Genomic DNA, 72,089 nt, shown 5'->3' with positions numbered 1-72,089 from the left:
GAGGAGGAGGAGGAGGAGGAGGAGGAGGAGGAGGATGGGTTGCAAGGTTGGAGGAGAGGGGAGGAGGAGTTGCAAGGTTAGGACATGCTTTTGGATGTGGAGTGCAAGGAAGCATGGAAACTTGGAGACAATTGCTTGGAATACCAAAGTAGAACTCAACACAATGCCCCAAAGAGAGTGGGGTTCATTCCATTATGGGGTATTTATACAAGTTGGAGAGCTTCTCTCTCTGCATGTAGGAATGATAAGACATTCTCTCTCTACATGTAGAACTTGCATATAGAAGTTGTATGTAGGAGTTGCATGTAGAACTCGCATGTAGGAATCGCATGTAGGAGCTACAAGTAGAACTTGCATGTAGGATTCCTAAGAGTGATTATTCCTAGCCTTATGCAAGTACAAGCAGAGCTTTGTCGCTACTCTACACACATTTTGTGCTACCTAAGTCCATGTTGGCATAGAGACAACATACTCCCGGATCCGTTTTATTACCTGTCCTCGAGTTATGGCTTATTGCGATCATAGAGTTGGGATGCCATGTGTGTAATCCAATGGCTGTGAAACTTGTGTCATGCCAGCAGTTGATCCTGTTGTAAAGCCTTAGCACCATACAATTTTTTATGTGTTTCTAGGTAGCCTGTATCCACAATTTGTTTGAACAGAGATATGTGGCGTGCTTCTAAGAAAATGACTCTTTGATAGAGTCGGCTTGTAATCTGAGCATCGTTCCATTCATTGGGATTGAAACTGAGTGGAGGCAAATGGCGATTGATGTGGATGGGGACCTCCAGAATGTATTCCAATCTTTTGCAGAAGATAGCACTTTGGCGAAGGATGTGGTCAATGTTGCCGCGCATTATGTGCTCAGCTGTTGAGGTGCTCAGATCAATGCACCTTGGATATTCCATTCTACACCAGAGTATGGCCAATTAATGGTGCGATTTTCACCCAAAGTGTGTATGTTGGCTTCCCATCTGTGACGTCGTGGAACCACATAGAATTGGGATGGGTGCTGAGACATGGAGGTGCATAGAGGTACTCTTTCAAGAAGATTATATCAAAGAGCTTGGGGCAGCACCAATCAGATTGGGGATCCAACTTGGTTACCCAATCTTCACTAACTTAACGCTGACGAAGGTTGGTAGGGAAGTTTTCCAGGGTCCATCCACGTTGAGTTTTCATATCAGGATATTTGGTCCAAAAATCCTTGATGGGGTTACTGGGAAGTGGTATCACATCAAAATCATACCCATCCATTAGGGAAAAAGGGAACTCATTTTGGGGCCCTGTAAGAAATTCACTATTTTTTTATTTATTTCTCTCCTAAAAGACCTCAAAAATAGTAAAATACGGAAACGTGGCTCAGAACTGTCATTAAGGACTACAGAACTGTCAATTCAAAAAGGAATAAGATAATCTTTTGTCTGACTAACACGATTTTGCATTAAATATCTCCTTAGATTTTTTTTTGTTTACCAAAGATTCTGCATCTCTTTGGCCGACGTGTGCAGGCCTTTCATAAAGAGTCCATCACTGAACTTGGTGATTGCAAGTTTTCAAAATATTCACATGGATACTGCCACACTTCCACGATTCATGTTACAAAACGACTATGAGATTGAAAAACAAACTTCGTAACCTGAGAAGCACAAAAAATGGCCGATACTAGTGAGTCACTATCTTAGAAGAAGCGATTACACCATCTTCACATCGACTTAGAAGAACAATATGCTCCAGCACAAAAAAGACGAAAGGATACGGTGCTGAATGCTCAACAGCGGGAAAATATGAGAAGAGAAGGGCTTCAACATATTGACTTATGGTGCAATGGAAGCATATATCCAAAATGTTAAGTAAAAAACTCTACACCTCCATTTGTCAATCCCACCACATTACTGAGATTTGCCGGCGATGGACAAAATGGACTTCTTGGTTATATTTCAGCGCAGTCTGCATTTGCAGAAACGTATAAAATGATGTACCTACAAGAAAAGGGGGCCAACATGCAGGAGATAGCCATTCGTGCAAAATTGGAGCAGCAGTTGCAGAATGAAATTGAGGAGCATTCAAAGAGCAAAAAAGAGTTGACAAGAGCAAGAAAGAAGAGAACCGTGCTTGGAGACAGACTACATAGCAGGAAGATTAAAAACATTGCAAATTTGAAGGCTGGGACTGGTGGATGCAAGCGACAAATTCAGGAAGTAAGGTTAGATTGAAATTTATCATTTTGTATACTCAAAAAGGCTCTCTTCCAGACTATATCTATTTCGTCGATTGTCGCAAAATAAGAATGGAGGTGCTGAATGATATAGTCGTATTGTGTTGTTACTACAGGAAATTATTGGAGCCTGCAAAAGAAAATATGGACCTGAACCTTCTTCCTGTTAAACAAATGAAAGGATTGCTTTCTTGCGGTGTAGCAAAAGGTTTGATTGAGGAAAAACAATACAAAACAGTCAAACGCAATGTTGTAGAGGACTTTGTATCTAATAATCAAGTTGATGGCACTATAATCCAAGAGGCTCTTGATGTTAGTGGAGTTAGCAGGAAGGGATATAGTTCGATTTTCCATGCGATATCCTCAACTTTGAAAGATCAAAGGATTAAACGAGTTTTACTGCCAAATCCAGCAACCGTGTGGAGGATAAGAGGTCATTTGAATGAAAGTATAGATGAATTTATTGGGCAATATATCCATATTGAAGAAATATTTCATGGTGTTAAAGGAACCACTGTGTATGATCCTTGAAACAATATATTTTTAGATCTGCAACAAGTTCAAAAAAGAATGGTCGAGTTTTATGGAATAACATTTGAGGAGTGCAAAGGCATTTGAAATTTGTTATCAAACTGGATGAGTGTGAGGTTGTAAAGGAAAAGAAAATGGAAAGAGTTACTATTACATTGATGAATGGAGCAATTGATACATTATTGACTGAAGCGAGTTCGAAGTATTTTAGTGTGCAGTCAGAGAAACACATATGGTGGTTAGGCTTCGTTCCAGGTATGATCATTTTTTGTTTTATACTTGATTTTGGTCATTGTTTTCAAATCTGTTATAGTAATACTTTTGTTTTCTATAATCTGGTAGGTGAAGACCGAAGACCATGAAACACTAGATTGGGTGTTTCACCACACGGAAATACCAAGAATAATCAAAAGACAAGTGCAAGGCGAGAATCTCCATGTTGCAGGAAAAGGTGATTTTCAAGTAGAGTGGCACATGGCCGGGGATCTTAAAACACTTAAGTGCATGTATAACATTAGTAAAGGAGGCAACTCAAAGTCTCCTTGTCTTTATTGCAAAGAATCAGCTCAAGTAATGGATTCAAAATGGTGGAAGAGAGCACCTAATAGAGATAAAGTTGACCCTGACTTCAAGGCCATTCTGGACATTCCACTATGTAATGTTCACATCTGCACATTGCATGGTCTATGTCAAATTATTGAGAAATAGGTATTTTTATATATTGGATTTGCTTGGAAACTCCGTCCCCAAAAAAATAGAAAGGATGCTCTTCAAGCATTGGAAAAAGTGTTATCCGATATAGGTCTGCATGGAGGAGATGTTCAAATCACAAAGGATTTTAAAAAGTCTACCAATGGCAAGGAGGTACCAATCAAGCCCTCTATTGGTGGTGTTAAGGCAAGAAGATTCTTGTCTCGACCTAAACACAGTAAGCAAGTAAGGCAAGGTAGAACAGTTTTAAAGATTAATTTTGGATTGTGGAAGCAAGTCCATAATGCTGTGAAAGATCATGAGGCAGATGGGGAAGCACGAAATAGGAAGGCAGAGGTGTAGAGGTCTCTTGATCAACTCTTCATGTTCTGTGACAAAGTAACATGGACAAAGAGTGATTACAAGAACTTTGAGGAGGCAATTAAACATTTTGGGAAGTCAATGAAAGACGCGTGGACAGCCTGCAATATAACTCACTACATGGTAAGGTTATGTCTTTTTCTTTTACTTAAGTGTGATCCTCTTTTTTTTATTACTTACTATGCATTCTTATGTCTTACAGCATATCATATACAACCACCTTCCCTATTTTGTCAAAAAGTATGGATGCCCAGCTATTTGGTCTACCCAAGGCATGGAGAAGTCTCACTACATGGCACATAATGCATTTTTTAGACACACACAACACTATGGAGGGAGTCAGAAGGCAAATAGTCTGAAGGAAGTCTTCAAATGGTTTTACCGAGGCATACTATAGAGGCTGCATGCTAAAAGAAAAGTTGCTAGCTCCAAAATCAAGCTTGCTTTTCTTCTAGCCCAAAAGCAAAGACGAAGACATTCAATTACAGCAGAGAGACATAGACAATGGAGGGAATCGAAGATATTTAGAAACCATAAATGGACAAGTAAACATGAATAGGACTCATTTGTAACTTATTAGTGTTATGTCCACATGTTTTCAAACTCATTCAATAGAAATTTTTTTAGTGGAACAAGTGACTCTTGGTGTTATGCATGAAAAGTATTTCTTTTGTGAAACATATGATCTAAACTTAATACAATTTGTTCACAATTTCAATATATTGTTCGTTTAATATTTAACGACACCACTCTATGTAAATGTACAAATCATTTCATCATCAACTTATTAATCATTTATACAAGATCATACCAGATATCAAAGACTTTGTACAAATCAGTTCAAATTTAATATAATGTTGGTGCTATATTTGATGACTAAATCCTATTTCTCCCAGGGCCTGCCGATCGGAACTCTCTTTTTGATCTTGATTGGAGTCTTTTTCTTCTTTATTGGCTTGATGTCGACTGTCTGTTTATCCTTTTCTTCAGGTCTCTCCACCTGTTCCTCTTCTTGGACTGTGTGGCCTGATGCAATCATGGGTGGCTCTCGAAACCTTACGAGCTGGTGTTTTCCATAGCCCTCTAGATATTTGGGCTCCTTAACACCACATGCTAATGCATAAAAAGTGTAAGACAAAAAGTAAGCGGCCCTAGAGGCCTGCTTATTCACATAATCTCCAAATATATCTATGGCAGACAACCTCTCTATCAAAATGATCTTTTCCTTTTGCCATGAAAGAACATGTCCACCTAAAGCCCTGGACAAACATTTTAAGAAGTAAACAATGGCTTCTCCATTGTTGCTCAACTGCCTATGGTAAATCAAGATCTTGGCACTGCCTAGATCATGAATATAATGAGCTAGGCCTGACATTTTGCGAAACCCAACCTGCCTGCTTCCACTTGATCTCTGGAGGAATGTGTCATCCTCAATTTGTAGCTGCCACATATCAAAGGATTGGAGTGAGACAATACACAACCTACAAAAACAAAGTTAAGCAGAAGTCAAAGTATTTGATTTGAAGTACCTTCTCATTTTCATCAGCAACAAGCAGTTCATCTTTCCAAAGATTTATCCCTCTCCCCTCTTGTCCAGCCTCTTCTTTAGGCTTTTCTGTGTATGGTGCTGAGAGATTCATAGCTTCCTGTGTGAGCTGGAAGGCAGCTTCATCTGGCTCTTGGAACTTTTCAGCCTCTTTGAAACAAAATGAAAGGGCCTCTACAGGATCAAACATTGTTTCCAAAGCCAGTAGTGAATGGTCATCCTCTATGCCAACCTCCTTGTCAAGCCTTGAAGCCTGGGCAATAAGGGAAATGGCATAGTCCTCCCTCAAATTGAACATAAACTCTATATCATGGAGGAAAACATAATCCTTTCCACCAATCAACACACCTGGAAGCATAGGCACTGCATAGTTGCTGCTCTGAACATCAAAATCTTCAACTGGCTCTGCTCCCCTCAGAGTTTTTGTCCTCAGTTGAACAAGATCAAGAGCAGCCACTTGTAGCCCCTCATCCTGAAGGTTGATATCTTCTTCTTGCTCTGCCATTTCTGTGACCAAAGAAACATCCTCCTTTTCCTCTGCTTCAGATGTGTCTTCTTCTTCTATTTCCTGCCCTTGTTCATCCAAAGACTCTTGACTGAAGACAATGTACATAAGAAATGCCATGCTCTCCTCCAGCACTCTGCACTTTCTAGTGTGCAAAGTACAGTTGAATTTATATTGATCAGGCAGGCTGTCAAATCTTCTGTTCACATGGTACCTCAGCCTGTCATTGGAGACAATATGATTTATATGCACAAAAACCTTTTCTCCTTCCATAATTCTTCCTGCCTCTGTCAGTTCTTTGAAGGTATCCCAATAGTCTGAAAGAAAATCTTTGTGCTGCTCCTGTACAGAGCTCATTGTGAACTCCATGTTGAAAATACTGTGGTATATATGGAAGTTACTCTGAGCCTTGCATTTGTGAAGAAACTCAAATAGGAGCAAATCTGGAGAATTGTCCTCTTCTGGTTCCATTTGTTTTTTGATGGAAGAATCAGCACTCTGCTCCAGTCTCTTCTTTTTGCCTGTTCAAAAACTTATATACTATGAATTCTATATGCTGACATATGCAATCAGTGAATGCATTGTATATCACCAGATAATTCCTTCATGACATCTCATGACTCACCTGGTGATTGCTGTGGTCTAATAATAGCAGCAGAAAAGTCCAGCTTCCTCTTGAAAGGTGGGGCCTGGGAGCCAGCTGTTCCAAAGCAAAAACATTTCTCCTCATCAAGGAAGATTTCCACAGGGCTAAAGATAGCAAATTAATGAGGTAGAAGTGAGAACCAAATCAGACACAGGAATTTGCAGCAAAATGCGATATGGGCTATTTAGAGATATATAAACCACTCTCCTCGCATTTTGTTGCAAATTCTCAAGTTCTGTTCATGTGCATGTCAAATCAAGCACTTGGTTCATCTCAGTGATTCCTTGACACTATGATCTCATATGTAAGAGAAATAATGGAGCTGAGTGAAACTTTTCATGCGAAATCTGTCAACAACAGGAATTTGCAGCAAAATGCGATATGGGCTATTCAGAGAATTATAAACCACTCTCCTCGCATTTTGTTGCAAATTTCTAGTTTCTATTCATATCCAACTCCAATCTAATTCCTGGGTGGTTTACCACATTCTTGGACAGTATAAATTGAAAATGTAACAAGAAGGATGGAGCTGAGTGAAGACATTTGGACATCAAAAATCCAATGGATGGAAGAAATATATGTTAAAGAACATTGAAACCAATCTAGAATTTTGACCTTTTTTTTCCTTTTCCATGCTGATGGAGTTGCACTAGTAAATCTGCTGCTCTTTCTCTAGCTTGAACTTTGCACTCTAGGTAACCTGGAGATCTGGCAGTAGTAGTAGTCTTCAGGCAGGTTGCAGTAGTTTGGATGGAGTGTGCTGGGTAGGAAAGGATCAGAGAGAAGGAAATGGAAGATGCGAGGATCGTGGCAGGGATGAAAGATTGGGAGGCAGGGGAGGGAAGAGTGGTTGTGGTATTGATTATGAAATCATGAATGGCACAAGCTCCAAGGCATAAAGTGTACTTTCACACGTGCCAAATTTCAAACTCCAAGAGATTTGGGTCCCATCCACACGTGTGAAAAACGACTACATTCCACACGTGTGGGATTTAGAAGATGCTTTATTTGTATTTGCACTTATTTGTGGTATCCTGTTTTAGACCTCTTGCCCTCCAGTCTCTGCTCTCTTGCCTCCCTACCTCCATACTTTGCAACATCAGCATCCTGTCCAGCAGCACAGGTTCATCCTCAGCACAGGTTACTCATCAGCAGCACAGCACATCCACAGATAGATTCCAGGTCAGTAACAATGGGTTCTCCCCTTAGTCTCTGCAATCTTCTTGCCTACAATAGAAAAAATCCATCCTGCATGGAAATGCATAGACTCAAGTCAAGACAGAGAAATCACTGTAGGAATGCAGATCTTCAAGTGTGATATTTGCATGTGAGGGTAAAACTGTACTTATGGGTTCTCCCTTCAGTCTGTGCACACTTCTTGCCTTCCGTAGACTCAATCCATCCTGTATGGTTATGCAAACACTTTCAAATGACTGAAGGCATATTCCAGCATGCTGCCTCATGAATTTGCAGCAAAATGCGAGGAGAAGGCCTTAGGAATTTCAAATAGCCGAAATCGCGTTTTGTTGCAAATATTGAAATATTGCTTCATCAACCCCTGTCATTCTGGTTTTGTGACTTCCATAGCTATCCATAGCTGTAATCTTCTTGCATAAACTCCATTCATACTGTATTTAGTTGTAGAGACAGAGAAATCACTGTAGGAATGCACTAGCATGTCATTTCAAAAATTTGCAGCAAAATGCGATGTGGACCTGTTTGAAATTCCAAACTGCTCATATCGCATTTTATTGCAAATTTCTCTATATGGCTTCATCCACCCCTGTGATTGCCTTTTCTTTGTTAGAACATGTTCTCCATGTCTGTGATCTCTTTCCAATCCTTTGTATGCAGTTTTTCAGAGTGATGGCAAGAACCAAGTCAACTACAAGGAAAGTTGGCAAAGGGCCAGGGCTTGCAGCAACAGCAACTGGGGCAGGTACCAAGAAATTTAGTGTGCCTCCAAACGGAAGAGCTGCACATGGCAGGAAGGGTAAGCCAATGAGCCTGCTCAAGCAAAAGGCCAAAAGATTGAATCATGGTGCAGGTGTGCTAAGGGAGATCAGGAGGCAACAGAAAGCTATAGGCTTTGCAATACCCAAAGCACCCTTTCAAAGACTGGTGAGAGAAATTTGTGACAGTTGGAACCTTGAGTTCAGGTGGAATAGAACTACCATTCTTTCCTTACAGGAAATGGCAGAGGATTACTTGGAGAAATATTTTGAAGATGCAATGCTTGTAGCAGCCCATGCTCACAGGGTGACTTTGATGGCCAAAGCCTTCAACACTTTGTCCAGAGTGAGATGGAGGTATGACAAGCTTGTTCATCCTGTGGAATGGCAGGACATCAAAATGAGAGACATATTGCTAATTCCACCTACAAGGAAGTTGAAGGTTGATGAGGTAACACACTCAAAGAACACCAGAGGGAAGGCTGCTTATGAGGACTCACTGAAGCAGCAAATAAAAGAAACAAAATCTGTTATAGATGTGGAGACTGGAAAGAAGGAGCTACAGATACATAGAAGGTTGAAGGAGCTGGGCCCTGATGTAGTTGTTCATATTGAGGATGAAGTTTCAGTGAATGATTTTGACTTGACAAAACAATGCTTAGCAGCATTGGCTCATAAGAATGAGTATTGCTCAGATACTATCATTCTTACAATGCTCTAGTAAGTGTCTATTATTTTACATTTTTTGCAAATCAATCCTCCTTGTACCTCCTTTATAACCTACCCTAATTATTTTTTGATCCTATGCAACATGATGAGAAGCTGGCTTCACCTCTCTGTACAGCATACAGTCCATATTATTGATCCTGCCATTTCTTCTAAATTAAGAGATGCAAAGGAGACTCCCATGAGTATTTCCAGCTGGTTCAAACACTGCAATTTTGAAGTAATTGATGTTTTGCTACTTCCATACCATAGCAGGTATGTGGGTGACTACTTCTTTTAAGATTCTTCTTTAAGATTGGAAACTCTTGTAGCCTTTGATGTGGCTGAAATTGTAAGTGCTGTGTGTGCTTTTTGAACTTAAAACTTCATTATTTTGATATCATACTAACTAAATTATACATATTGCAGTTGTATTAGAAGGCTTTTAGATGCATTGGATCACTGTCCTCCAAATGTCTCTCTTTTAGATTCAATAGAGCCAATAAGTCTAGAGGTAAAAAGTCTATTAAATGCTATGTCTTTGAACTTATTGAATAATTTTGTTTTGTGCTGATGCTAACAGTTTCTAACATATCTTTCTAACTGTACAGACACCACAACAAAATGATTCAAGTAGCTGTGGATGGAGAGTGCTGATCAATGCAAAATATATACTTTCAAGCTACTTTGAGAAGGAACAGCCAGACCTTGTAAGGAAAAATACTTTTCATTTAGCTTGAAGATAATTCATAATGATACAAAGTGTTCTAAATTATCCTCTGCCATTGCAGATGAAAGAGGATAGCTTCAGCTCCAACTATGTACATAATTTTAGAGCTCATACAATTTGGAGGTTTTTGAGCTATGCCTCCCCCAAACCTATTGTACCAGCTACTGTGGAGCTGGGTGAAAGCTCTAAAGTACAAGAAGGTGTCATACACCTTGATGCCACAGATGAAGCACCTAATGCTGAGGACCAGAAGCCACAGGAGCAATCACATAGTGCTGAGGAGGAGCAGACACAGGAGCAAAGACCTGCTGCTGATGTTGTTGAGGAGAAGGTGGAGAAGCAGCAAAGAGATGCTCCTGGGGCAGTGGAGGAGACAGGATGGAGCACGGACAGCAGGATGGAGCAGCAGAGAAAAGATCCTCCAAAAAATGTAGAGCAGCCTCTGGATCAAGCTGTACATAAATAGAAAATGGATGTCAGAAATATGTTCTACATATTTAACTAAACAGTTCTGTACAAAATCTTACTTGATTGAATATAAAACCTTTGTTTATGGAGTCTGTGTTATCTCAATTTTTAAAATTTTGATGTCTTTGCATTTTATTGAGCTCTCTCTTCTTTTGAGTAATTGCAAAAAAGCAATATGAATCAGAGTGGTAAATTAAACTAATAGCAATGCTTAATGAGACTAGGATAAATCAAATGGTGTACCTTTCTGTTGTTGTAGATAAATAAAAAGTCGTTTGAGATAGAACCTTCTGTCTCAAACAGAATGTCACTGCGCAATTGAGCTAGGGAGCAACATTCTCTTAATGAGATATTGACTAGCACATCACCATTCTCAACAACATCAATATCAATAAGTTTATTTTCTGCACCAAAAGACTCTTTATCTTGATCCATTGGGACTAGCTTTGTGCCTAGCATTCGACTGCGCTTGTAATAAAAAGAGAAAATAAAATTTTGTGATGCAACCATGTACTTCAGTTGCATAGAGGGTTGGACAACCTCACAAAACACTGAACTACATGTCTTCTTATCCCAACCTTTATCCAAAAATTGTGGCATGCATGCCGAATTTGTTGCTTTAACTGTGAACATTGTTTTTGAAACCTTCACTGGAAAGGTATTAAACAAGTCCACAAAAACTGTGAGAGGCATGCATAAAGAAATTTTTACTATCCTAGTGGTAATATTGGGCCTCAGAGCTTTCTGTACTTCTGTAAAAAGCTTCGCCCTATATGCCTCTGTAACACTAGAATGTGGGTGAGGCCAATCCACTGAATTCCACGCCGGAAGGTCTTGTTTTATTAATACACCATGTGTGTTAGCTTTGTCCAGCAACTGATAAAAATGATCAGTAAAAAATATACCCGATTGAGCTCCTTGGTATTGTTGTTCTCCTATCGACCCATGCAGAACATCTATAAATCTCAGAATACAATTGATGTTTTGCCATGTCTAATACGATGAAGGATATAAATCTGAAATAAAACAACACAAGAATGTCAATAAGCTAAGAGAGAAAGCTTCATCTTAAAAATCCATACGCCTCGTAAAGAAAAAAACCACAATAGAAAAATATACAATTAGGCCTGTGTTGTGGAAGATTTTTTGGATAGTCTCGCAAGACAAGTTCTTTATCCATGTACACGTGCTGAATCAAAACTTCTTTCACAGATATCTTCCCTTTGGTGATTTTAAAATCTCGTACTCTTCCCTTCCACGACGCCAAGAAAATGTTTTTTGTCTAGGGTCTTTTTCTTTTGCTAGGTTGCATGAGCACCCATGCTCCTTTCGAAACACTAAACCTTTCCCAAGTTCCTTCCGTTTTGACTGTACTTGAATTCTCTACCGATGAAATAGAAGAAGCAAGTCGACGGGGTAAGGATGTTTGGTATAATTCTGCCTTCGTAGCATTATCATCCACAGAGCGTCTTCCACAAGAACGGCCGTGGTTTTGGTTCACCATGGAGATTTTCTGAATCTGTAACAATAGCAAAGTAATGTAACTAAGATAACAATTTGAAGTTTCAAGAAAGAGAAAGTGGGCAGACAGACAGTTGACGAGAAACATCTTACTCTATGCCAAACAGGATCAAGGGAGCAGTTTTGGAAAAGAAAGGCTGCTGCACAATGAGGCAATGGTGTAGAATGGTAGACCTTTCGCATGAAAGGCGGCACAACATTTGAAAGTTCAAAGGAAGGTGGAAGCGAGAAGGCCCTTGTCAGATAAAATGTCAGTTTAGATTCTATCTTCTTGTCCAAAGATCTTCTGAGAATAAAAAACCAATCTCCACATTAATGTAGCACGCTTGTACCTACATAAAGTATTGTTTCTTTTTTCGATTTTCTCTTATTTTCATGAATTTTCAACGTTACGTTGGCCCTCTATTGATTGGTTGAGAGCTTATTTTTCCAAACCGTAAAAGGCTCCAAAATGAGCTCCCTTTTTTCCTAATGATTGGGATTTAGCATGGAAGTGTGAATTGGATTATTTAAACCCTGATATTCAAAATCAAATACTGGGTCATTTTTTGTTGATGGCAGCACAAGTAGTGTCGAAGGTGATGACGAGGCAGGGAGAGAATCTGGGGACATGGGGGAGAAATATGAAAGAGTGTTAGTTGTGGGAGGGGAATCAGAGGGGAGGGAGGGAAGAAGTGGGCAAATGGTTTGATCGGCTTGGTAATCCTTGAGGGTAGGATTAGCAAGGGAAGGGAAGAAGTTAGGTGTGAGGGACTCGTTTGTGATTGTTGGGTTAGTTGAAACTGGTAAGAGACATGAGCAAAGAGATGATGAAGGGAGTAGATGTTAGGTTGGAGCTCAGGAAAGGTTAAGAGGGTGGTAGTAGCAAGGGTAAGTGAGGTTATGAGGTTGGCAGAGAGTGGTTAGATATGGGAAGTTGGATGTGAGATAAGTCCTGTCATCCTCCGATGCTTCTTTTTGCTGGTGCAATGGGATCATTAGCTACAAGGGTGGGATGTTGGTTATGTCATGCCTTGTAGAGATAATAGTGATGGACTTTGTAGCAATGGCAACAAACCAGCAATAACCCTGAGGGGACACACAATCATTGAGGCATACCTATGCAATGAAAGCATTCGTCTTGAGTGCTATAAACCAAGCATGTGTAGACATGCAGAAGATTTTTTCTCATCTTTGGACAAGTCTTGGCAAATTATGCATAGAGTTTTGGTCCCTATGGAACATTTCCATTTAATTGTTGGATGAGTGGATATGATCCTAAGTTAGAGTTGCTTCCATTGGATAAGCACTCGTGCTTTGAGGTGATCTTCTGCTTGTAGAGCGGCCACAAGATCTTGGTACACCACCGTTGTGCATTGTAGTGGGACTTCATTGGTGTTGTCTTTCATTGCCTCATTGTTGTGCACTAGCAATTGGAGTTCAAGCTTGGAGATGACCATCTTTTGGGATTGCATCTCATCCATTTTTTCTTTATATTTATGGTAGATGGATGTATATGCCTCCTTAAGCTTTTTCATTTGCAAGGTGACCTGCGCTTGTTGAGGAATGACTTCAGTGGTATTGGACCATTGGTCCAAGACTTGTGCTTGAGAAGTCCTAGCCTCTTTAGCAGTAGCAAGTTGGTCCTTTAAGATTCGACAGTCACGTGTAAGCTCTTCAATGTTGAATGTGCATATTGCCAAAGACTGTTGCATGTCTTCAAGCTTTTCTTGGCAATCCTAGAGCTCTTTTTCTTTGTGGATTAGAGTGAGTTGAGCTTGTGCCAGTTCCTCCGTCTGCTAGAGCATGTGCGGAGGTCAAGTAGTCATAGGAGGTCTATAGGATTGTCGTAGCTTGTAATGCTATTGTCAGCTGTATTTGGCTTTGGTTGGAGGTCACATCCTTCACTGCCTTCTCTTGAGCTTGGAGAGCTTGGTTCATGCGCACTTCTTCAATCTCTTTCTCATCTATTTGTGCCCGAAGTGCCCTGACCTCTATGGTGATTCCATGGAATTAGTCTTCTAGACTAATCCATTCAAGTAGTCCTTGGAAACACCCCACTTGTGTGGAACGTTGCATTGATGATCTCAATTACTATGGCGGAAAGAGAGAACTTAATTGCAATAGGGTTTGCATTTGATACACGATGACTTGTCAATGAAACATATAACTCTCTTATAAGTGATGTGAAATTAGTGTTTATGGCTTTAAAGTCCAATAGGGGATTTGTAAATCTTTTATTGTTTTGTATCACTCACTTTTTTTTGCTTGCTCGCTTTTTGGTAGTTCTCACCCAAATACTGGCCAAGGTATGAGAAGGGTGGTGGACCTGAGATCCATCAATGGCCTCTATGCATCTGGCCCTCTAGATCTGCCAAGTAGTAATAGTAGCCAGTATCTCCTAAGCAAAATCCACATCAGCATGCCTTAGTACCAAGAGATAGGCACGTCCTCCAGAGAGCAAGGCTCAACTGTGTGTCGTCGAATAGAAATGGACCAAGAAGCATCTTGCCACTCATAGAATATTTGAGGACCTTATAAAGAGAGCCAAGCCACTGACCCCCACATCATGAAGAAATGAGAGGGGGAGAGTGCTGAGAATCCTCGTAGCCCCCATCCAAATGGTTCTCGCATGTCTGCAATCCCATAAGCAATGATTAACCGACTCATCTATAGACAAGCACCTCAGACAAGTGGAATTTGCCCCAAATCTAGACCTCCACCTATTTTCTACAATCCCTCCATGTATAGAAAACAAAAAAAGTAAAGTAATATTTCTATTTCTTTGAATTTCTAGAGCCTTCTCCAAAAGCATCCCTGCAACTCAGTTGAAACCTGATAGCCCTCCCAATGAGGGGCTCTAGAAGGTCTCGAACCTCTACAATTGATCGAGAACCTTCTGACATTATTGAACATGTAACCAAAGAAAGGAAGACTCCTCTCTTAGTTCCTTGCAACAATCCATTCCCACTCTCTGCGGTCCCACTGATGATACTTTATGGGGATTCCTCCATAGAGCCACAACTTCCATGAACTCGAAATCCTGGGGCGCCAACTCCCTCTAGTAAGAAAACCTATCAAAATCTTGAGTATGAGATGAATTTAACAATATGCCATGAGTAGAAATTATTCAAATTAACATGATTGTGTTCTACACTAAAAGAGCTTCAAATATGTCTTTACACCTTGAAATTTGGGTAACACATGAAAAAGTTACCTTAATTTGAAAGGAGATGGGTTTTCATATTTGTGTTTTTTTAATTTTACCCCCCTCATCCAAAAGACCCCCACCCCCTTGGGCCTTACATATTATGAAAAATATGTACAAATATTAATATCTTGCATATTTTTCAAGGTATATAGCTTATATTTTGTGGGAGGGGGGACATGAAACCTTCATATTTTTCCCTTGCATATTTGAAAATTTTAAAGAAAATCCATGCATATTATATATGGACATTGTCCCCCCATACCCTAGATTTTGGATAAGGGTATTTATGTTGTGAAAGAGTCCTTTGTCATGTTGTTCTTGCCATTGATAACTATTTAGGTTTTTTAATTGACTTTTTTAGTTTCATATTAAGTTGGTGCCCAGAAAGATGAGGGTTGGGATCTATATGCCAAGTAGAGTCCTTGCCCTATTCCACATATCCTATGATCCTGATAGGTTGAAATGGCATGCCCAAAAGAATATCATCTGAGTGCTTGCCACTTGACTATATATAAAAAACTAAGGCATCCTCCTGTGTCCCCAAGAAATCAATGATTTGAAGAGGTATACCAGTCCTAGAGAAAGCCCCCATCCAAAGTGAACAGGCCACATGTGTGTCATCTGTAACCACCCAATCATGGGGTAGGGTTGCATCTATCTGAAGTATCCTCCATGTACTTCCTCTGAGGTTATTGACCAACTATTGTTGACGATCTTTTGGAAGCCTTTTGAAGGCTTTGCAAGAGCCAAAAGAAGTAGCTTGGCCTCTCTACCACTTGGACCATTGCATATAATTCCACATGATAGGTTGCTTGTCGATCTCTTCGAGAGAGGAGTGTGACAAAACATGCCTGCCTCAAGGAGGGTGACAAAACATGCTTGCCTCAGTATCTATGGAGCACTCTAAGGTGGATGGAACCTATGTGGAGACATGATGAAGAGAGTGCTCATGACATGTAACTCAAGTCAATTAGGTTCCAAGATAGATTAGCTTGGACTCATAAAGAGAATCTTGAGATAGCGCAAAATGCTTGATTTATATTACTTCAAATGAACCTCCCTTTTATAGGTGAGGGTACTTACGTCCATATGCTTGCTCACATGTGGGATATCTCCTCCATGCCATGTGGCAGCTTGCCCTTTACTCATACCTTTGCTCTACATGTGCTCATGACACCACAATTCTCAACAGAGGGAGTAACTCTCCGAAGGGTACTTTTAAAGAATCCAAGTTTTCAAAATAGCAACCAAAAGCTGGGAGGATGGAGATTTGAATGTTCCAACTAACAATCCTCATCGATGGGAGGAACAATCATGGAACATCTTACCCAACCTACTGGTAGAAACAAACCTTCAATGGGGGAAGACCTCCTGCTCAATGAGCGAGGGATGGAGCCAAGTGGAGGAAAATGCACAGGGGAAAGGACTAGTCCACTTGAGGAAGAAGACACCCTACAGGAACCCCAACCATTGTCTCACCAAAAGTAGAAGGCACAAAATCCTCTCCGGGAAGTAGTGAGATCTGCCAAGGCTGTGTAAGAGTTCCTGTGAACAAACCTATCACAGGGGTGCAAAGAATCCCTTCAGAGGCAAATATCAGCCTTGACTCCTTCTTTTGGATCTTCATCTGGGGTGTGCAAGGCTTTTTAGTAGCTCATGGGTTTAGCTTAGGCGTCTGAATTGTTGAAGAGTGCAAAGGAATTGGTATGGTCATCAAAAAGCTTGATCTATAGACCCCACCTGCATTGCGACAAATTTTCAAAAAGAGCGATGGTCACGTAATTGAAGGGTTATTCTCACCCAAATAGTGAGTAAGGAGCCGCTTTCCATTATGCATTTATAGATGCACAAGTGGATATTGAGGCCACTCTTCAACAACACTTTCTTATTTCACAAACTAATGATGGATACATATTGATTTAGCAAATAATGAATGTTAGTCCTTTGCACAACACCAATAATACATCCAAATTAAGTGCATAATTTTTTTATTTATTTAAATAAGAAAACATATTTTAAATATAAATATATTCTTTTCTTATTTATGTTGTAATAAGCCAACCAACCTCTCTTCTAATGTGATTGAGAAACAAAGTAGATAACCAATAAGCAAGTCAAGTTTCAAATAGCAACACCATATCTTACATTATGTTTTAAATTCCTCAATAGCAATTTCCACATTGTCATAGCTTTAAAGTGCATAAGGCCTATGTAAATATATTTGTAAGGATTAACCTAGGTTGCTTACACATCCTAGCTTGATATGGTTGTCTTTGCAAAAGTCTTTAGAGTCAAATAGAATGGGGAGGGGGGATAAGACTTGAAAAGTTCTTATCAAGTTGCTGTGGCATTTTAATCCAAGATATGCAAACAAGGATACACATTTTTGTGAGAAATGCTCCTTCATTCTCATCATAAATATGCTGTAATTAAAAAAATGGCCAAAGCATACAGAGAGACGGCATCAAGAACCTGAGGAAAGAAACAGAGTAGTGGAAGCTTAGGTAGTTTGGGTGCTCACCTAGGTGGGCAGTTCTCGACGTACGATTCATGCGTGCTCTGTCTTTATATGGAACCGTAGCTGGTCTGTAAGTAAATTTTCAGAAATCAAAGCTTCTCCTTCTCCATGTGAAAGATTGGCATTACATTTTATGGCTGAGGGACATTGTTTTGCCAACTTAGTTGGTACGTCACCCTGGTTACCCTCTGGGATGGACAATCACTCAACCCCAACAAATGGATTGGGTGCATACATTCAATTCTACCTACCTTTGATGATGTTTGGCAAGCGAGATATCTCTTCTTTTATGTCTCACATTTTGGAGTTGTTCTAGAGGTCTCACTATCGCCACAAAGCCCTTAGGCTTCAATCAATTGATCACCTTTGCTCGCATGGGGGACTGAATATTCTTAATATTCACATACATATTCTTGCCCCCCACAAGGGGAAAATGATGCTGCAATTTATGGAGAATGACCAAACATGGATTTTTATGATGTAGCATTTGATTTCACAATTGTCTCCTATAGCTTTTGGTCATTGACATCCTACACATTAGGACTTTCTTTTGGGTCACATTGATGGCAAAGTAAAGGGTTACCCTTATGTTTCTCGGATGCTTTCTGAATGGAAACACATTCTCTGCCATCTCAAATGGAAAGGTAGCTAAGGCGTGAGGCTCGTTTTTTGAGTGCTTGTTTCGGCAAGCTTTTTTGTTTTTTGGCTTTCATCCTCAGAGGAAGGGATATGATTTGTTCTTTTACAAGATTCGCTACTGGGCACTTTGGACCCTATGGAAGGACCAAAATCATCGGGTCTTTGGTGATTCCCCCCCCTCTTCTTGTTATACATCACTACTTTTCGAGCTTCTCTCAGGCGATTATTTCACGATTGTCATGATGGGTGTTCCCACATCATTTCACGATTGTCATGATGGGTGGGAAGAAGGCTATTCTACCTTCTTGTCATATAATGGGATTTTGTAAAATGTTTGTACTTGAGTGTACCTTTAAGTGGGAAAGTTTTATGTAATATAATGACAAATAGCTTTGACAAAAGAAGAAAGTGTCTCTCTGTGATTAGAATATGTGTGTACTAAGATTGTTTAAGAGAAAGAAGAAAGCTTGCTAAGTAAGCAACTCATCTTTGCACTTCTCGAGCTCTGGCTATGGCGACGGATCTGCATTCTGCATTTTCTTCCTTCTCCCTCTCATCTCCCTCAGATCTTTCCTTCTCCGATCATTCAGCTCCCATTGTATTTTCAGCATTGCTTCCTGCTTCTCTCTTCATGAAATCGTCTTCTCATATCACCTTGCGCATTTAAAGATCACCTCCTGGAACATCTCGTTGCACCCCAGGCCGCCTGGCGTTTCAGCGACTCTGAATCATGTTTGGTTGTACTCCATACCAGCTCCTTGGTCAAACTCGCTCTTAGCTTCTGCTGCTGCTCCGCCACCATAAATGGCAACTCCTCTTTCTTTGAAGAAGCACCCAAAGCAATGGAAACTCCTGGATTTAGTTTCAGGAATAATGTTTTTAGCTCTCTTCGTCTTTCTGGTGCTTGTGTACACACCTTTGGGAGACTCCTTGGCAGCTTCAGGAAGGCAAACTCTTGCGCTTACCTTAAGTGATCCGCAAAGCAGGGAGATGCTTTTGAGATCGGTCGAGCTTGGCCAGCCGTTGGAACCTTGTCCCCAGGATTTCGTTGATCACATGCCCTGCGAGGACCCGAAACGGATGCGCCATCTAAGCAGGGAGAGAAATTTCTACAGGGAAAGGCATTGCCCTCTTCCTTCCGAGAAGCTTCTCTGTTTAATCCCTCCTCCCCAAGATTACAAGTTACCTGTCCTATGGCCCGAAAGCCTTCATAAGGTACAGTTGATACTTGCTGTCGTTGATTAGGATACGACGTAACTTGCACTTACTTGTACAAGCAGTTAATGCTTTGTGAAGCGACGATCCTTTCTTTTGAAAAATTGAATCATTAACGTGTTTTGCACCGTAAGTGCAAAGAAAGCTTACCTTTATGAGAGGTGCATTGTGATAAAAACTCTACTGAAAGATTGCACTACTGCATTAGTACGGGCGACACTTAGAGTAAGCATGCTGTTGGAGCAGTACGAGGGTACAATATATAACACACTCTCTTCTACTCCGCCTAGCATATTAAATGATCGTCAATTTCATGAAAAGAGCAATTGGAAAATGCTACAAAGGTTTACTTTTTCTTTAATAACAAGTCTGGTATTATGCCTAGACGCCACTAGCAATGATAGAGGATAAGTTGAAGAAGCTTTTAGCCCTGTTGATAATAGGTTTGCTAATTTAGTCGCCTCAGTATCGGAATGTAAAGAGTGAGTTTATGCTATGATAGGCTATATGATATCAAAAGTACAGTTCTAGGTTCTATTGTATTTTAAACGTTGGCAGTTTGTAGACCCCGCTGGGATGTTTTAAATCCTAGTTGCTGCAAAGAAATGGTGTAATTCTTGGCTACGCAGCCTAAAATCCCGAGTGCACGGAGACGAGAGGGGCATCCAGCAGAGGGAGCTCAAAAGGTGTCGAGGAAGAATTTATTACTTCTATCTTTGTTATACATGACCGGGCTGATGTGAATGAATATTTCACTGAATTTGGCGTGGGACTAAGTTGCACGAAACATTTGGAAATGTCCATTATTGGAAACGTTTCGGAATAGTTTTGAAAAACCTATGAAATGGCAAAAATAAATTTGGCATTTCAATATGTATTTTACATTTAGCAAATTTATATTTCTAAATTGCAATCGTTGATAGCGCACTGATCTATCATGATTCTATAGCAAAATCTAAAACCATTATTGAAATTCATGTCTTCAAGCTGGTCAACTTGGAAAACCTTTTTTCAAACGAAAGGCAAATTTTAAGCTTTCAGGTTCTCAAAAAGTATAAAAGGACTAAGAGGCTTATGCTACCTCTTCGCTAGTATAATAAGGCAATGGAGAACTGGCTATTTTTTAAGTGTTTCAGCAAAGATCACATAGCCGCAAATTTGCCCCTATCAATTACAAGGGAATAAAATCCTTTTGACTAGGATAATGAAGCAAGTTCATAGTGTATGAGTGTTCCCGATTCCTCAATGTTCTAGGTATACAGAAGTAGAAGTCTTGCATGTGAATATCATGGCTTGGCCACATGACAGTCTACATTTGACCCATGACCTGGTAAGGATGTATGGGATTAAGGGGTAAGGGTTATTGTAACGGGCAAGGGAGCTAACTTACTCCCGTTTTCTATCTGTGAATGCGGAAGCATGTGCTGAACTGAGAGAAGACACATAAACATGTGCTTGCGTCTGTGGGGGTGTGAGAATGAGTGTGGGGTTGGGTTAGAACCGCCCCCCCCTCCATAGAGAGTAGTTACTGTTTATTCACTGGTCGTCAATCGGCAGAATTTAAGTTTTTGACCAATGGCTGAGAAAGGATAGATGGAGGAGGATTCATTCCTATGCCTCTTCCCCTTCTCTCCCTATCTGCTGTTCAGGACCTGCTGGGCCTCCCTGGAAATGCTGGAGGCTGCGGGTTGCTAAGGCTGCACTGGAGCTGCAAAGGCTGATGCCGAAATGAGCGGAAAGACCCCCCTTGTAATTTTTTTCTATCGTAAGTCGTGCCTTGCACTATCAGCTAGATTATTTAAGCATTTTTTGCATAAGAATGCTCATTTGGGAAAGACCAAAATGAAACTGGATGGTCTTCACAAGCAGCTGTAGTTTTTGTCCATGTTGTGGCTTGCTAATATTGAGATGAATTCTCTCATAACTGGTGTATTGTCCTATCAGCTAGGCTGTCTAAGCATTTTTTACTTAGAAATGTTTGTTTGGGAGAGAGGCTTCACAAGCAGTTGTAGCTTGATTGAAGAAACTGTGGACCACTTTTTGATTAGCCTTATCATTTAGTGCTAGCCTTTGTCAATGCTGAGTCTGCCCTTCACCTCTGGAAGGTTGAGAGAGAGTCAGTACAAAGACCTTTGTATAAATGGATGCTAAAGGTACGTGGATATGTATGTGTGAGAGCATATGTTAAAACTATGGTCTACACCTACTCTTGGTCACTGATGATGTCGGGGGATGTCATAGACACTAGTCCTTGCTATGTGTGATCGAGTATGGGTTTCAACCTTGTGAGTGATTGTCATGAGATTGAAACTGCACTTTGTGTTGTTTTTAGAGGATGAGTAACAAGTTTGGGCATGTCCCTGGATTCATCTAGAAATATGTTCCCGCCGTATGAGCGGACGTGCAAAGTTCATCTTGTGAAGTTTTCATCGATGTTGCAACTTGTTGGTATTGCAATAAATTATTTCTATCATAAGTGGTGCGTTGCCCTATCAGCCAGGTTGTCTAAGCATTTTTTGCTTAAATATGCTCGTTTGGGAGGGACTAAAATGAAATTGTATAGTCTTCACAAGCACTTGTATCTTTGATTGAAGAGAGTGTGGAGTACCTTTTGGTTACCTTCTCCTTTAGTGCTAGCCCTTGTCCCTGGGTTGGGTCTGCCCTTCACCTCCGGAGTGTTGGCAGCAACTAAGTACAAGGACCTTTGTATAAATGGATGCTCAAGTATGTGTGAGTGTATAGATATGAATGTGTATTATGAGAAGGAAACTGCATTATGTGTTATGTTTCAGAGGATGAGTTTGGGCATGGTTATGGACTCATCTAGCTATATGCCGTGGGAAGTAGGTGCCCATGACATCCCCTTCTATTGGAACTAGGGAAGATGCAAAGTCTCCTTGTATGCTTAAGGAGTTTTGAGGATGATGCGAAAAGAAGTTCTCGTTGACCCACGATGCGCCCCAATGCTTGAATTGACCTTCTGTTGGGAAAGGTTCAGGCAATTTGATAATGAGAATAACGCTGAATTCACAGCTAGGTTCTGGAACCTCTCTTTAGAGTTACCTGAGAAGAGCGAAGATGATAGAAGGAAGAAGTATTTAGCAGCCCGAACCTTGAAAGTGAGGTATGAGGTTGAAATGTTCAACCCAATCACCTTGAAAGATCTCACTAAATTGGCTGAGATTGCTGAGAGGAAATTGAATCCTCATAAACCCTTCAACAAAGGAAAGGAGAAAGCTATTGTACAAAATGTTAACAGCCAATCATGTCCTGGATGGATACCATTTCCTTCCATGACTGACAATGAGAAGAAAAAGCTAATTAAGGAGGGTAAATGTTTCGGATGTAAGTAACATAAGCTAGGGCATGCATGACATAAATGCCCTACTCTATTAGCCAAAATTGCCAAAACCAATTCCGTAAAAGGGAAAGGCAAAGCATCCAAGCAGGAGGGTGAGGCTTCTACCTCCTCATTCCAAGACTCTACGGTGAACCTAGAACCAAGAGTAAATGCTATCCATTCAGTCAACACTGGTGTATGGATGTGTGAACTGAATAGAGAGTAGGCATATTCACTATAGAGTATGGACAAAGAATAAATATTTTTCTCCTTGCGTAGAGCGTCTGATAGGATGAATAGGGCTGAAATAGAAGAGTTGGAAAAAGAGATTGAAGGTCTATAGTTTCTATAGACTAAGTAGCTATCCATCGCAAAATCATTCTTAGTCAAGGTCTACCAGTTTGGGGTGAGAGAATCGTTTTAATACTAACCAGTTTGTTGAGTACATGTTTCAGCTTATCGAGCAGGTTACTATAAAGAGATTTCAGCAGCTTGGTATTCAAAAGAGAATTCTGAGTATGAAGAGATATTGAAGAGGCACTGCAGTGGTACTTTTGCAATTAAACATTTGGGGTGAGAGAATCGTTTTAATACTAACCAGTTTGTTGAGTACATGTTTCAGCTTATCGAGCAGGTTACTATAAAGAGATTTCAGCAGCTTGGTATTCAAAAGAGAATTCTGAGTATGAAGAGATATTGAAGAGGCACTGCAGTGGTACTTTTGCATTTTGAATATTCAGCATCAAGAGGAATTAGAACTTGAAGATGAGATTTAAGTTCTGATTTAGAAGAGATCGTGTACTACCGATAGAAGACTATTTGCAGATTATGAAGAGGAGATGCAAATGCAGAAGTAAAAGAGAAGCGTACGCAAGAGAAAGAGACAAGAGAGGATTTAGAAGAGGACTTCTGCCCATTCAAGCAGGAGGGAGTGTCATGACAAGAGAAATCACTAATCCGTGATTAGTAGACATTAAAACATTATTATATATTATACGCCAACGGTGTAACATGTATATGTATTTATGATGGACATCGACCGATTTGTTATGGTGGTGGATCATCTCAGTAGATAGGACTAGTCGAGTTGGTGCCACTCTGCGTCAGACGGCATCGAATTTGGACATGTGATACTTATTCTATTAATAAAAATGTGCACATACGTGTCTAGGTCCTAGGGGCAATAGGAAGGGAAGGGTGCATTAAAGTGCATTGAATGGTAGATGCATGGGTCATAGGCTAAGGGTAGGTGTAAATGAGAAGATGAAACTTGAGTGATCTCAAGGGACATTAATGAAAGGGTGTTACCCTTTCATTGTGAATCTCATGTAGCATTCTCTCTACCACATTGCATTCATCCGCCATCTCTCTCCCACCTTGCATGTAGGTCGAAAATAGAAACAAGTACTCTCACAAGGGCGCTCTTCTCCATTGGAGGGCCAATTGCCATTCAAATTCTGCATGCATTGCACACATTTGCATTCTCGAAAAGTCTGGTTCTTCACAGCATACAACTTCTGGCAGTTACGTGCACCTTTTTTGAACTACTGAAGCAAAGTTTACTTTAACTAACCACTTCTACCTCATTGATGATCTTGGGCTGCTCCTCTCGTATCACTATCAGTGCCAGGCCCTCATAAGGCTTGAGCCAAGACACATAAAACAGTGGATGCATGCTCCATGTTGTGGGTAACTGCAAGTTCATGGATACATTGTTAATGATCTGAATCGAAAAGGGTTTGATACGTGAGCTTTGGGCACTTCTTCCCAATCTTGGTGACGTGATCAGCTTTATCCAGCTTCTTGGAGGTCTTGGTGAGAAGGGTCTTGAACTTCTTTCAACTTCTTTCCAAAGCTGCTTCGTAGGGAGTCCTACCCACATTTGTTGAATGCAACATTAGAAGGAACTGCTCCCATCAAGATTGTGTATTTGCAACATAGTGTTTCAATACATCGAAGTCCCATTGGATTGGGGACCAATTAAGCTTTGTATTGAAGTTGTCAAATAGAGCCCTTCAAAACTGCTAGACACAATGCCTTGGGAATGCCACACATAGGATACCACCACTGGAGAAACAACCCGGTAGTGTCCTGTACGTCAATCATGCTCTTACATGGAATTAACATCACAAATTTGCTAAACCTGTAAGAAATCCTAGATTTACTATATTTAGAAATGTGCTAAGGAACAGAAAGGAGACTGAAATAGCGGAGAACAAGGAATATTTGTATTGCTTGAGTGTTTGTAGTATCTGTAGTGTCATCCATACAATTGGGCCTCTCTTATATAGAGAGCGAAGAGTTACACATGAAAAGGTGTGTACTCCAAAGTGTATGTGCATGAAGAGGTGTGTACCCCTTGTGAAGGGTGTGACCCTTGATGAGAGGGTACATTACAATAGGACTGTCTCTTCAATAGAATGTCTCTTGTGAAGGGTTGTGCCTCATAGGAAGTGTCCGGTCGAAAGGGCATACCCTTCCACAAGTGTCCATTCATCAAACCATCCATAAGTCTAGATATAGAGAAAGGAATACGTCACAGATCGTGACATCCCCTCCCACTCAAAATAAGACCTTGGTGGAGATAATGAACTGATGTAGAAAATATCACGGTTAAATTCTGAAAATACTGCTGTAAAATGTCAGGGTACTGCTATAAGTCTTCATCAGATTGCCAAGTAGCGTCGGAGTCTTCCAGATCTCGCCAAAGAACAAGGAATTCTGTGATAAGTCGATGTCGAGTCTCTCGCTGTCAATGGTCGAGAATACACTCAGGAATAAGGATAACATAATCATCTTCGATTTCTGGGACATAATCACCTGCAGGAGGAACTGCTTCATCGCCTGGAATGTACGTCTTTAGCCAAGAAATATGAAATGTCGGATGGCTTTTACCCCATGATGGTGGTAATTCCAATTTGTAACTTAAAGGTGAATTTTTCTTGACGATCCGGAAAGGTCCATAGTATCTTGGTCGCAACTTAGGAAACATAGACTTAACCGTCTTATAACGACGTGGGGCTACAAATAATAGCACCATGTCACCAGTGTCAAATTCCAGGTGACGTCTATGTTTGTTGGTAGACCGTTGATACCGCTCTTGCGTGTTTCGCATATGATCCCTGACTTGGAGTAGAATGTCTTGCATTTCTTGAACCAGTTGATCAGCTAGGGCCACTCGATGTTGAAGTACAAAATTCGTTGGTACGATCGGAGTGTGTCCATAAGCTGCTTGGAATGGAGTCATGCTGATGGCACTATGGAAAGAGCTATTATAAGGAAACTCAAGGAGTGGTAGATACTCTTTCCAAGCTGCTAGGCGTGACTGAATATAATGTCAAAGCATTTCTTCCAGAACTTGGCCGACTCTTTCAGTCTGGCCATCTGAATGTGGGTGGTAGGTTGAACTGAACAGTAGAGTTGTACCCAAAGATTCGAATAGTGAAATCCAAAAGTGACTGGTAAACTTAGGATCTCTGTTGGATATGATATTCTTGGGCAATCCATGGTGTCGGAATATGTGTTGTATGAAGAGTTTGGCGATGTTTGGAGCCTGTGTACTTTCAGTTGGAAGTGGAAGAGGATGAAGAAGTCCTGCTGGAAGTCGTTGGCTTGCTTTCATTTGTTGACAAGATAAGCAAGATGTAACCATTTTGATGATATCGCTTTTCATCTGAGGCTAGTAGTATGTTGCATTGAGTAACCTATAAGTCTTGTTGATGCCTGGATGGGCAGCATAAGGAACTACATGATGCTCTTTTAACAAAAGACGTCGAACATCCTTGTCATGTGGTACACAGACGCGATCTTGATAATACAGAAGGTCGTCCGTACAAGAATAGGATGAGAAAATCTTCTGTTTGAAGTCGAAGGTTGATCTTTTGAAAGAACTTGTACTGTTGTGCCGAAGTCTTTATCATTGAAATACTTCCCTTTGAATGAATTCGGAACATCCATGGATAATGTAGAGATTACCATAGCTGATGCTAGAGTTAACCTGCTAAGAGCATCTGCAACTACATTGCGTAGTCCTGGAATGTACTCAATGGTCATGTGAAAGTTGGCCAGAAACTCAACCCAACGTGCTTGTCGAGCGTTCACGACTAGTTGAGTAAAGATATACTTTAGAGAGTGATGGTCTGTCTTGACCACCGAGTCGGCTCCCATGAGATAATGTTTCCAAGAGCGATAAGCATGTACAACGGCAAGAAACTCCTTATCATAAACCGGGTATCGGGTTTGGATATCGGAATGTTTATGGCTGTCAAAAGCAATAACTTTGCCTTCTTGCATCAAGATTGCTCCTGTAGTGATGTCGGAAGCGTCGGTCATGACCTCAAATGGAAGGTTTGGGTCAGCAATAGCCATAACTGGTGTGGTAGTGAGTGCTTGCTTGAGTTGTTGGAAACTATACTCTGTTTCGGGAAGCCATTGAAAAACTGCTGTGCTTTTCAATAATTCGGACATAGGAGCTGCGATTTCGGAAAACTGATAGACCTTTGTATGGTAGAAGTTTGCCAATCCGAGAAAAGAGCATATCATGAACAGTGTTAGGAGTAGGCCAGTTTCGGATTACCTCGACCTTCTTGGGATCCACAAAGATGCCTTGAGCTGAAATAACATGTCCCAAATATTCGAGTTGGGTCTTGAAGAACAACCTTTTCTCAATGTTGATGTAGAGAGAATTTGCGCGGAGAACTTCAAAAACTTGGTGAAGATGTCATGTAGGGATCTGCTGAAAACAAGGATGTCATCAAGGTAAACGATGACGAACTTATCGAGGAAAGGCCTGAAGATGTCGTTCATTAGTGTCATGAATGTGGCCGGGGCATTATTTAACCCAAAAGGCATGACCAAACATTCATAGTGTCCATACTTTGTTCGAAAAGCTGTCTTGTACTCATCGCCTTCTCGTATGCGAATTTGATGATAACTTGAACGAAGATCAATCTTTGAGAATTGTGTTGCGTGTAGAAGTTGATCGAAGAGGTCATTGATGCGAGGCAATGGACACTTGTTTTTGATAGTGAGCTTGTTGAGGGCTCGGTAGGCGATGCAGAGGCGCATTGACTTATTCTTTTTTTCCACAAGTAGTACAGAAGATCCGAAAGGGCTGCGACTGGGCTGAATGTGACCTTTGTCGAGTAGTTCGGTCACGTGTCTTTGGATTTCTTCATTTTGAGTGTAAGAAACCCGATAAGGAGGTTTCGACGGGGACTATTGCTGGGAATAAGTTCGATTGGGTGATCCACCGGTCGTCGAGGTGGTAACTGCTTTGGCAATTCCTGTGGAAAAATATCCAGGTAGGGATGGAAAAAAGGTTGGTTGACATATTCAAGAGGATCCTTTGTTGGTGTCTTCTCTACTGCCGTAACCAACAGAAGTGAAGTCTTTACTTGACGTTTATGAACCCACTTCTTTACTTGTAGGGCAGAGGCAACTGGGGTTGAAGGAGAGTCCCTAGAACCAGTTAGCTCAATAAGTTTCCCTGGTGGACAAACTGGATAGTATGGCTGCGAAAACTGATTGATGGATCATAGTCGTAGAGTCATTGTTGTCCAAGTATGACATTGTACCGAGAAAGAGGCATGATGTCGAAGTTCAACTTGTCCGTATAATGTTGGATGCGAAAAGACAAGTTTTTGATCCTGGTGTTGCACAAGAAGGTAGTTCCATTTGCGAGTTCAATCTGATAGTCCATGAGACTAGGACTGGTGGTCAATCGAAGTTTGTCAACCATAGAACTAGCTAGGAAGTTATGAGAGCAGCCACTGGTCGATGAGGATAGTGACCGTTGTTCCACGAATCGATCCTTGAACACAAAGTACTTGAGTGGCAAGGGAAGGTTCGGGGTTGCTGGTAAGGCTCATGTGGATGGTATTTGCCATTCGAACAGCTTTGCCTTTCTTGTCTTGTGTTGGGGTAGCATCTTCTGTTTGGGAAGTGCTAGGTTCCATATTGGAATTTTGCTTTGGTCGCTTGGGACAATCGAACCATCTATGGTTGCCTGTACAGATGGTACAAAGTCCTTTTGTGCTGGAGTTGTTCTTCTTGTCAGTGGCGGCACCTTTATGTTGGGGATGACGGTGATGACTTTGTGAAGAAGAAGAGGCGCGATTCTTGGAGGAGTGCTTCTGTTGGAATTCAGCATACGATTTTGGAGACTTGTGGGGATCTTGAGATTGTCACTGATCTTGATTACCCGAGTTTTTTCTAAACCTGGGGTTATCTTGAGGGCGAGCACGTTTGGCCATAGTAGAGTTCCGTGTTCTATTAGCACTCTGCTTCCCTGAGCAATAGCGCCAGCTGTGGTGGTGATGTTTACTTTAAGGACATCAATGTGTAATGAGGGATTTAGGCCTGAGATGAAAGCATGAAGGCGATCATCCTCAGTTAAACCATCAATTTCTAGCACCAATGTGGTGAACTGAGAGATGTAGGAAGACAGGGAGCTTGCTTGCTCCAACTATCGGAGTTTTGAACGTGCTTGGAAGTCTGCATTGGTAAGTATGAACTGCTTACGGAGAACGTGTTCAAAACGTTCCCAAGTTAACACACTTTTGTCATCCTTTAAGCGTCGTTGCCACCATAGGAAAGCTGTATCCTTGAGGAGGGAGGTTGCCAAGGCAATCTTTTTGCCTTCAGTGAGGTCAACAGTATCAAAGTACATGCGCAGTTTTGCGAGCCATTGGTCAACTGTTCGGCGATTTCGTTGACCAGTGTAGGCTTCCGGAAGTTTAATGTCAAGTCTTTTAGTTTTGGAAGCTTGGAGTAAACGGTAGAGGGTACGAAGTTCAGTGTTTTCTACCTCTGGTGGTTATGAGTCCACATAGTCGTTTGGTTGCGTTACGTCATCCTTTGTATGTGTGGTACTGCAAGAATCTTGGAGTTGTTAGACTTTTTGGACCAAGTCGGAGATGCTATCTTGAAGCTGGGAAATTTGGAGTTGAAGTAGTGCTTCGCCTTGTAAGTTGACTTCAGGGGTCTTTTTTGGACTTGAGTCGCTTATCTCCGGAGAGGTTGCACGCGAGCGTTGCGACATATCGGAGATCCCTGTGAGCAAAGCACGAACCTAGGCTCTAGTTTGTACCATTCCTGGAAGAAGATTCGGGCTGCTCCCTGAGGTTGCTCATGTTGGAGGGGGCAGGGGAAGCAGGATGGAACTAGCTGTGGAAATCTGGTAAAGGAGGTCCTGTCTGGTGATGCCGAAATGGGCGTTACTGCTCGTGAGAGTACAGGGGTAGGTTGCAGAGTCCAGAGATCTGAGAAATGATAAGGAGCTGCTGTCGGAAGTGGAGGATATCCAGGGGAAGGAGTGCCTTCAGAGTGTAAATACTGTCTTGGGGAAGGTACAACCTGTATAGGAGGATATCTGGGAGCTGAAGGAGGTGGAGAGTACCGTGGAGATGCTGAAGCTGAGGGGTAAAAGTCTCTCCAAAGATGGACAGCAAACTCGTGAGGAATATCGGGTTCTGGGTATCGACATGTCTCGTGGAACACAACCTGGACTGTGCTGAGGAAGTAATGTAACTAAGGTGCTTCACGCAGAAGGTATAGGATGTGGTCCAAGTCACTGGAAGGGCACGTGACACAGAAGACCCACGATGCAAAAGCTTCGAAATGGGCTGGTTGTGCAATCTGAACACGATATTGTGTGATAGATGATGCCTGAGGTGTCCTTGAAGGGACGGGTGAATTACTAGGGGTTTCCATGCTTTAAGGAGAAGGCTTTCATTTGCTGTAATTTGATAATGAGAGTCAAATAACAATATGAAAGAGAATCCTTAGAAATAGAATAGAAAGAATCCACCTGGCTTAGATTAGATCTGCCAATTAGTTGCATAGCAAGGCTTGAAAATCTCTTGTCTGGAGGTCCATCGATTAAGAGGCGCCTGGCGAGACTTTCAAGACTGATTGAGGCATGGCAGAGGCGTGGTGCAGAAAAGGGCAGATTGCGCGCTTTTCCTGCGTTGAATTCAGAGGCAAAGTATGTGTGGGGTGCGAGGAGCAGATCTGGGCCTGGCGGGCTGCTGTTCACAGGCTAAGGTGGCGAGATGAGCCAGCAGGATCCAGGCTGGTCTGAATCGCGATAGAGGGGCAGCGAGGCTGCTGATCACAAGCAGGAGAGGCTTAGAAGAAATTCGCTGGCAGAGGCTTGAAACAAATCGTTGCATCTGGCGCTGTTCTTGCTTCCTGTTTGATTGGCGGGCAGCAAAGGCTGTTGATCGCAAGTAATCATGGCGGATTTCTGGCACCTTGGTGCTGTTTGCAGAAATCGAGGCAGCAAGTTGACGATAGAGGCTGCAAGGGGATCTGCTCGATCACCAGGTCTTGCAGACAGGTATGCAATAGAGCCGGCTCGTGCAGGCCATCGAGAACGATGCAAGATTGAGGCCTGACGAAGGGCACGTCTTGCTGCAGGGATATGGCGCAAAATGTACGGCTGTTTTGGAGCAACAGAACGTGAAATCGCGATTGGATTTCACTTCTTTTTTTTTTGTTTCTTGTTGGTTGGTGGTTGCCAAAAATTTAAACGTGGGTTTGGAGGACCCTTGGGTAGTCTAGGGTTAGGCCTAAGGTATGGGGCTGGTTTTCCTTTTTAGCCCTTTTACGTACCCTTTTGTAGGGTGCTTGGTGCCAAAAGGTGTGCCCATTCGAAGGGGTGTGACCCTTGGAATAGGTGTACCTTTTCATGAAGGGGTGTGACCCTGTTTTAAAAAGGGGTGTCCCCACACGAAAAGGTGTTTCTTTTTTTCCACGATGCGGTGTGTCCCTTGGGTGAGGAGTCAAAACTCTTCATCAAAAGGTGTGTCCGATGGTGGAAAAGGTGTGTCCCTTGGTTTTGGGACAGCCCAAGCACATGAAAAGACACGATTTTTGTCGTGTCCATTCACATCAACTCGTGATGTGGGGGAGATGGAGAGGCCATTGATGACTTTAGGTGGGGTTGGCGCTCAATATTTTTACGCTCATTCTCTCCATCTTTTCATGCACAATGTGCACGGAATCCTTCTAGCAGAAAGAGATGTATCAGATAGGCGCTAGAAGGTGGGGGGCATTTCCTACAGGCAGGAGCGAAATTTGCTCTGATACCATTGTAAGAAATCCTAGATTTACTATATTTAGAAATGTGCTAAGGAACAGAAAGGAGACTGAAATAGCAGAGAACAAGGAATATTTGTATTGCTTGAGTGTCTGTAGTATGTGTAGTGTCATCCATATAATTGGGCCTCTCTTATATAGAGAGCGAAGAGCTACACATGAAAAGGTGTGTACTCCAAAGTGTATGTGCATGAAGAGGTGTGTACCCCTTGTGAAGGGTGTGACCCTTGATGAGAGGGTACATTACAATAGGAGTGTCTCTTCAATAGAATGTCTCTTGTGAAGGGTTGTGCCTCATAGGAAGTGTCCCGTCGAAAGGGCATACCCTTCCACAAGTGTCCATTCATCAAACCATCCATAAGTCTAGATATAGAGAAAGGAATACGTCACAGATCGTGACAAAACCTATCCATAATGGTCACGCACGTGGTGTTCCTGAAACAAATGGAGGGTGGAAAGTCCGTGATGAAGTTTATGCTGGTTTACTCAAAGGGCTGGTTAGGTTACTTAAGGGGCTGTAGAAGACTAGGAAACTTTCCACGAGGAACTTGACATTGTGGCATAATTGACACTTGGGTGACATAGTTGTAGACATCACTGTGAAGATGAGGCAAAAAAAACTCCTCACTAACTTCTGGAGAGTGCCAAGTATACTTGTGTGGCCGCCAATTTTGAAATCATAGACATTGTGCAACAAGGGCTGGCCGGAAATGGGACATGACACAAAGCCGCTCTTTGTGGAATAACCACCCATCATGTATTGCATAATCGCGGGGCTGAATGCCCAACATCAATCTGTCCTTCTTGTTGAGGGCATCAGCCATCACATTCTGTGTTTTGGGCTCGATCATGCTTCTGAACTGTAGGAATGTGTGGCTCCATCGGGAATTGTTGGTCAGACCATTGATCTACAGGCATCATCTAAAGCCATGGCAATGCCTGTTTGTATGTGAATTCGTGGCACGTGCCCAAAGAGAAAATGCTTTGATGTCTTAGGCTCACAGGTCTGGGAGCCTGAAGGTAGGGACCTTGCTGAAGGATGGCTTTGATTCAGAAGCTCTTGGGAATCGACTTCCACGATTGGAGGACAATGCCCTTCCGAGAAGGAGGGTGACTTAGGTTCAGTCAGGTCCGTTCAGAGTTCTGGTCTACTGAAAATTGAGTTTGGTTGACTTTGCTGTGTGGTATAACAACAGAGATGTCGACCGCTACAGCCTCTTCAGCCCTTGCTCTCCCTTCCTCCTCCCCCAGTTTTCTCTCATTTACTATCCCTAACTTTGAAGAGTTTGGGAAATTGGACGGGACCAACTGCTCAATCTGGAAGGTGAAGATCCGGAGTTATTTAGTGGCTCGGAAGCTATGAAAACTGACAACAGGAGTGGAGGCTAAGCCGGAGGACATGGTGGACATGCAAGGGAAGATACTCATGGCAGTAGACAGAGAGGAGCTCGAAGCTTGAGAAGACAGAGATGCCCATGACCTTGCATTGATCATAGGGACTAGTGCGGACTCCGTTCTTGCTCATATCCAGATGGCCGAGACGTCAGTAGAGGTGTGGGTCACTCTGAAGGATCTGTATGAGACAGAAAACACCTCTCGGATTTTGCTTCTTCAAGATCAACTCTACAATCTTGATATGGAAGAGGGAGATTCAATACATAGCCACTTGACGAAGGTCAAGGTGGTGAGGGTTCAACTGGCAGCAGTTGGTGGTTAGAAGGTGGACTCATGCCATTTGGCCTTGTTAGGAGGTGCTATCAAAGATGGACCTGTGTCCTAGGATGGTGTGCGGAAGCGGAACGAGACCTAGTGGAGCAGGAGCCACTGGATGAAAAGCCAGGAAAAGATTTTACATCGAAAAGTTCCAAAGGACTACGACCAGGTAGTTATTGGAGCATCATCATCGACGTGTTGGCATTGGGCCTGGATGTGTCGGTGAGAGGGGGTGTTGGAATGGTCACCTCCCCATCTGTAAGCCCCCATATGAGGAGAGCATGGGGGAGGTAGACCTGGAGATATTGGGGCTGCCACATGGGCAGCACATGAGCTGCCATGTGGGCAGCTGTCAAGGCAAAGGGCAGGCCATGGACCTGCAAAAGAGGCAGCAGATGAGCAGGCTGGAGGCAGCTACATGGCGAACTGTCTGGCAGAATATATGGGCAGGCTCGGGGCCTGCATCAGGCCTGACAGAAGGATGGAACAGTCTCTGGCTATGGCGGCTGCTTGGCGCAATAAATGGGCAGGCATCAGGCCTGCAAATAGGCCTGCAATAGGGAGGAAGGGGCAAAGGAAGCAGCCCAAAAGGGCCTGCCAAAGGCCCTTTTATAGGGTTGGTTGGACCAACCAACCAAGTCAGTTTTTTGACAGACCATGTCGGCCAGTCTGGTTGGCCAGATTGAGCCAGGCTGGTCGGTTTTGTCAGCAGCCCTTGGGGGCTATAAAAGGAGGGCTTCCATGCCCTCATTCTATATCATCTGGAACGGCCAATCCACTAGCAGAAGGAGCAGCAGCAGGGCTACCTTTGGGCCTACATTTAGGAGGAGAAAGAAGTACCTTGTGCTGCAGACCTAGCTCACAGGAGGCTGCCCACCTAGGCTGGTTTTCAGACAACAAGGTGGAGAGGATCACTCTAGACAGAGTCTACATTTGCTCGAGGTGGAGCACGTGGGCTTAGAGATCTAGAAGTGCTTGACATCTAGCAGGAGAACGTTTTGATATTGTATCCTGTCCTACTTTGTGGACGGACGGAAATATCAAGAGTTGCTTTTATATTTGTTTCTGAGCATTGTCTATTTACTTGCTTGCACATCTATGCACATTAAGTTGAGAAGTCTATGATTCCACACCCCACACCACACTGTGTGAGCTCCTGAGCAATACTATCAGTCTTCTACTGTGCGTACCCTCTGTTGGGTAATTACTAACATGGGTTCCGTGGTGCAGTTTTTTGATGGGGGCCAACAGACTTGGCTTATGGATGTCCTTCACAACATTTGGCTAGATATTGTTTATATTTAGCTCATGATAGGGGAGCAAGGTATCAAGGACTTTGGGAAGAGCTCTTGAGTCTCGGAAGCATTTTTGCAAGGCATGGCCTGCATGTACTTTTTCATTCACATGGATCAAGGAATCTATTGTGGTTGTATAGTCCACTATACTGGTTGTTGGCAGATGCTTTGGAGTTAGCTTAGGCAGTGAGTTGGAACAGCAAGAAGCAGGCTGCAAGGAGCTGGTATCCCCTTGCCAGCACCCTCGTGGACAGTTGATTTTGTATCGATTTCAAAACATAAATAAACGAGGGAAGGATTGCTGCCGAGCACATCTACGTATGCAACCTGATGTTTCATTTTGGTTTTTTAGACATCCCCTCCTACCAAAGGCATATGCACAATGAGATTCCTTCCATTTACGTTCTGTCTTATTTATCATCCATATTCAAAATTGCAGCTCCTAGCTAGTATTATTGCTAATCATGATACCTAGCTAGTATTATTGCTAATCATATCATGAGATATTGCAAGCATGCAGGCGACTCAACTTTTTAAGTACTCTCTTTGTTGTGGAAATCCATTCCTTCACGTGAGCAACTATACCCACTAATGGTCAAGACTCATGCAACAAACAAAAGAAGTCTGTGTGTCATGTAAGCATGATGCTGTATCTGTGGAACATGCCATGTCAAATATATACATATACAATCAAATTGTCAATCCAAGTCAATGTTAATTCAAAGGACTCCTCAGACAACAAGAGGCATTCGTGAGGTTTGAATCTGCACACGTGCCTGAAATATGAGCAGGCATGCCAAAACTCTTTTGCCAGGTTATAATTAATAAAATATGCATGCATGTGCACTAGGCACCTTGGGGGTGTTAGTAATGCTATGAGAGGGTACATATATCTTAGTCTAACCTAACAGCTTGGGTTTATAAATGAGGATTAACGCCTCCTCCCCAAGGTCCCTTGGTTAGTGCATACATCTTGTAACTGTCCAACCATGCTGTCTGCACAATAGAAATAAAATTTTCTAGTGGGTGCCCTCCCCGTTGATTAATGCCTCCTCCCCAAGGTCCCTTGGTTAGTGCATACATCTTGTAACTGTCCAAGCATGCTGTCTGCACAATAGAAATAAATTTGTCTAGTGGGTGCCCTCCCCGTTGATTTGGCAATCCAGCATCAATATCTACATGATGAGTACAATCTCTGAGATTTCTACAAGTATTCATTTCGAACAGATTCCTTAGTATTACGCAGTCATATACACATAAGGCTTTTGCACGTACTGTAGAAGATTTTGGGTCAGATTTTTTGATTAAAGAATGTTTTGGCAGGTCAAGGGATGTGAGTCATGAGTTATAGGTTTTGCTTTTAGCGTTTAGCAGCGTAAAATGGATTTATTTAGAACTTTAGAAGTAAGTGCTTATGTAGTTGGTGGTGGAGCATTGCAGGTGTGGTATAATAATATGCCACATAGTAAAATTGCGGAGCGGAAGGGCCATCAAGGGTGGATGAAAGAACAAGGAAGCTATTTTATATTTCCAGGTGGTGGCACCATGTTTACTGAGGGGGCACAGCAATATATTGAAAAGCTTGAGAAATACATACCTCTCAGCGATGGCAGTGTGAGGACAGCATTGGATATAGGCAGTGGAGTATGCATACTGGCCATCTTTCTTATGTGTAGCACAAAATGAAGTTATGATACAGAAAAGTCCAGATTTAAATGCTTCTTCCATCTTTATATGAAGTTATGATACAGAAAAGTCAAGATTTAAATGCTGCTTCCATCTTTATATGTGGTTTGGGAAAAACTGGATTACTGTTTCAAATTTCTCTTGCTGTTTTCTACTATTGATGTTCCTTAGCATTGATGCTGTTGCAGGTGGCAAGCTTTGGAGGTTACATGCTAGAGAAAAGTGTCTTGACACTGTCATTTGCTCCTCGTGATTCTCACAAGGCGCAGATACAATTTGCTTTGGAAAGGGGAATCCCAGCATTTGTGGCCATGCTTGGGACCCATCGACTTCCTTTTCCTGCTTTTGCATATGACCTGGCACACTGCTCACGTTGTTTGATTTCCTTTACAGCTTACAGTTAATTTCTTCTCCTCTTTGTTGAATGATAACATCAGTTTAAGACTCTGAGTCTTTTGGTTTTGATTTAAACTCTCTAATGAGTGCTATCCCATCCCGGTAGACTGCCCATTTACCATCCTTCCTGGCAGCCCGAACCTTTGCTAATTCCTTTGCCTTATCCTTCAGTTGAGCCTCGGTGAGTTCCTCGGCTATCCATATCTTCGTCCCTTTCAGCTTGTGAGATTGTCGCAGAACTTTTATATGTATGTCTCGTGAGTTGAATGTAATGATAGCATGGCCATTATGTTGACCGATTTGAACTGCTCGAGCTTCACCGTCATCATCTGGGTTGTTAGGATTGTCATCGGCATGTGCTGTCCAGTCAATAGTAGGCATGGCTGTTTGGACATGTGCTAAGGTATCACTAAAAGATCCATCTTCTTTATACCATCCATCTGGAAGCCCCCCAATTCTGATTTTCAAAGCATTATCCTTTCTAGCTGCATGTTCTTTAATCTCTTCTTGAATATCAGCTTTGTTGACCTTTGCATCAAAATCCACAGTCACTTCTTGCTTGGCTGTCTGCATTTCAGTATGAACTAGATTCTTGGCTGTAGAGACTAGTTGGGGGGTAGGGGGGGAAGCATTGCATGACTTTATAACCTCGTCAATGACTTCCTTCTTACCAAGTCCTTCCAAGACTTGAATTCTAGCTATGGCATCCGTTAGCTGCATCCTCAGCTCTCACTTGATCTTGTACATGATATCCAAGAATTGGTCGGTCAAAAAGACCACCTCGTTCATAGATATGTGCATACTGGAAAGGCGTCCTGGCTGCCACTGTGGAATATCTGGCTTTGTTACTGGAGGCTGCTGGAGTGGAAGGGGTTTTTGAAGAGGAGGAAGGTAGGCTGGGCCATGCTTTGCTGGCCATATCTCCTGTTACCCCCTGGCTGAGCTAACCCCCTAGTTGGGCTGGGGGTTCAGCCCAGCTAGGGGTTCCTAATTCAAGAGCTTGCTACAACCAGCTAGGGGAGCAGGGAGTAGAAGCGGAACGGGAGCAAGAGGTACGGGCGTACGGGTACGGGTATGGACAGGAGCGAGAGCAAGAGCAAGTACGGACGGGAGCAGGTACGGATGGGAGCGGGACGGGAGAGGGAGAAGGTACGGACGAGAGAGAGAGAGAGAGAGAGAGAGAGAGAGAGAGAGAGAGAGAGAGAGAGAGAGAGAGAGAGAGAGAGGTGGAGAGGCTGAGCGGTGAGCAGGGGCTTTAGGCAGAGAGGCTGAGCGACGGAGGTGGAGAGAGAGAGAGAGAGAGAGAGAGAGAGAGAGAGGGAGAGGCGGAGAGGCTGAGGGGGGGCTGAGGTGGAGAGGTTGAGCGGAGGGGAGGCGAAGCGGGGAGGCTGAGCGGAGGGGAGGTTGAGCGCGGAGAGAGAAGAGAGAGAGAGAGAGAGAGAGAGAGAGAGAGAGAGTACATGAATATATGTGGGCTAGGAATTTCTGGGTCAGTAGCTCTTTGAGGCGTATCTTCGTTAGCAAGATTTGACACACCTGTTAACCAATATTTATTCATTCACTTTTGGCAGTGTACCAACCCTGTCTTTTGTTGCTCCATTTCCTTGCGAATGAGGAATTGTTATTACTGATTTTCAGGCATCCCTAGTGTCTTTGGACTTCTTGTCTTACCAACTCTCGCATCACCTCATTTTGTTCCTACCTTGACTCTGTCGCCCCTCGACTATTATATAGTACCCTCACCGGCCCACATAGGGTACTATACAATAGTCCTCCGTCCAACATGTGTCCAGATTACCATTGAAGCCCTCTCTTGCGAGCACATGGGTGGACAGCATCAGCCATCAGTTGTATCAGCAATTTTGGTTATTCTCTCCAGTTTTCTATTGTGTACTTGCGTTTTTGTTGTTATCTTCCATTGCGTTATTTTCGTTCATTACGCGCTAAGACTATATGTATGTTAATCTTTGATTTGATATGTAAGTTGAGCGCTGAGTTTTTGTATGTTAATCAAATCATCAAGCTTGGAGGTAATTGCGAAGGGTGATCACTCACACACTGGTGTATAGCTCTTAGTGTGTGTGTGTGAGAGAGAGAGAGAGAGAGAGAGAGAGAGAGAGAGAGAAAGAAAGAAAGTATATAAATGTCCATTGGAGACCAAAAGGTCTATGGGACAGCAAGAAACCCTCTAGTACATCTGCTTAAGGGAGGGCACATGGCAGCTCCCAAGGAGTGCAAAAAGCTCCCAAGGAGAGAGAGAGAGAGAGAAGAAGAAGAAGAAGAAGAATATATTATCGTCCTCTGAAGACCAAAAATCGGCCTATGGGACCTGAGCAATACAAAATCCTCGTACACAAAGACTCCTCCCTTGGAGGGGAGGGTATTAAGAGAAACTACCTTTATGTCTTAGGTGAGTTCCTGTGCTTGAAAAGCTTATAGACAAACGTTCCTAAAGCTGGGGGTGACCCGCTATGTAGCATATCAGCTAGTCTGTTATGTCCCTCGAGAAGAGAGCTAAATGCTTTCCGGATGTGAGTATAGTAAGGGCATATCATTACCATGTGTTCTTCAGTTTCTGCCATTCCCTTGTCACATAATTGGCATATTCTGCTCTCTTTTGGCATATCTTTCCATCCTCCTATTTCATCTGCAGCTGGTGTGATCGGGTGCGAAGTGAGGCCAAAGCTCTTCGCTTATGTATTGCCATAGGTGTGCAAATGTACTTCTGCGTGGCTGTTTCTCTTCTTGTATAAGTAGCCCAATATTCGGGGTTGATAAATGTACGGTAGTACTCAAACTTATCTCTGTTTTCAGAGAGAGAGAGAGAGAGAGAGAGGTTATTAAAGTCTTTGGAAGACGGATGGGTCTATGAGACTGTGAAAAAACTTGATACAAATCCAACTAGAGGGGTGGAGCTACTAACCGAGCATCCACACCCATACGGAAACAGAAAAGTGTATCATACATAGTCACATCAAACAACAATAGTAAACATCTATAGCAAAACCATCCTCCACTACCGTCATAAGACAAAATGAAGTGTGCTATAGGACAATGTGGCCCCTCCCCTCGTCAATAGTGAGGAAGTGATAGCATGAAATCAGATTGGAGTGCTGGCGACCCCCAATGGGTGCCGTTCTACGCTCTCTTGGTAACGGATGTTGGTGTCTAATCCTTGAATGAATTGCTTCATCTTGGCGCTCTCAGACACACCCAACTACTGCACCAGCGTGATGACCTTGTTACTGTATATCAACACAGGCAAACCATTCTGGGAGAGAAGAGAAAACTCATCCTTCAGGTTAAGCATATATTGGGATGGGAGAAAACATGCTTTGAGGTCAGTCACAAATGTTGCCCAAACGAAATTCGTCTTAAACGTTGTTGGGTTAGTATGCTTACTAGCCCAATGTTGCCACCAGGTAATTGCCTCACCTGTAAGATGAGGGGCTGCGAGGTGAACTTTGTCTTGCTTATCTTGAATCCGTGCTAAGGGAAAATGAGCTACAAACTGATGAATAACTTGCAAAATTGCTGAATGGTCACACTTACCATCATACTAACAAAATCTGGAGTGGATTACTATTATTGTTTGATGTGCTTATGTATGGTACAGTTTTTTGTTCTACATGGGTGTGGATGCTCGGTTAGGAGCTCCACCCCTCTATTTGGATTTGTATCAGGTTTTTCACAGTCTCATAGACCCATCGGTCGTCTGAAGACCTAAATAAACTTTCTTTATTTCTTTCTTGACCTCTCAAGATGCAGACTCAAACACACTTCTGGCAAGACTAACTGAAGAGATGCTTCGAAGGACAAGAAAACACTGATAGAAAGCTTTCAAGTCTCGCTCACAAGCCTTTTGACCGAGTGCTTTATCATATGCACAGTTAAATTACCAAGCTGGACTGCATAAAATAACATAAGCTTTCAAAATCATGCAATGCGATCTGCTTTAACCAGAACCTACGAATTCCAAGAGATATGCGACACAAAATATGAGAATAAAGACACGTTTTATTAAGGCTACTCAAGACTTAAGACTTAGAACCTGGACAGAGGGCAGCACATCTCTACTGAGCTTGTTGCTGCCTTACAAAATAACCTTAGGACCACGGCCCAACTAAGGACTCCTACAGCATGCTGTGCTAGCAACGAACCTGATGACAACTCCCTACTCTCATAAGCACAGACAAAGAGAGGAGACCGTAGGCTCGCGACCTGGTAAAAGAAAGTGCAAAGTGTCCCTCTCCAGAGAAATAGGAGCCTCAAGAGTTTCTACCATCACACTGCTCAAAACCCACGTGTTGATGCTGCCACATGGCTTTCATTTATACGCCAACTGCTCCAGAGAACCAATCACCAACAAGTATTTGCATGGGCCACTCATGTTGAACTATCCATTGAAGAACTTCATATACCATCCAATGAACCTTAGGAGGTTTGAGTCCTCCCCATGAGGTTCATACTCTAACAAGGAGCAGTAGACAGCCTCTTTTTTATGCTTGGCTTTCTCTGTCTGCAGCTCTTATGGCAACCAAATGATCTAATGTTGAGTGTTTGCTACACAACCTTGCTTTGGATTGGTGCCTTGAGTCCATGTTCCTCCGCCAATTTGCTGATTTTTTTGCTTAAGGATAGTGCCATATAGCTTTGCTATTAGGCTGCTCACCATGATTGTCCGATAATTCTTTACCATGTCGCTATCTCGCAGATATTTTAAGGTTTGATTTAAGTTTTACTTGAATTCTCAAATAATGTTTGTTGATTGTACTGCTCAAAAGCAATGTTGTTGGTGTCTTTGATCAACTATTTCCTTGAGCTCCCACATTGCAGTGATAAGCTTCACAAATCTGTTACTGGCCATTTCGAGAATCTCTTTCTTGGTGCAAACTTCAAATAAATCTACTTTTGCAGTCATTAGGGACTTGGATGTGTGCTGCCATTACTACCTTCATGAACTATAGAAGCGGTGCTCTTTTTTAGTTTAGATGCAGTTGTCTTACCTCTTTGGTTGCTTTCTCGAAGGTTTAGTGTCATCTTATATCAAGAGGTTGTTCTAAGCTCAATCAGCATGTTTATAATTCATCTGGATATATTGGAAATAACAAGCAAGCTTAATATGTAACAGTTACTTGGTTGTGGTTGTTTGGGCAGATGGTTCCTATTTTATAGAAATAGATCGGCTGCTACGGCAGGGGGGATATTTTGTAGTATCAGGTCCTCCTATACAATGGCCTAAGCAAGACATGGAATGGCAAGACCTACAGGAACTCACCAGTAGCATGTGCTATGAACTTGTATCTGTTGAGGGCAACACTGCCATTTGGAAAAAGCCTCTCAATTCCTCGTGTCTGACAGACAGGAGCAAGATGATGGTGAAGCTTTGCAACAAGAAAGATGACCCTAATGCGTCTTGGTACGTAAGTTCAGCTCTTGCTCAGGAATAGTGCCATTGATCAGGGTTTACACCAATCGGACTCTGCCGAACAGCATTGGAATTATTGCAGTTTCTTTGCAGGTATGTGCCATTGAAGGAATGCATGAGCCTCCCACCAGCATCATCGCACAAGGGTGGCAGTGCAGATCTTTTACTTCCAAAATGGCCGAAGAGACTAAGGCACCCTTCAAGAAGACTATCTGAGATTCTCAGTGGAGATGGCGCAGTTTTGTTTGAGGCTGATTTGCACCGCTGGGAGCGCCGAGTGAGACACTACAAGGATGAATTGGGCTTGATGATTGGCACTGCACGTGTCCGGAATGTGCTGGACATGAATGCCATGTTTGGTGGTTTTGCAGCTGCCTTAATCAGCGATCCTGTTTGGGTGATGAATGTTGTTCCAGCTTTTGAGCCAAATACATTGCCTGTTATCTATGACCGAGGGCTCATAGGAGTTACTCATGACTGGTTTGTACTTTCTTTTTAATTTTTGAAATAGCCTTATGGCTTGAAGAGAGAAATCGAAGAAAGTTACAGTGGGATCACTTGTGATTTTTAGCTAGTTCTAGTTTAGCATTACTGTCTATTTTGTGGCAAAAGTTGTGTCTCAAGGTCAAGTGTTACGATTACTTCTGTGCTATACACAGGAGCAGGGGTCTGAGCTTTTTCCACATGGGAAAGATATGCAGAATGCAGGATATGGGAATGGACTGGCATGGGTTCTGTGTACTATGAGATTTTGCCAATCATTGTTGCTGATTGTATTTTTCTCTTCTGTAGGTGTGAAGCTTTCTCAACTTATCCTCGGACATATGACCTCATTCATGTTGTGGACATTGAATCTTTGATTTCAGACAAATCAAAACAAAAAGAAAGGTGCGATCTTTTCTGGATGTGCTTGTGAAAGCACATCCATTTGTGTGCAACAATGCAAAGTTATTAGATAGACCCAATTTGCCAGACTCGTACCTTCGTGAGTTTCAGATGTAATGTTACGATGTTGAAATCATTTTCTACGTATCCATGGCTGTTATTACTCAAAATTAATGGTTGCAGTCAGTTGCATAGTTGAGGCATTTCGTCCCAGCAAATTATATGTATGTTACTCTCAATTTGAAGTGCGTGGTATATTGTGCCAGCCATTGTGTATTGATGTAGCTAGGGGTTTGGTTGGATAGTGTGTTTGAATGCAGCAATGGACACATGTCTTAGTATACAATATCTTTGCTAAACTTAGATGCGGCCTGAGCCTGTCTTTCTTGAGTTGCAACTTCCTGTGATGATCATTTTATCAGGCAATGTGCAAAGATGCAGCCTCCCATACGACCTGTTGTATTGCATTTTATGATGTGGGATGATTGTGTAAAACACTAAACTGCACCCTCTTGAAAGCTTAATGATTTGACTGCAAAAACTATATTTACCTTTCTGCTTCTCACACGTTGTGTACTCATCCATGAAACAATTGCAGAGTTTGATGTGTCACCACTTGCTTTTTCAAAAAACTGTTGTGTTCTTTTAGTCAACAGAAAGGGGACCATGATCACTCTTCAAAATGTTTTCTTTTTCTTCCATGTGCTCTCAAAATGTATCTACATTTTATTTTTCAGATGCAGTATGGTGGACGTAATCCTTGAGATGGACAGAATTTTAAGGCCTGGAGGGATAGTGGTGATTCGTGATACCCCTGAGACTCTAGAAATGATTTCTAAAATTGCCGGTGCTGTGCGGTGGACGAGCCACATTTTCAGTACAGAAGTAGAGTCTTCTGGGAAGCAAAAGTTGTTATTGGCCAATAAGAAGTTGTGGACTCTGTCGTCCTCTTTGTGAATGCATTCTGGTAAAGGTATTGATATGTTACCCCTTTTCATTGTCTGAGTTAGTTTATGCTCTGCTGAACCTTGTACTGGCATGGAGGGGTTTTTGTTCTGCATTGTCATGCTATTTCAGAGAAGCCATATCTGTAGTTCTACCACTGGCTCATGGAAGTTTTCTGCTTTATTCTTTTGGTTACTTTTCCCAACATGAATGGTCTTGTTTGTTTTCATGTATTTTAAGATGTTATATGTATTTTGGATGGGCCATGATTGCTGCAGCATATTTTTGAGCTTAATCTTCATGTATTTTGGTGCCTGAATAGCCACAAGAAAGGCAAATAAAGGAATGCTTATACTGGACCTGAATATGCGGCCACCACTCCTAAGTACTTGTTGGCAGAACCTTCAGGGAAATAGCCTACTGGTAATGGAGAACATGCTTATGCAGATAGGTCATGGTTTCCCGCAATCCTTGACGGTATTGATTAAAAGGTCCACCCAACACAAGGTGGGAAATTCGGATACCATCTTGTGATCAATCAACTGAGTATGCGGATGGTTAGCTGCCTGCTAGCAATTCAACCTATAGAAAAGGCCGCCTCAAAAGGTAAATGTCTGTTTTTGTGAGGCTGCCACCAAAAAGATGTGACAACCATAATGCCTTATATGTGGTAGCTTGACACTCAAGGTTTCCCAAGCCATCTTTGATGGAGCAAGATTTGAGGATGTTAAGTACTTTGGTTCCTCTAGTGTAAAGCATGAACCTATTCTAAGTTACAATTTGAATTTAAATCAAGAGCCTTTGCTTTATCCATTCATTGACATTTCTTTCAGGGTTTTTAGTGATGACTTCATAAGCTGATAAATCAAAATTTGGATGTTTTTCTGTACCAAAAGTGAGAAAGCTGGTTGGGTCAAGCTGTGACACTAGTCTGAGATAAGATGATGCACTTTCTGTTGCTCAAAGCTAGGGGATCTGGTGTCACTTAATGTTTTGCCACTGTATTCTTAATCCGTGTATTCAAACTCCTTTAAGCGACAGAGTATTGAAGCAAGATGATATACTTCCAATAGCTCAAAGCTATCGAGTTTGGTGTCATTGCTTACTGCGTGTTCAAGGTCCTTTAAGTGGAGTACTTGTGACTTTGATAGCGCTCAGTTTGTTGCAATGGTGTTGATGTTGTTGTAATTGTAGCATTCTGTTGAGCTAGCTCCTATGTGCTCAAATTGCATATTGATGTCACGTAAGAAGGCGTCGTTTAGGATGCCTTCTATACTCGTATATGTAATCTATTGAAAAGTTGACATGAGACTAATGATGTCTTGTACACAAACAAACTCCACTTTTCAAGCATGTTGCAATTATCGCAAAACCACTTCTCAGAAGCATGCTTTGCAGATGTGATTTCCAGTAGACATTAAAAATCTAAACTTTGTATGATTGGACATATTCTAGTCTTACAAAGGCATATTTGATTAATAACTTGAAATGAAGAAGCTACAAATTGAAGATTATTTAGAACAATAAAAAACATCAAAACCATCACATGGCATGCATAGAGGATATGATTTAGAAGAACATGAGAACAAAGAACTAACAGCACTGCATGGGTTGTAACGGAGGACTACTCCCTACCAAAATTCAAACCCTAATGTATTTCCTTGATGTCGATGATACTTGGCTTGAGTAATGCCTACCATTCATATTGGGTTGTATTAGAATTAATTTATTTACTCAAAATTTGTTTATGATGACGTTCATCGTTGGAGACTTGGAGTTCCTTCTTCATGGCTTGGACTTCCTTCTTCATGGCTTGGACTAGTCGTATGCTGATAAGGTTTTGTTGGGCATGAAAGATTTAGATCGAATTAGAAAAGCGTTATAGTTTGCCCTTGTACTCTGCCAGCTTTGCTTTGCCATTTGGGGGATATGTACAATGCATGCACCCTACTAGGTTTGCAAAACATGCCAGCGTATTTTCCTAATAAGGATCTTTCTCTATCGGCAGTTTTCTTGTTATTTGTGGGCCTCATCACAAAATAACCAATTCTATTGCAGCTTGTTAATTACAATAGATAACATGTAAGCAAGACGTGGCTTATACAATCTATGTAATTTTTAAATCCAAACCCCACCTTTTTCTTTGCATCTTTTCATCGAGTACTTTTTTGCAAATATCGATTGAGCTCTTGCTCCCATCAATGCTAGCAATAGGTCTCGTAAATGAGTCTTGAGGTGCATTCTTTTTTTGCAACCATCCCCTCTAGAAGAGCTTGCATTACTCGAAATTCATGCTTCGGGACCAATGTTTGCTCAAAATCTATCACTATCATATCTATGCAGCAAGGTAGTTCCTCAGTGTTGAAATCAAAATCAACGTCACTCTCCTATTGGTTAATGACAAACAATGCCTCATCTTCATGAAAGAACATGTCGCATTGATCATCTAGACTAATAGATATTTTATATTAAAGGCTTTGTAGTAGGCAGTCGTGCCATATCTTCTTCCTCATTTGGCTCTTCTATGGATGGGCCAAGGTGCTCTCCTTACTGAATCATCAACAAGGAACTCTCAAAATATGCACTTCGTCTATGTTCGCTCTCTTAGCGGTTGGAGTTGCCTCCTTAGCTTCACCCGTAGACCCTATCTTTTGGAAATGAGAACTAATGAATTTGGCCCACATACATGTTTTGTAAGTGTATGTATGGGTGGGAGGTACCTCCTTAAAATGCATTTTCACCAAACTGCCATGATTGAGATGTCCCAATCTCTCATGGCACAAATGTATATCTAAAATGATAGATTCAGTAGCTACATGTGATCCTAAAATAGCATGTGTGTCATGCATTAAGGTGACATAGCCCTCTGGAAAGTATGCTGTTCTCGGGTTAGGCTAACATGGAGCCACAGATCTAAGTATGGTCACGAAGTGCCGACCTTAGAAGCGATGGAGTCTTAACGGAGCACCATTTTATAGTGTAGCGGGGTGGAAGAGATTGCGGCGGGAGCACCAATCAGAAGATGTGGGTCTGACGCACCAAGCGCATATTCATTTAGAAGGAAATTTTTGTTAAGTATGTAGTAGGCAGAGAAGAGAACAAGAGAGGAGTGTGCTGAGTTCTCTTCCTTTGACCTAAGCTTGCTAGGGTAGGGAGTTTCATTGCAAGCCGAGGTGGCTTGGTTATACTCAAGACAATTTGAGTGGTTTCAATACAAGTTGATATTGTTTGACCATGTACTGTTCTCTGTTGATATAGTGCACTTCGTATTCTTTAAGTGTGTGCAACTCGGTATTCTCTCGTCATCATACGGTTCTCTTGCAAAAACAACTAGTCCCGAACTCCAAGTGTGAACGTTGGCATCCGTTTTGTCTCCTGAGCATGCCATCCTTAGGATTGCAAGAGAGGGAATCTTCATAGAACACATCACTAGGTTGAATTAACACCTTTTTTGAGTTAGCCTTGGGTGAGGGAACCGAAACGTTAACATTTTGGCGATCCTGCTAGAGAAGGGTCAATTGAATCGTGAGTTGATGAGCTATCAGATTAGAAGATTTAGAGAACGAGTTGGTAAGCTCAATCATGAGGTTAGTTAGGTTCATGTTAACCAGTGACGAAGTGAGACAGAGTCTGGGAATCGAGGGCTACTCCAAGAAGTTCCTTAAAGTGACTCCAATTGAGTGGCATTGATTGCTGGTGTGCTTGAAGACCGACGTGTGGGATACACAAAGTATTCTAGTTGCTATTTGGATACTTTTTGCCTTAATTGATGTCTGACACACGCTCGAAAAGAAGAAGATACGCGGCTAGGTGTGGAGAGTACCCAAGCCAAAGGAATTGGTTACATCTGACCATGCAAACTGGGGCGGTCTCGGAACCAAAGTTCAAAGCTTGAAGGAGGCTGGTAGAAGCAATTGTCCAATAGGAGTGTTGAGGGCGAGGAGAGAGAATTGGCTATGCTACCTCAGGGGTGGAAGTTGACTACTATGCAGAGCCAGAAGAACAGAACACTGGTGTTGGGCTAAGGCGACCCAGAAGGTTAGTAGATGAAGGTCCATCGTGGCAAGTGGAATCCGAGCACTTATCTATGCAGAGTTTGGATTACAAGCGGATGGCCATTTCCTCTGTGGAACACCAAAATGAATGAGATGACCAACTCAGGGAACGAAGACCACTTCAACAATACTCGGCTATCATTCCACAAGAATTACACCGGGAAAGATATGAAGGTAGAAGACTAGCTATAGCTGAAGGTCAAAGAAACAATCGACGGGAAGAGCGGCATGCTTGATGGAGTGAGACACTACCGAAAACTTGAGGTGAATTTGAAGCAACTAAGACAATTTCCCCGAGTTCCTCTCACAATAGATAGAACTTCTACTTGGCCAACATGCGTACATCGAACCGTACCTCTAAGGCTTGAAGACAACACTAATCGATGGAGGGAGTGTCTATAGTGACCTCACACACATGGAGGTGGCTATGATAGGTTGAAGGCTAGTGACTCGGCTTCTTCCGCATGGAAGACCCACCTACTTGGGTTATGGAGGAGAGAATAGAAGTCTAAGTCCAACTCCAACATCGATGAAGATCCCTACAATCACTTGCAGAGTTTCTTGTGTGTCTGTCACATCAATGGTGCAACAACAAACGAAGAGTATATGGATTATTTTCCATGTACCTTAATAAAAAATGCCCAGAGGCAGTTTTTAATGAGATATTTCCTCGATTGGTATGCATGTCCGAAGCATTCCTGTGAAGGTTCTGGTAGGAAATCAACGAAGATGTTTGGATGAAGTTCAGTGAGTTGAAGCAAAACAAGGGAGAGTCCATCCAAGACTTTGTGCTTAGAATGCGAGCTCTGATCAATCAATTGAGCATGGTTTCAGATGACAAGTCTATGCGAGCCTGGTTGATCATTGGTTGCATCTAGGTAGACTAGCGCAAGCCAGAGATAGTCAATCTGACTAGAACCTATAAAAAATTGCTATACCGAGTTGTCACTTTGGAGAAGAGTGATGGATTAAAAAAAGAAAAATAATAAAGATGCTGACAATGACATCCAGGAGACAACAGCAAAGAAAGACAAGCTAAAAACCGAGCTGAAGAAGGCCTTAAAAGAATTGGACATTCGAGGGAATCCAGGCAACAACGAGAAGTGGTGTAACAAGTGTTCTAGAGGTGGACACGTGGAAGAGGAATGCAAGACTAAGTATTACAACACTTGCACCAAGTTTGGGCATGATGAATCGGATTATTGGTTAAATGGTAAAAATTATTGAGTGTTAGCAAACCAAGTGGCGATTGATAGTCGGCCACTAAACAGTAAACCACCATGTCTCGAGCAGAAGAACAAAGGTAAGAATTGTAAGGAGAATATTGATACATCTAAGACCAAGTGCTTCTGTTGTGGGGAGAATCATCTACGTTCTGACTGTCCAATATGGGTTGAACATTTGAAGTTTCTCAAGACTGACATCGAACAATCTCACTACAAAGGTTTCTAGGCCTCTGCTATAGTTGGTAATGTTTTGACCAAGGAATCCATTTGTACCTAATCAACCTTTTGTGCCTCATTTTGAGCTTCAAGTTGTAAGTTTTTTGGTCTAAAAATAAGCTAGCAACAAAGGATTGCCAGTTTATTTGGTGCTGAACGTTTGGCTCAAGTATTGAATTCTCCCCACCCTCTCCTACCTATCTTGGACTACCAAGAAACTTGGGATGTTCGAATTTTAGTCTTGGTGTGATGACATCTTGGATCCTTCAATTTGATGGAGCTTACAAACCTTCGACCAAGGCTGCTGGCATGGGTGTGAAGCTCACTTCACCAGGTGGTGAGGAGTATTATTATAGCAAGTCTACACCTGCAAGTACTTGCAATCAAGCTGAGTACTCGGCGCTCATTTTTGGGCTACAAAAGGCACAAGAACATCACGTCAAGAAACTTGAGGTGCAAGGAGATTCTCAACTAGTGTGTGAACAAGTTAGTGGAAGGTGGAAGGTGCGGACCAAAGGCTTGGTTCCACAACATCAACAAGCATTGGAACTTTGCAACCAATTTGAAGAGGAAAAAATTTAGCATATCCCTCGAGCTCGAAATCTAGTTGCCAATTTCTTGGCACGTGAAGCTTGTACTTCAATCACGCATGACGCGAGTGGAAGCACTACCCCAACAAAGCCGCAAGCCACGAAGGAGGGTGATCATTTGTAAGGAATGCAAAGGTTGTGGTCATCATGAAACTAAGTGTTGGGCATACTTGATACGAGTTTACCGACTTTGGAAGATCATCAGAAAGGTCCTCAAGCACATTGCTCAAAAGAAGGATGCCAGACCGCACAACCCTTGAAGAAATAGCATGGCAACTACAAGAACTGGAAGAAGCTGAAGGTGATGTGCAAGCTCTCCAACTGTTGACATTTGTCATGGCATTCTTGTTTGCCTTGATGAACAACATCATGCAGCACCATGTCTCTAACCCTCGCTTGTAAATATGGATGTGATATCATGAGGGTTGGTCCTTTTAAGATTGTCTATGTGCTATTCTATGTTGAAGATTCTTCCCGTGTAGTATTTCACAATACACCAGTCACACCCTACCCTGCCTATGTGTGCTTTGTGGATGTATCTTCACCCGATTTTTAGTTCAAGCTTCCTCTTTCTATTGTTTGTCCATAGATAAGCCTCGTCTTGCCTCTCTCTTTTCCATCTTCCAAGCATGGCTCACATTCCTGTGTTTTGTGGATGGGTGGAACAAAATACAAATGAGTATCTTGTGGCCTTCAAGCGCCATTGTGTTTCTCTCAACTTTCTTACTGAAGACAGATGGCTGTTGGTTCTTCCCACATTTCTAGAGGGTTTGGCTCAAGTGTGGTATGAGAAGCAGGCCGAAGATGTTCGCCAAAGCTGGCCAAGGTTGACAGCAGTGATGATTGAGTATTTCAGCAACAAAGAGAAGGAGCCGGAGAATGTGTACCTACAAGTGGCAAACTTGAAGCAGTCAGAAGGTGAGACGGCGCGTCGATATGTGGATCGAGCGGCTGTGCTCCTGGACCGTTTAATTGCCATGCAGGAGGACAATGCCAGATTTTGAGCTAGAATGACTCAGCATGTGTTGGGCTACCTTGTAGCAGGAGCAAGTGACGAATTCCACCTCAAGCTTAAATGGGAGAATCCAGAAACTATGGTGCTAGCACATGAGATTGCTCAAAAGTTTGATGAAGTTCAGTCTGATCTCGCTTCAAAGAAGACGATTGTCCCTCCGCAACCCCCTCAATTCCTGCAACAATAACCTGGGGGGTCTAACTCAGGGGCATATACCCACCCCTCATCAGGGATGTATCCACCACCTCCACCTCAAATGTATGGTCCTCCCTTAGATGCTTACCCTCAACAAGGTGTATATTCTCACCCTCTGCCTCGAAGATTTCCCCAGCCTCGCCCATGAGCCCCCCTCCTTTCTACTCCCTCGGCCCCTCCAGCTAAAGAGGCCCCCCCTGCAACAGAACCTGGAGTCAATGACCTAGCCAAGGCCCTGAATGATCTTCGGCTTGAGATGGTGGGCATCGGAAATCAAGCCAACTGCCCTCCAAGAGACCCTACTAATGTTGTATGCTATGAGTGCCACCAGAAGGGTCATTATCGCATGGAATGTCCCAATATTCCAAGGGTGAATCTTCTAAGTGAATCAGGCAGTGAATCAGGCACTGAGGATTCTGACGTAGAGATCCTTGACTTTGGGAAAAGAAGTTGTACCACCTCGGACCCCTCTCCAAACCATGGACTGGGCCGCCCTAGGAAGAAGGTGTCCTTCTCAGAGCCCTCAAATGCTGAGATGGCAGACCCACTAACAGAGAAGACTAAAAGATCCTGCAGGAGAAAGTGGTCACCCTCGGATTTTCCCATCGGCTCGGGGCAAGAAGACTATTCGGTCATTTAGGACCTTGCTCATTGGTCTTTGAGCATCACACTCCCTCAACTAATAGCATTAAGCTTTAAGGTGAGATGCTACAGCAAGGGCTCTCAACAAGGAGGAGCAAGAAAAAGGGAAAGGTATGAGAGGTATCTTCTATCTTTGAAGAAATTGATCAGCACCCACATATTGTCGATGCCATCATAGATAATTGCCGTGTCAAAAATGTGTGTGTTAATGTGGGAGCCACATGTAATATCATGGTGCCCCGAATCATGAAGAAATTGAATTTGAAATGCACAAGGCGTTCCTCCACTCGAATCAAGGTAGCAGATGGTCGACGACTTGCCACCCTGGGAGTCATTGAGGATTTGCCCATCACTATCAATGGGTTGACCACCACCGTTAATTTCTATGTAGTGGCCATTGAAGATACAGGTAGGAGTTACCCATGCATACTCGGGAGACCATGGTTGAGAAAGAGTGATGCAGTCAGCTATTGGAAGACAGGACACATGTCTTTTGGTGCTTCTAAGGAGAAGATCCCGGTGCAACCAGGTGCCACGGAACCAAAAGAAGAAGAGGAGCAAGACAGTGATACTCTCTCATCCTCGGTGTCTGAATCAATGGAAGAATCAAACGGGGGGGAGGAGTTCTCAGAGGAGGAAGTTTACATGATGGGGGTGTCTCCGACCCCGCCACTTGCAGAAAAGATAACAGCTAGTCCTCAACAGCTTGAATCTATGCTTTCCCCAGACCTCACTCCAAGTGAGAAAGACGAGTTCCTAGAAATGTTCAAAGATTTTCGTGACCTCTTTGCAACTAGCTACCACCACCTGTGCCATGGGACTACCATAGAGCACAAGATAGAGCTGAAGCCTGATGCGAAGCCTGTGGCTCAGAAGTATCGGAGATTAGGGCCCCTACAGACTGATGCTTTGCACTTGGAGTTGCAGAAGCTTGGTTTATTGTTCCGATTCACAATACTGAATGGGTTTCACCAGTGGTAGTCACCCCAAAGAAAAACAACAAGTGGCGGGTCTGCATCGACTATAAGAAACTTAAATGCAGCCACCAAGAGGGACCATCATCCTCTTCCCTTTCAAGACCTCATTCTTGAGAAGGTAAGTGGTCATGAGATGTATACTTTCTGTGATGGTTACTCTGGGTTTTATCAAATCATAATTGCCGGAAAAGATGTGCTTAAAACCACATTTGCCACACCCTGGGGGACATTTGCATTCAAAGTAATGCCATTTGGCCTCACTAATGCTCCTCCTACCTTTCAAAGATTTATGCAGATGGTGTTTGCTCCTTATTTGGGGGATTTCTTGGAGGTGTTTTTAGATGATTTTTGTATATTCTCATCACGTAAGGAGCACGTCATGAAGGTTAGATTGGCCTTCCAAAGGGTCAATGATGTGAATGGCAGTCTCAACCCTGAGAAATGCACCATTGGAGCTACTCAAGGGAGGTTACTAGGACATATTGTCTCAAGCATGACGCTGAGAAGGTAGAAGCCATCCTCAAGCTCTCCCCGCCAACAACCAAACGTCAGGTACGCTCATTTGTTACTCTAGTAGGATACTATCGCCGCTTCATTGATCAATATGCTGCTTTGACATGACCCATGACTATGCTATTAAAAGATCGGTTTGATTTCTCTTGGGACAAGGACTATGATCATGGGTTTGCACAAATCAAGAATGCTCTGGCTTCAGAACCCATTCCACACAATCCAGATTTGGTCAAAGACTTTCTATATCAATCCTAGGTTTGGTGAGCACACTCTGGCAGGTATTCTTCTCCAACAAGGGGAGGATCGGTTCATGTATCCCGTTCGATTTGCTTCTCGACATTTGCTCGACACTGAGCGACACTATTCAGAGGCTGACAAGGATGCCTTGTCTTTGGTATTCTGCATTGAGAAATTTAGGCACTATGTGGCTGGAAAGTCCATTATACTCACTAGCACTAGTCTTGCAAAGCAAGTTCTTCAATCACCAAACCCCATGGGCCGGTTAGCCAAATGGTTTGGCAGTTTTACAAGAATATGATTTTTCTTTCAAAATTGTAAAAGGGGGTTGTTCCAACTTGAAGAATGCCTTGATTGATTTAGAGGAGTGCCTTGATGTAACCCTTGTAGCGGCCGTAGAAGTTGGGGATCCATGGTATGGTGGTATCTACAGGTTTCTGACTACTTTCTCCTTTCCTCCAGAAAGTACTAGCTATGAGAGAAAGAAGATCTGCAGAGATAGTAGGCACTACACCCTCCTTGATGGGGTGTTGTACTGTCAAGGCATGGATGGGGTACTAAGATGGGCCATTGATGTATTGAAGCATTATCATGACGGATTTTGTGGAGGCTACTATGCCAGGACTATACAACTAAGAAGATTTTACATGCTGGATACTATTGGCCGACCTTGTTCAAGGATGTCACTTTGTATTTAGGAAGGATTTGTGTCCTAGGCATCACCTAGTGGTGTCCATCCATCCGTTTCAGAAGTGGGGAATAGATTTTGTCAGGCCCTTGCCCATGACCGCCCGCAAAAAGAAGTATCTTTTGATAGCCACTCAGTATGTCACTAAGTGGGCTGAAGCTATCACCCTCCCCGTTGCAAATGGTAAGGCAGTTTCAAATTTCATATTTGAACATATCTGCACAAGGTTTGGGACACCCATGGAAATAGTCTCTGACCATGGGAGTCCATTCTTAAATGAAGTAGTAGAGTTACTCATGGATCGCATGGGTATTGATCATCGCACATCTAGCATCTATTATCTAGCATCCATGGGTCAAACGGAGCGAACCAATGGCCTCCTTTGTAAAACCATGGGAAAAATGGCCGCAGGGAATAGGAGCCAGTGGGATCAGAAGGTCACTAAAGCCGTGTGGGCTTACAACATCACTCATAAAACGTCTATAGGTCACACTCCTTTTGAGTTGGTGTATGGTACTGAGGCAATTTTACCACCAGAGATAGAGATTCCAGCCTTGAGATTGGCACAAGAACAGAGGATGACAGAAGATGAACATGTAGAGGCCAGATTGGTACAACTTGAGAAGTTAGATGAAACCCGACACCTTGCACTACACTAAACAGAGATCCAAAAGAATCGACAAAAGGCCTGCTTGGATGCTAAGATTCGCAAGGGATGGGAAAGACGCTTTGCTGAGGGGGATGTTGTGCTATGCTTTGATAACAGATTGGACCACCAAATGGATAAGAAGTTTCTGCCACTGTGGACCGGTCCATACAAAGTCATCAAGGAACATAGCAATGGGTCTGTACAAGTTCAGGAGCTGCATGAGCCATATGGTAGGAAGGTGATCACCAAGCATTATCTCAAGCCCTTCTTTGTGCGCAGGCATGGAAATGCTAGGCATTCCCTGCCTAGGGGGGAAGTGTTACGGATAAAATTGTCTAAGGAAAAAGGCATTAATATGTGTGTGTGTTTGTATGTGTGGCAATAGTATAATAAAATATGGTGTGCATAGGGCCCAGGGTTGAGGTGGCAAGGCATGACCATGTGCCACCCTTCCATGTAAGAGGACCCATAAGGTGTGATCCATGGTAGTAATATTATAAAATGTAAGATGGCATGGCTCCTCCATGTGCCACCCCTCCACCTAGGCTGCATTTAGTGAGATACGGCTCAAAGTCCATGGGAGAAGTACTCAAAGTCCATGGGAGTACTCAAAGTCCATGGGAGAAGTAATATAAAATAGGTGGAGATGGATATTATATTGGGTTATTCCCTCCATATAGGATAGGCCCATGTGGGGGAGGTATAGAAGGTTGAAGAGAGCAAGTTAAATAATGGGGAAAGTAGGATGAGGTGGCAAGATTCCTTGTGCCAACCCTCCACTTGTCCTCCTAGAGGTTTGAACGTATTATAAAATTGGGAAGAGACCAAGGGAGTATCATAGACTTGAGATATGGGGCTTGATTTATGTGGAAAAATGAGGCAAAGGGTTGTCGCACACAATTGAGAGTGCGTAACTGCCTAGCCCACATGGGAGACTTTTCCACACACACCATGCATGTGGGAGGATGCATTTATTGGGAGAGACCCCCTCTCTTGGCTATAAAAGGAGGGGGCTATTCCTTGATGGGACACGCTCATTCTTGTAAAGCCACCTAGCTAGTACTTTGATTTCTCCCTTCCCTTCCTTTCAAAATAAAGCACGGTCCTCTTCCCTTGATGTATCCATCTTTATATTCCTCCTCCCATCATGTACACGTTTCTCTTCCCCCTCTCGCTTTCCCCTTGTGTCATAGTCTCCCTCTTCATTCCCTCCCCTTCTAATTCCTTTTCCCCTCCCATGATAATGTTTCGCCCTCACGTTCTCCTTTCCTCTATGGCCCTTGAGCGTCGCCATGCTTAGCCTCTAGCCTCTGGTCCTGATTTCTTTTTTGGCTAATAGTGTATACCAACCAACCCACGAAATGTTTTGAGTTGTTGTTGACCAACGAATTTGGCAGTCACAGATCCACTTCCTCAGGATGCTGAGTCACAATTGATGGAATTACAAATCCTATCTTTGGATGATATTGGTTGCAGACATCAAATCGAAGTTGAAAGACGAGTAGATTGCCAAGAAAAAAATATCTCTTTCTAAGTAACTTCACTGAAGATATTGAAGAGGAATGAGAGATTGTTGAGATGCCAGTGACTATCACTAGAGTGGTTACTGAACAATTAACCCAAGAATTGAACTTCAGAACAAAAGGCCAACCTGCCATGGTAGTGGTAAGTGCCAATCTTTCTTTCGAGCAACTCGAGATGATAAAATATTTATTTGTCAAATATACAAGGATGTATTTTCATGGAGTTACATAGCCCTACGAGGAGTTCCTCCTGAGTTGTGACAATACAAGATACCTTTGGTACCAGATACTAAGATGATTCGACAATAAAGGTATAGAATGAATCCTAACTATGCCAAACAGGTAAAAGTTGAGTTGGATCAACTCTTGAGTGCTAGTTTATTTATGCCATTGATGGTAGTGATTGGCTATTTCCTATTGTGGTTGTGCCTAAGGAAAATGGCAAACTCTGAGTCTGTGTGGACTGTAGGAAGTTAAATGCCCAGAAAGTCTCTAATTCATTTCCTATACCCTTCATTAATGGAATCTTGGATCAAGTTGCAAGACATGAGATGATTTATGGATGGTTACAGTGGCTATAACCAATCCACTTGGCTCCAGAAGATCAATCCAAGGCTGCCTTTATCATAGAATGGCATGCTTATGCAACTCGAATTATGCCTTTTGGGTTGAGAAATGCCCCATCAAACTTTTAGAAGTTTATGGTAGAAACTTTCAGAGATTATCTCACCGAGTTCATTCCCATTTTTTGGATGACTTTTGTGTTTATTCTTCAAACATAGATCATCTCCAGTACTTGGAATAGGTCTTTCTAAGATGTAAACAAGCGGGTATCTCATTGAAACTAGCTAAGAGTGTATTTTGTGTCCAAGTCAGAACACTACGTCATCGCCCAAGATGGCATAAGAATCGAGCTAGGTAAGGTCAAAGCTATACTGTGCAAATTCTTGAGCCTCAAAATGTAACTCAATTGCATTCCTTTTTGGTATTTATATGCTTCTATCAAAGGTTTATCAAAGACTTTGCCAAGATTGTAGCTCCTTTGTACAAAGAAAGATGCCAAGTTTGAGTGGAATGCCGAGTTGACTGTGGTTTTCCATGAATTGAAGAGCCGAGAAATGGATATGTTTGTATCCGACATGTTTTTATCGTCTTCTATTATATGGTCTTATGTACATGTTTATATGTTTTCTATATGGTCTTATGTACATGTCTTGTATCGTATGTTTATGAGTACATGTTTATATGTTTATATGCCACAAGTTTATATGCTATATGTTTATATGTTGTTTGTATGTTTATATGTTGATGCTTAATACTATATGTTTGCATGTTATATGTTTATATGTAATATGTTCATATTTTTATTTGTTTATATGCTATATGCTATATGCCACATGTTTTATGTTTATATGCTATATGCCACATGTTTTATGTTTATATGCTATATGCTACACGCTATCTGTTAACAATATGTTATTTGTTATTCTAAGGCAACCGAGTTGGGATGTCATCTTCCATATGCATGTAGATGCTTATGGATATACCACTACTAAGTGAGAAGATTTGGGAAATATCATCTTCCATGTGCATGTAGTTGCCTTTGGATACCTACTGAGTCCAATTAAGAACTACTGAGTGAGAAGCTGGGAATGATATTAAGTGTGCAAAAACTAAGGCATTATCTACTTGATAAATCATTTGTGTTCTATTTGGATCATCAAGCCTTGCTTTGTCTTATCAACAAGACTATTATTCAAGGACGTCTTGTTCGTGGGATGCTTCTACTTCAAGATTTTAACTTTAAAATCATTCATAAACCTAGCAAGTGGCATGTAGGAGATGGCTATTTGTCAAGGTTACCTGCATCCGAGGATACACAATGAGTTACTATGGAATTACCAGATGTTGATTGTAGTGGATTACCACAAGGAGATAATATGGAATTACTAGATGCTGAACTCTTTGCAATGGATTATTATAAGAATGAGTGTGCTGTTCCATGCTAAGTTGGGGCCTATTAAAAAAAATTTCAATTTGGGATGGAATGGTCCCTACCGGCGGCTAGTTGAAATGGGACAACTCAACTCAAAGACTTGCAAGGAAATGTGTTTTCTGAGTTGCAAAATGGAAGCAAAGTGAAGTTGTACCGAGCAACAAGTTCCTCGGGCAGATAGGACTTGGATGCAAACCACTCAGTTGACAATGTCTTGGTGAATTCCACAAAAACTGGAGTGCCAGTTAGCTGCTTGATAATAGTAGAGGAGATGCATTGTATGCTGCCACCTGGAAATATTAATGTTGTGGGCACATTAATGCAGAATCATCATGCTAAAGAAAGGGAGATTCATGCAACCTTTGATCTGATGGCACATCCAGTTTTAGATTCCATTCGAATACATTGGGTTAGTTATACCTTCGACATTGGTGTCAGTTCTTTTGGGGTTGTGATACAAGTTGTATGTCATAACCTACTAGATCACATCTTCAAGGCTACATTGAATAGCCTCATATCCAGATGCATCTTCTATAGAGCAGTACACTCTCCACAATGACACATGACATGTTCATTTTTGACATGTTTGGCATGCAGCCATGCACACTGTTCTTCATGCAATCATCTTTTGAACAACCAATCTTTGATCTAGATGGGCATTTTACATCCAAGTGGGCATTTTACTTTTTGTCTTTCCTTCCTTGTCCCTTTAGGATATCTTTGGGATTTGTTCCCAATTTAGGCAAAGGATGGCCTACAACTTAAGAGGGGGAAATGCACAATTATGTATAGGATCATAAGTTGTACTCATTGTATAGGCGTCCACTATATAGTCACTGTGCTTACACATGCACATACTAGTCAGATTCTTTCCATTCTCTCTCTCTCTCTCTCTCTCTCTCTCTCTCTCTCTCTCTCTCTCTCTCTCTCTCTCTCTCTCCACTATCAAAATCCCAATTCCCATAAAAGACCTGGGATTGTGATGAAACTTTATTTAAGGTTTTATCAAAACCCCCTCATTTGACATATCATTGGAAGGATCTCAAATATTGGAAGCTAAATCTGCTATCTTTGACAAAATTGGAGTTTGTATGTTTGATACATAGCAAGAATAAGATTAAAGTTTTATCCCCAAAATGTGGCATTCTTCCCACTTTATCTCATATTGACTTTTAATCGTGCATCATCAAGGCATGTATATACTTGGAATATCTCTTCAAAGTAATTGCATTAAGAGTCAATACCAAGTCATAAAGTCCAAAGGACCCCTCAAAATCCATTTTTTAGCTTGACTTTGAAGGCACAATACTTGCTAAAAGTCAAAATTGACCCCTATCTAATCCCATATTCCAAAAATCAAAGCTCCATCCCACCATCTCTATTTTGGAAAATTTTTTTTATATGATAGTATTCTACATATTATTTTGGAGAGAAATCGTAGGGCAACCATTTTTGTAGAACATGTAACATAGGTTCACTAATGGAAGGAGATTTTTAATTTGGGGGCCTTATAGACCTTTCACTAGGAGGGCATAAACAATACTCATTTAATATAATTATGGTATGTACATGTAAGAAGGGGACTTTTAAATTCAATATAACAACATGTATACATATAGAAGAGGAGAAAAATTCAATACAATTTTTTTAAGGGTTTTAAATATACAGGAGTTTTAAATGTGTCCTTGCTCTGGCACATGTTACATGGGTCTTTTATAGGGTGTCAACCACCTCAAGAGAAAAATAAACATGATCAAATCATTTTATAATTAAGCCTTATCTTTGTCATTATGTTCAATACACCAGCAAGGACAACATTTACAAATCACTTTTGAGAATTTTATCTCACTTTGCAAAAGTATAACTCTCATACTTGTTTCGGTTCCATTTTCACTATTTTGGTAATATCTTCATATCATATATATTAATTAGATATCGAGTGGATATTTCAACATCAAAGTTGGAAACCATGACAATGACCATTTGTTTGGAGAAAATAGAAAAGTTGGATGATAATAACGATGGAAATAAAAAGTCCAAAATTGGTAGATATCTTCCAACTAAAGAAACTATGGAATATTTTCAAACAATGAGTATGAGAATAGACCCAAATATTATGCAAAATCAAGTAAGATAACTTAGAGAAAATCAAGCACATTGGGATGAAAATTCTCAATTAGCACTTTATATCAAGCTCAATGCCAAGGACACCAATCATCCCCATCACCAAAGAAAAGATATAATCAATATATGCTTGAAAAGCATTAGAATAGAAAGAACATGTTTAGAATCATAATGCTTGAAAATAAACTCAAAAAGGAAAGAAATTATCATCTAGTAGAGGTCCAGATTATCTTGTTTGATTGAAAGATTTTGTAAACCAATTGTCATCAATTGCCTAGGAAACAAAGAACAAAAGACTAGGATAAGATTACGTTGGATAGCCTTGGAAGGAGTATGAGCAATATATAACAACCATGGTCAAAAGAGATGCTCTATCAATGTTTGATATCCTTTGTGTCATAGTCATTTGACATCCAGATCATGTCAAAGAAAGCAACATCAATTTGAGACTTTAGCAAAGCTAGACAACTCAAAAAATGGTACTTGGAATATAGGATGCCAAAGAAAATTCTTGCCTTGCATGATAGATGGGAATGTGTTGATGGGAACAAGTTGATGGTACTACACTTGCTTCCATGATAGATGGCAATATGTTGAGGTATATTACCTCTATATTACATAGACCAGTTGGTAATCCACCAACACAAGATATTGCACAAGCACAAACTAAATGGGATACAAAGGAAAATAATGGTATCACTTGATATAGCAAAATGTATAAAGTATTATCGTTGGATAGTTGAATACACTAAAAACGTCAAAGAAATCATGATCATGGGGTATAATTGCTTTTTTTGTATGAGTCAAAGAATACTTATAGGATTTTGACATTGAGAAATCAATCAAAGTGTTTGACATAGAAATGAATCGACATGTGTATGTACAAGAGTCAATGACTTTCATACACAACTTGTGACTGTAAGAGACACTATGAAGCTTGAAGAAATTATGCAACTCATTCTCATTACACTTGGTGCCCCCAACTAGGATCTCTCTCTGGTCCTTCCACTGCACCTTTGCTTCTAATAGCCAAAGTGAGCTATGTTGGCCCTTTGTTGGCCTTTAATAGTTTAGCTATGATTTATCCATTCGACACCTTATTCTATCATGGATATGCTTTATCCATTTAGTGGCTTATTTATCATGGACTTGTGATTGTTATGGGGAATGGTAAAAAAAAGTCAACAATCACAGACCATGTCACTCCAATCCCAAGAGTGAACATTTCTTGGGGTGCCTCTAAATAGTTAGGGCATAATTCAAGTTCAATCAAGTTGCCTCTAAATCAAAACATCTCTACCAAGGCATTGAACAACTATTAGTTTCGTTAAGCCCTCGACTCATACAATAGTTGAATGATCTAAGGGAAATATTAAGATCTTTGGCCCTGATGCTAGAGACATCCCCATCATTAGGATCTCTTCTATTGATGAAGCCTTGACTATCAAATGAAATTCCCATGATTAGGATCTCTTCTACAACTCAAGCCTTGCAATTCCATTCTCATTAAAGTCTCATTGGTGCGTTCATCCTATATGGTCTTTAAAAATCCGAGCTTTCCTTTGCATGCCTTGTTGATTCAAAGGAGTCACCCTATTTGAAGGAGTAACCCTATTCTAATTAATAGTGACAATTCAATGAAGTAATCCTATTCCATTCAATATTCAGCACTGGCTTTGAACAGTGTAACATCTAATTTGAGAATTGTAACCTCAAAATGAGAACTCCAAAGGAATCTTTCAAAGATTCTCTTCTTTTCATGTGAAATTTACATATTTTTTAAAAAGATGGCCATTTTGCACAATGTCTTTTGACAAAAGACATAAAAACGATCTTAAAAAAAAAAATTTTTGACAATGGTTTTTCAAAAAACAGGCATGAAAACCTTTACTTAGGCTACAAAAACCACATAAAATATAGTAATGTCTCAAAACCATTACAATATGGACCTATGCATCTAGTGCAAATAAAAGGACAATGGCACGACATATTTCAAAAATCTAATATGCTAGAAATTACATTGCTTCATAAATATACATGCCATTGATTCTATAAAGAATAGTACTCATCGTCGGATCCTATACCTTCAAATGCACTAGAGCTAAAGCTTTGTGGGGTAAAAGTTGTAAGAGCATTCCTCCTCTAAACTATCCATTAGAACATTCTCTGAATCAACCTAACCAAGTTGAGATGCCACCCTCTTTCTTGCATGGCATGTCTTGGATTTAACTTGTGCATTGCATCCAATCAATGTCTTTGGAATCTTTTGGGATAATGTTATGTATTGTGTCGCCTTTGGCAATTGCCCTGCTTATCTCAATTGAAATGCATATTTCAAAATATCTAACCCAATTGCTCAATCAATGATATCATCTACCAAGCTCTACCTTGCTTGCTTTATGCAACCAAGCTATATGCTTGGTCAATGATATAATTGACTGAGTGAGCCAAAACCTTTGAAAGCTCTAAATTATTTGAAGAAAAAGGTAAATTTTTTGTAGATTCATATTTTTGTACTTTTGACATCAGAAATGAGCTTGGAAGGCCCCAAAACCCTAAAAATGATTGCAAACACAAATACCTTCCAATGATTTTTTGAAAATGCCCAGAGGGAAAAGCATGCGCCCATGTGCTAGGTCGATGATATCATTGACCTGGTGCGTGTTTGGTCGATGATATTGAATTCTTTATTTCCCAATTTTTGAATTGATTGAATTATTCATCAACATTCAAAAAACCTCGTGAATTAACTTGGGTTACTGGTATAATTCTAGTCGTTACCAGAAATCCATTCCATTCCTTGAAGTGGGTGTTTGCTGTTGTTGTCAAGTCAGGTAATCTTGATCTGTGGTTGAGGGACGCTCTTGGTCGATGATATCATCGACCAAACACGCGCCAGGTAGATGATATCATCGAGCTAACACGTGGGTGCATGCTTTTCCCTCTAGGCATTTTTAAAAAATCATTAGAAGGTATTCGTGTTTGCAATCATTTTTAGGGTTTTGGGGCCTTCCGAGCTCATTTCTGATGTCAAAAGTACCAAAATATTAATCTACAAAAAATGTACCTTTTTCCTTAAATAATTTAAAGGTTTTGGCTCACTTAAATAAGTGAGCCAAAAGTGGGTGAAAAGTTTTCCATTCTTTCTATATGTGATTTAAAAAGTGCATGAAAAGTCTCATTTAGACAATAATGAGTAGAATATGCTATTAGGTGCAACAAGTTAAGATAATAAAAGTTATTTTTTGATAAAAATACAAAGGGCACAGGAAGGTAAAATCTTTAAGACTTTGAGAAAATAGAAAATTGAAAGGCCCTTTTTCATTTATAAGCATGATGTTCGAAAAATGTATGAATTCTGTAAGTTTTTAGTTTTAGACTACGCAAAATATAGTTTTTTCTAAAAAAGTTATAATTTTAATGAATTTTTAAGAGAATCTTAAAACAGGTACCAATGTTACATACCTAAAATAGATGTTACACTATTTTTGTAGATTGGCACTTCCATTGTGACTTTTGAAGTTGCAACAAGAGATCCTTGGAGGATTGACTTTTAGCCTATGAGTCATGTAATTCTCAATTTATCACCGTAACATGGAAAGTCTCTTTGTCTTGTTCTCCCTATCGATATTGGGAGGCTTGTCAAGCTTGCGTCAAGGCTTCCTTTTAAATGTCCTTTGCATGTAGCTACGACTACTTCTTCTAGTCATCCTTGCTTGAGGAATTGTTCTCCAAGTCCTTGCAAAGATATTCTTTACTAAACAAATTGCTTAAAATTTGACTAATGAGCTAAAAATATCCCTTTAATTTCACCTAATCAAGTAGCCTTTCTTTTGGCTATTAGTGTTGGTCATGTTGGCTTGAGGAATCATTCTCTAGATGTCCTTTGCTAAACAAATCTCGTTATCTTTTCCTAATGGACTAGCCTCTCTCAATAGCTCAATGTGTACAAATTGAAATGTTTATATCTCCTTTATCAATGTCTATATTTGTGTATAATGTCTAAGCTTTGGGAAGATGTACTATCTTGTGCTCAGACATATGTGGCCATTGTCTAGCCAAGGCTTGGATTGAGGCTTAAATTAAGGCTATGGGTCCTGAAGAGGGGGATTTTTTTGGCTATGTAGATAGAAGAGAAACTGGTTCATTAGTAGTAGAGGAGTTTGTGCTATCAGGGTGGCTACACACCAAATTCTACCCCAAATGCAAGAACTCATTAACTGTGTTTCTCTGTCATCAAGATTGAATTCCCATGCAATCTAACCTAGGGGGTTCCAACTACATCCACCGGGATCCCATATTTGCTAAAAAGTTGAAAGGCCCTTCTTAGATAGTCATATAGCTAATCTGGGATTGTCTTGGATTACTGCGGGTCTATGTGCAAAGGCCCAATCTGCAAGTCCAAACCTACAATAATCTGGTTAACAACTTTGACTGTGGAATCTTGACTTTCAAATCTGCCAGCACTATGTCTTGCCATGGGGAACTTATCCCTCTAGGTGTGTTAAGGCATATTAAGGCTAGTGGAATCTTTGCCCGAGGTTGTTGACTTCCTAGTTGGACTAAACTCCTAGTACACAACATACCATTTTTTGCCTTCATGTTCACAAGACCAATACCTCCTTCCTATTTGGGAGTGAATAATAGTTTTGACCCGAACACGTGCCATCTTCCTTTCTAGATCACCTTTGCAATGCATCTATCCACTTCCTTCAAGCATGCACTTGAGAACGGTAACATGGAGAGAACATAAACCATTATTGTTTCAAGCATATGTTTTGCGACCGTAATCCTCCTTGTAAAAGTCAGAGGTTTCCACCATTTATCAAAATTGACACTGAGTCTCTGATACACCCATTCAGACTTCTTCCAGTGAAACACCTACACCTAAAGGGAATTCCAAATATCTGATGATCTACCCCAAAGGAATCTTATTTACCTGCAAACTAATTGTCCAATCTAGCTTTGCATCCAGGCTAACCAGAGTGCTTCAGTTTTACTAAAATTGATCCTTGAGTTTGAGAGTATTGCAAACGTGTTCCATGCAGAGTATAAAATTGGCCTATTGTTTTTACCTAGGGAGATGGGCAGGAGGGAAGAAAGAGCGAATAGGATTTGAGAGCTCATGTCATCCCTTTCACATGACTATGCCAACTCACACACCCATAAAATGGCATATTGTTGACAAATGTAGCATGCAACTTTCACAAAAACATTGATGAAGGGCATTCAAGTGTCTTTGATGTTTAGGACATACTCACAATCCAAATCTCTTACTTGGTTTGTCCCTTTGCATGCATTAATGTTTGAATTTTTAGTCCTTCTACCATACAAAAGCCTAAACATCCATATTTGCAAGCAAAGCATTAGGAAAGAAGGAAACTCATTTTGGGGCCCTCTAAGAAATTCACTATTTACTTATTTTTATTGCACTCAAAATATGGGAAATGCCATAAAATACAGATACTTACTGGCAAAAATGTAAGTCTAGTGCTCAAGCTTCATATTAAATGCATATATAAGATCCTTGATTTTTTGTGTAGAATTTGATGATTTTGACATCGCCAACGCGTTCGGAGTGGGCCAAACCAACTAGCCAAATCACGTTTTCATGCAAATCACCCATTCTGAGCATTTTTGCCCTTTTTCGAGCCTCCAAGCATCAGTTTTCGGTGTCTCCGTCGATTGGGGGGTTTTGGCCCGCTTTGGACACATTGACGATGTCAGAATCATCAAATTCTACACATAAAATCATCTTTTGAAGATCACGTATGTCAGACATAATAAAAGAAAAAGAGTTTGAATATGACTTATTTTATATTTTTACCTGGTTTTGGGTATTTTTCCAATGTTACGTTGGCCCTCTTCTGATTGGTTGAGAGACTATTTTTCTAAACCCTAAAAGGCCCAAAATGAGCTTCCTTTTTTCCTAATGTTCATAATCATCTTCTCGTGAAATCTTTTTCTTATGAATACTTGAATAAGAAAACTAAAATATCCATATGGTTTGTGGGTGATTGGCCTTTGCATGCTTTGGCATAAAAAAGGAGGATTTAATTTTTCATAATTTGATGTTCTAATTGTGTTTGTTACTTTGTAGATTAGCGTTGATGTAGATATTATTAAAGTTTTCATTTTATTATTGGAGCTAAATTTTAAATTTCAATATGACATATATTTCTATACCTAGATACTCTTTGCACTTTACTTCTTTTTGTAATTTTAAAAAGCCACTAGTATTGTTTCTTATCTACAATAGGACTGCCTTTGTTTCTAGTTATCTATAACTTGTTTAGCCTATGATTGAACCAAGCCTTGACCATTCATAATAGTGACAAAATTTGGCCAAAACTAAACTAGAAAAATGTGCAATAGCAAAGGGAAAGGTAGCCTAGGGTAGCTTGGAGGGAAATCGTATAAAGAAGTACCTTCATTAGTTGGAAAGGAATGGAGTTGAGGGGTTGAACCTACCAACAAGACTTGTGATGGGCTACTATAAGGACAAGAAGAGTGTTCTCCTCCTTAGATTCCAACTTGAGCAAGTATTATTCTTTAGAGAGTCACATTAATGATAGATGAGTGATCAATGATATCTACAAATAAAGTACAACCACCTATTTATAGTCCCAAGATTGGTTGTAATTTACAAGATTGCTTATGGAATAGATCCACAAGTGCCATGTGGCAACAACCTAGCACCGTACTAAAAAGACTACTAACTAGTTAATTAGAAAGCTAGCTTCCTAGCCCCTTTGTTTCACTATTTATTACCTTAAATCTTTTTCTACAACTTTGTGTTGCTCACAAATAGTGTCACCTACTTTTGTCTTGCGTAGATATGCTATCACCTCCCTCTATCTTGTAAGGCATAAAAATTTATCACTCAATCTTAGGCTAGTTAATAAAGTACATTGCCTTCCTCAGATAGTAATCATAGAGGAAAGGGGAAAATGTAACCATAGAGACAATGTAAGAGGAAAATTTCACCAATTGTACAAAACGTAAAGACTACAAAGTCATCACAATAATCCATGTTTGGGATTTGAACCCATGACCCATCCTTTAAAATTTTAGGTCCCATGACATAAACCACTCTTACCCAAATATTACGAGCTTCTAAGACTTTTGTAGTATACAATACCCCTTTGTATATTAACTTTTAGGCCTTAATTTATCTCCTTATGTATATATAAATTTATTAGTAATGGAATTAATAAAAGCCCATCTGTTGAACTCATGTGATAGAGTTACATATGATGGGTGACCCCCCCAAGGAAAAGAGGTGCATAATAATTTTTCAAACTTATGCAAAGAATTATGATTTATCATTTCCCTCTTGTATTGTTATGCAACTTCAAAGCTTCAAATTGGCATTTTTTAGCAAGCCTCAAAAGACTCAAGCATGTTACTTCAAACTTAGATAAAAGCTCATGCAAGTAGCCAAGGGATAATGGCAAATCTTAGTTTCTCAATCTTGCTCCGAACAAAATATAAGGAAGTTTGAAATTCATTGTAGCCATGTCATCAAAGTGGTACAACATCTTTATGGATTAATCCAAGAAAATGGAAGTAATTCATGAATCTCATCAAAATAATGTTGGATTGCAAGTACCAAACGTATAGATCTCTCCACCATCATCACACAAGCAAAGTCAATGCTAAATATCATCTGATAGCTGGCTTCACCACCAATTCCATTATGTTAAATCTATGCATATTACCAATTTCCATTATGAATTGAATATTTTCATCAGTCAAGAGACCAAAAGGGATTAATAATTCCACCATGAAAGGGATTCCATCATTAAAGAGTTATGCTATCAAAACATCTCTCAAAGATTGTATCCTAAGGTTATCACTTTTCTTTAAATTAACAATACAAATATAAAAATATTTGAAGCTATAAAAAGAGAATCCTTCTTTTCATGGGTCAAGAATCACAATACAAATATCAAGAAGAAATAATATGAAGAACTCTTAACAAATAGCCACACTCAAGTTACAAAAGAATGGCACAACTAATACAACACTCGCCCAACAAGCAAACAAATGGAAAAATATTACATAACAAAAAGCAATAGCAAGCTACAAACAACAATAGAAATAGACATTACAGAAGTGGCATGGAACACAAACACAGTAGTAGTATTTAAAGAAATATGACTCAATAGACCTAAAACTCAGGCAGAACTCAGGCAGAATACACACAATATTGACCTTTCCATTTTGTCACTAGATGTGCATTCATTGCCATAAAAGTTTTATTTATAATTCTTTTATACCATTTTTCTAGCTAACCAGAGATTCTTGCTATGCTTTGGAAGATAGTGTACATCATCTATCAATCCTTTCTTACTTGAAAGGTTTTCATGGATACCTTACTCTTTTACTAGCGTATTAGAAAAGTAGAATATCTTTTCTAATCCTTTTAATAGTCTCACCATTGTGACTCATTATTGAACTTTAAACAATGTCTCAAATGCACAAAGATGTAGAAATACCATTCATATTTCAAAAATGGAACATGTGTAATGCTGTAAAATGTGGAAAACAACGGTGGCACTTTAATGCAAACAAGGGCTTGCAACACTAGGGATTTGTAGATTCAGTTGCACCTCATTTATTAACCTATGTTAGCCAATAAGGAGTATTTTGATATTGGAGTGACATGTAAAGAGGTCGCTACCTCAAAACTCCATATATATCCAAATAGCTAATTCAAGCATGGATTACAAAAGGGGTTGGGTCTGGTTGTGTGTAAACGACTTTGTTGTTCCAAGCCATTGAAAGTTTGTTGAATTACACATATCTTTTGGCCTAAGCCTTGTAAAACTTTGTGTGGCCTCCTCTTTCAGAGGTATCTCCACTTCTAATCTATTATCCTTGGGAGTCAAGTGGGTGAAGACCTCTGTCCCCTTCTCCTTCAAATAATAGCCTTTTGAGTCCTTTCCTCTCTTGATTTTTAGTTGCATGACACAAAGCTCGATTTCCTTTTTGAGCTTAAATTACGCTCTAAGTAATCCATGTGATCCTTGATTTGGGAAACAAGGACAAGGGGAAAAAGAAGATAATAATGGGGAATAGATTGGAATACTCCCTTTTAAGGAATCTTAATGCTTGCATTTTTGCATCACAGTTCAAGTAGTATCTTGTCTCTACTCAATCTTCCAATGCTAAAGATGCTAGATGAAGCCATGATTGAGTACCTCCAACCAATGAAACACATACAAAGGCAAGGAGGGATGTTTCAACTATAATGGCGTTGAAAAGTGTAAGTATAGTTCCTAAACCTATCAAGTGGGACCTCATTGTCTTTAGTGATTTACTAGCAAGGTCTCACCTATATGAGCACAAAGGTGATCTAAGAAGCTTTCTTGGTTGGGAGACTTATAGACAATTGACTACCTAGATAGAGCAAGGCAAAAAACATCTCAAGGGCTATTACTTGGATTTGATTTAGTTTCCTTTCTATCCTTGATTTTCCCTTGTATTAAAGAGTCTTAGAAGTGACTAAGGGTGATAGGGTGAAGCAATCTAGAGCCAAAAGAGAAAAGTCAGACTTTTGATTCAAAGAGTACAAATGGAAATGGATGATAGTGATGGGGATGGAGAGGGTAGAACTTTCAAGGGTGACAGACACTCAAGTCACCTTCACCTCTCAACATCCTTTCATATTGATTCCACTCCTTTTTGCTTGCATGTGACAAGTGATTTTTTGATAGAGATTCCTAGTGCCATACGAGCTAAGTTGGATATTTCTCCTTTGCACCTACTCAATGATATTGAGACTCTGGATGAGAGGCATTTCCCCTCTTTAACGCTAAGTCAACCGCCCCTCAAGATCGTATTTTCCTTTTGGCATTACCAGTTCAGACTTGGCCCTTGGCGCGGGATATGTATACCAGGCCTCAACCTTTGATTCTCCCTAGCTCAGAAATGACTTTGGAAGCCTCGGTGAAAGCGGGGGACTCACAAGGTCCAACAACAAAGCACTTAATTTTCTTGAATCAATTGAAAGATGGACAACAGTGGTAAATGGAGCAGAGATGCGAGTGACCTCTCTTGCAATCGCAAAGAAAGAAGTAGTGGAGGAGCACTTGAGTGTAAAGACGGAGCCTTGAGATTTTACTAGTGTTTCTTTTTAAATTTCCAAAAGGTGTTTAATGACACCATTATTAAGTCTTAGAGAGTTTGAGGAGAGTTTACAGGACTCTCATGGTAAAGTAATCTCATACATTGTCATCACCTCCTTTTATGCAAGTTATTTGTTAACACCATTATAAATTCCTTTTATTTTACCACTGTTGCATTATGAAACTTTGAGAGGTATTTTTTGACACCATCATTAAGTTTTGGAAAATTTATGGGACTCTCATGGTAAATTAATCTCATGCAATGTCATTAACTCCTTTTATAATTTTACTTACATTTGCTTTAAAAAACTTCCAAAATTTTCTTACTATTTAAGATATTTTTTTTGTTTTTAAATTTTATTTAAAGGTACTTTAAAAAATGAGTTTAGAGAGCACACCAACCTTAAATTAATAAAATAGGTGTTGATACTTCTTCCAAAAAATATATGGTGATTGCCAAACATTCAATAAATTTCCAAGGGGCGAGACATTTGATATCCCTTTGTTTTAGTATACAAAAGATGGTAGCATAGGGGGTGGTAGCACTTCCACACACCATGATGTACCATAGGTCAATAATGCCATGGGTAATACATATCCACACGATTACCTATTATATAAAGCTTAGAAGCTTCATAATATTTTAAAAGGAAATTAACAATGAATTTATTAGCTTGTGTCCAACTCTTCAATTTCTAATGACTACATGGAACATATGAATCTCTCAATGTAAAAAAATAAAAATTTCACTCTCAATCACTTAGATAAGAGAGCTAGGAGCTAGAAGAGGAGGAGGAAGAGGAGGAGCAGGAGAAGGAATAGGAAAAGGAAGAAGAAAAGGAAGCGAAAAAGGAAGAGGAAGACAAGGAGAAAAAGGAAAAGGAAGAGGAAGAGGAACCAGGAAGAGAAAAAGGAAGAGGAAGACAAGGAGGGGGGGAGTTTGACAGAAAATCCTCGAGAAGGAGAAGCTGGACTAGAAGGAAATGAAAGCAAACTTGGAACAACATCCTTATAGAAAAGGTAAATTAGATAGCATATTTGTTGTTCCCTACATTAGAGAACATG

General features: G+C 41.0%; 1 protein-coding gene across 2 annotated transcripts; it reads left to right on the top strand.

The window, feature by feature from the left end:
• Nucleotides 1-18,692: 18,692 nt before the first annotated feature.
• QUA3 (S-adenosyl-L-methionine-dependent methyltransferases superfamily protein) lies at nucleotides 18,693-45,035 on the top strand. Of its 2 annotated transcripts, none has more exons than XM_087369740.1 (8): nucleotides 18,693-19,455; nucleotides 36,346-36,549; nucleotides 36,780-36,990; nucleotides 42,145-42,406; nucleotides 42,509-42,895; nucleotides 43,208-43,303; nucleotides 44,038-44,273; nucleotides 44,568-45,035. In XM_087369740.1, the coding sequence occupies exons 1-7, from the start codon at nucleotides 19,045-19,047 to the stop codon at nucleotides 44,255-44,257; spliced, it is 1,791 nt and encodes a 596-aa protein (XP_087225866.1). In that variant the 5' UTR covers nucleotides 18,693-19,044; the 3' UTR covers nucleotides 44,258-44,273; nucleotides 44,568-45,035. The 2 variants fall into 2 exon arrangements, with proteins under 2 accessions (XP_087225866.1, XP_087225868.1); XM_087369742.1 differs by having other exon boundaries at nucleotides 44,038-44,283; nucleotides 44,575-45,035.
• Nucleotides 45,036-72,089: the final 27,054 nt, after the last annotated feature.

Source organism: Dipteris shenzhenensis, chromosome 31, assembly GCF_047967505.1.
Source record: "Dipteris shenzhenensis isolate YYH24624 ecotype China chromosome 31, Dip_SZ_1.0, whole genome shotgun sequence".
Classification (NCBI taxonomy): domain Eukaryota; kingdom Viridiplantae; phylum Streptophyta; class Polypodiopsida; order Gleicheniales; family Dipteridaceae; genus Dipteris; species Dipteris shenzhenensis.
Note: the sequence above shows the minus strand (reverse complement) of the source record. Positions and strands in the feature narration are given on the sequence as shown.

What these genes read in the sequence shown, in the direction of transcription:
- QUA3 (XM_087369740.1), top strand. Translation starts at nt 19,045, where the DNA reads ATGGCAACTCCTCTTTCTTTGAAGAAGCACCCAAAGCAATGGAAACTC. An exon ending in CATTGGATATAGGCAGTGGA is followed by an intron (nt 36,550 to 36,779) that starts GTATGCATACTG and finishes ATGCTGTTGCAG; the next exon opens with GTGGCAAGCTTTGGAGGTTA. An exon ending in GATTTCCTTTACAGCTTACA is followed by an intron (nt 36,991 to 42,144) that starts GTTAATTTCTTC and finishes TTGTTTGGGCAG; the next exon opens with ATGGTTCCTATTTTATAGAA.